The 72,089-nt window shown below is 42.4% G+C and overlaps 2 protein-coding genes across 4 annotated transcripts; both read right to left on the minus strand.

The window, feature by feature from the left end:
• Positions 1–1,573: 1,573 nt before the first annotated feature.
• On the minus strand, positions 1,574–10,695 carry LOC115170105 (type III endosome membrane protein TEMP-like). Of its 3 annotated transcripts, none has more exons than XM_029726398.1 (3): positions 10,609–10,695; positions 7,081–7,241; positions 1,574–3,023 (listed from the first exon to the last, which is right to left on the minus strand). In XM_029726398.1, exons 2-3 carry the CDS (start codon positions 7,232–7,234, stop codon positions 2,641–2,643), a joined length of 537 nt encoding a protein of 178 aa, XP_029582258.1. In that variant the 5' UTR covers positions 7,235–7,241; positions 10,609–10,695; the 3' UTR covers positions 1,574–2,640. The 3 variants fall into 3 exon arrangements, with proteins under 3 accessions (XP_029582258.1, XP_029582257.1, XP_029582259.1); XM_029726397.1 differs by having other exon boundaries at positions 10,563–10,682; XM_029726399.1 differs by lacking the exon at positions 7,081–7,241 and having other exon boundaries at positions 10,563–10,692.
• A 19,452-nt stretch (positions 10,696–30,147) lies between these two features.
• LOC115169210 (protein shisa-like-2A) lies at positions 30,148–47,765 on the minus strand (the record flags this gene model as incomplete). The annotated part of the gene is made up of 2 exons (XM_029724687.1): positions 30,148–30,435; positions 47,612–47,765. Coding segments are annotated over 2 exons (348 nt in total), but the record flags the coding sequence as incomplete, so codon positions are not given.
• Positions 47,766–72,089: the final 24,324 nt, after the last annotated feature.

Here is a 72,089-nt window from a genome sequence, read left to right on the forward strand (position 1 = left end):
CCTTTCGCTGTGCCTCGTCCTGGACCTGGGGCTAGGTGGCGGGGGCCTCCTCTCCACCACCACCAGCCTGTCCGGGGAGTGGCACCTGGGGGTGGGCACCATGCTCTGCCTCCTAGTGCTGGCTGTCCTCCTCAAACAGCTCCTAAACTCTGCCGTCCAGGACATGAGTTGCGTTCACAGCCGGAGACGGATAGAGTTAATGATGAGTGGTGGGCGGGCGGACCCCCCCATATTAGGACATCCTCAGTCTCAGCAGGGCTTGTTCTGAGATGTCCTAATATGGACACCGTAAACCAGGAGTTGTTATTTTGTATGTATCGGATTAATATCACAATTTGTGTCTGTATAGATTGTGTATTCTGCTTTTTTTAATGAAATGCAGGGGAAAAAAGTGACACAGTGTGCACAAACCTGAGAACTGTAAACAAGAAGGTTAATATTTTCTCCATGAGACTTTAGCCCCGTTTGTACCTGGTTCTAGAATGCGTCCTTTGTCCTTTGTCCACATTCTGATTGTGCCCACACATTCAGACAGTTGTAGACGCATTGTAATCTGATAGTGATCGGATCTTCCTGACCACCTCGGAAGGTAGTCAGACACGCTTAGTGCCTGGAAATCTTACAAGTGTAGACGGATCTAGACATCTGAAACCTTTTAGGGCACTATTCAATCCGTATCGCGGAAATTCAGCATGACAGCGGGATTGAAATTTAAAGGCAATGTTCCCGAGTAAACAGAGACCGCATTCACGGTAATAATTGTGTGCAATCTGTAACACTTCAGCGAATCATTATTATCCGCTTTCTAAAGTCATTGAGAGGTGGTACTATTGTGCCACCATTGACTAATGGCATCGATATGACTTAGTAAATACATTTAGATTATTTGGAAAGAACAGATGTCAAATAATTTGCAATCAGGGAGGGAGGGACCAGGATATCTGGTCACAATGCGGACACATTGGACGGATAACAGACACATTACAATACCATGTGTGTAGACATATTTCTGAAAATGTGTGGGCATGATGAGAATGTGGACCAGATCAGGGCAAAGGAAGCATGTTAGCGCCACGTGTAAAGAAGGATTTATTGTCTTAATTCTTCATCAGAGATGTTAAAGTGGCTAAGAATATTACTGAAGATTTTACATTTTTCTACAACAGCAACGTTTCAATAAATGATTTACACAGTACATTATAATAAAGTTATCAAATCAATATCGATGGTAACATACAAGCATTGTTCATTTTTAAGGACTATCAAAACAACATCACTTGTTGAGCAAAGTGTTAATTGGATCTTGCATCTTCAACATTATTAACATTTTACATGATATAAAAAGTGTCAAAAGACTTTATACAGTACCAGTCAAAAGTTTGGACACAGCTACTCATTCAAGGGTTTTTCTTTATTTGGACTATTTTCTACATTGTAGAATAATAGTGAAGACATCAAAACTATGAAATAACACATACGGAATCATGTAGTAACCAAAAAAGTATTAAATAAATCAAAATACATTTTATATTTATATTTGAGATTCTTCAAAGTAGCCACCCTTTGCCTTGATGACAGCTTTGCACCCTCTTGGTATTCTCTCAACCAGCTTCATGAGGAATGCTTTAAAAAATAAAGATACAACTCTTGAATGAGTAGGTGTGTCCAAACTTTTGACTGGTACTGTACATACAAAGAAATTAAGGATATTTATTTTGCATTGCTGTCTTCAGAAACAATAACAACTCATCTTCCATGTGGCTCAGGCTCATTTAGTCCCCCACTTGAAAAATGGCCCACTTTAAAGGAAACACTTTTAACTGTTAATGAAGCCTTCATAAACCCTTTTAACTGTTAATGAAGCCTTCATAAACCCTTTTTAAAGGGGTTACTATGCCACATTTGGAAAAGAATCAGATTGTATGACCTATTATATCATCATGTTTTTACAGTATTTGCTTACAAATAAATTGTAAATCACTATTAATGAATTAAAAACAAAAAACTAATGTTTTGAGTGAGAAGTAGGCACTGAGGGCTTGTTCTACATACAGTATGCAGCCGAAAAATAAAGGAAATTCACATGAGCGCCACGATGCGTACTTCACCCATGCTCTACCAAGGTTTTCCAGCACACAGCTTTGGCCTACTACAGTAGCTATGTTGGTCTATTGTACTTCAAATAATGTGTGTGCAGGTTGCTTAAGATTCAAACCTTCTCAAACAGCTTAATTAGGTATTTATGACTTGATGAATGTTTTATAAAGCCTTTAAAGTATACAGTAATTATACAGTAAGTCGTTAAGTGGGACCGTGATCTTTTCTCAGTATCTCTGTCATCTTTCAACATATGCTCACCTGACCTGGGTTCAAATAGTAATTGTTTTCTTTAAAATACTCTGAGTGTTTTATTGAGCCTGCCTGGAGTGCCTGTTGGGTGGGGTTTTTCACTTTTGAGACTATTCATTTGGTTCAGCTGTGTCACACAAGCTCAATTAAGCACAGCTGAAATATTTGTAAGAAATCCAATATTATTTGAACCCAGGCCTGGTCTGGACAGCATTGGACTCTATGAAGTGATCCCACAACTGTCAGCCAGTCAACTGTTAACTATTTCTGTCAACCAGTCCTCAAATCACCTCAAATCAGGAGACTATCATCACTATCCTCTCCTTCCATCCCGCCGTCCACGTTACTCTCCGCCCTCGCCCTCTCGCTGGCCTGGATGTAATTATCCTCTATGAAGCCATCGTCGTCATCTGTATCCAACCCTCGATGGGTCCTATTACCTTCACCCCCTCGGCCTACCATGCCGTGCCGAGGGAAGGTCACCTCGTCTGGGCTGTACTGGCTGGCTGTGTCCCCCTCGGGGAGCAGGGAGTGGCGGTTGCTGGCCAGGTAGCGGTGGAATAGGCGGCACTTGACGGCCACCACGAGGAACAGGGAGACAGTGAAGGCGGAGGCCAGCGCTGCAGCCAGGTAGGTAGAGCCTGCGGAGGAACCAGCCACGGTGGGGTGGACAGCTGTGGGATGCAGGGGACAGGAGAATGGGGTAAATTCAGAGAATAACCAGAGAATGTTCCAATATCCACCACACAAGCATACAGCGCCTTCAGAAAGTATTCACACCCCTTTGACTTTTTCAACATTTTGTTGTTACAAAGTGGGATTAAAATGGATTTAATTGTATTTTTTTTGTCAATGATCTATACAAAATACTCTGTAATGTCAAAGTGGAAGAATAAAAAATAAATATATATATATACAGTACCAGTCAAAAGTTTGGACACACCTACTCATTCCAGGGTTTTTCTTAATTTTTAAAAAACTATTTTCTACATTGTAGAATAATAGTGAAGACATCAAAACTATGAAATAACACATATGGAATCATGTAGTAACCAAAAAAGTGTTAAACAAACCAAAGTATATTTGAGATTTGAGATTCTTCAAAATAGCCACCCTTTTCCTTGATGACAGCTTTGCACAATATTGGCATTCTCTCAACCAGCTTCATGAGGTAGTCACCTGGAATGCATTTCAATTAACAGGTGTGCCTTGTTAAAAGTAATTTCCTTCTTAATGCGTTTGAGTCAATCAGTTGTGTTGTGACAAGGTAAGGGTGGTTTACAGAACATAGCCCTGTTTGGTAAAAGGGCTATGTTCGAACAGCTCAAATAAGCAAAGAGAAACGACAGTTCATCATTACTTTAAGACATGAAGGTCAGTCAATACTGAAAAGAAAAACCCTGGAATGAGTAGGTGTGTCCAAACTTTTGACTGGTACTGTGTATATTAATGAAAAATAAAACACTAATATATTGAACCCTGAGTCAATACATGTTAGAATCACCTTTGGCAGAGATTACAGCTGTGAGTCTTTCTGGGTAAGGGCTTTGCTCACTTGGATTGCTCATTGTACAATATTTGCCCATTATTCTTTAAATAATTATTCAAGCTCTGTCAAGTTGGTTGTTAAGACAGCCATTTTCAAGTCTTGCCATAGATTTTCAAGCCGATTTAAGTCAAAACTGTAACTAGGCCACTCAGGAACTTTCAATGTCGTCTTGGTAAGCAACTCCAGTATTATTTGGCCTTGTGTTGTAGGTTATTGTCCTGCTGAAAGGTGAATTGGTCTCCCAGTGTCTGTTGGAAAGCAGACTGAACCAGGTTTTCCTCTAGGATTTTGCCTGTGCTTAGCTCTATTTCATTTATTTTTATCCTAAAAAGTCCTTGCCGATGACAAGCATACCCATAATATGATGCACCCACCACCATGCTTTGCCACATTTTGGGCATTTTTTTAGTGCCTTATTACAAACAGGATGCATGTTTTAGAATATTTTATTCTGTACAGGCTTCCTTCTTTTCACTCTGTCAATTAGGTTAGTGTTGTGGAGTAACTACAATGTTGTTGATCCATCCTCAGTTTTCTCCTATCACAGCCAATAAACTCTGTAACTGTTTTAAAGTCACCATTGGCCTCATGGTGAAATCCCTGAGCGGTTTCCTTCTTCTCCGACAACTGAGTTAGGAAGGACACCTGTATCTTTGTAATGGGCCCCCTTTTTCCCCCATCTGCCAATCAGTGCCCTTCTTTGCGAACCATTGGAAAACCTCCCTGGTCTTTGTAATTGAATCTGTGTACCTTATAGATATTTGAATGTGTGGGGTATATGTTAAACACTGTTATTGCACACAGAGTGAGTCCATGCAACTTATTATGTGACTTGTACAAAAAAAAACATTTTACTCCTGAGCTTATTTAGGCTTGTCATAGCAAAATAATTGAATACCTATTGAGTCAATACCTATTGACTCAAGATATTTCAGCTTTTCATTTTTTATTAATTTGAAAAGATTTCTAAAAAATATAATTCCACTTCGACAATATGGGGTATTGTGTGTAGATCAGTGACACAAAATCTAAATTTAATCCATTTTAAATTCAGGCTGCAACACGACAGAATGTGGAACAAGTCAAGGGGTGTGAGTACTTTCTGAAGGCACTGTATATTGAAGCAATGTATTGAGCATGCACTAATGTGCTAGTGTGGATATTGTAATGTAAGCATGTTTATTGTAATTTGATGATTATGAAGAGTTACTGAACATTGTATGGTTATTTTCCACTTTGTCCACACTAATAATGTATGTAGCCTAGACCAAAACTATACGCTGTGCAAGTGATGTCGTCCTGTGTCATACTTCCGGGTCCTGTACCCTAATCTTTTGAATGGGCTTGATGTTTATATCTTAACATTTGTTAAACGACATCACTTAAGATATGTATAAAATTATATTTGTGTTTGTGGATTAATTTCTGCCAGAAGCCTTATATAAAGTTTTGGTCCATTAAAGACCCTTCAAAAAGCCTACAAAAGTTAAAAAGGCTACTTCCTGGAAGGCTACTTCCTGGAAGGCTACTTCATGGAAAATGCCAGATCACTTTCAAAGTGTATTGTGTCAAGGTATGTCAAGGTATGCCCATGAACTGAAACAGTGTTATTTTTTCAACACTCAAAAGTGTAATTTGACACTGAATTGGTGGGACCCATATGTATAGTGCATTCGGAAAGTATTCAGACCCTTGACTTTTTCCACATTTTTTTTATTCCCCTCATCAATCTATACACAATACCCCATAATGACAAAGGAAAAACAGGTATTTAGACATTTTTGAAAATGGATTAAAAAAAAACCCCGTAAATATCACATTTACATAATTAAGTATTCAGACCCTTTACTCTGTACTTTGTTGAAGCACCTTTGGCAGCGATTACAGCCTCGAGTATTCTTGGGTATAACGCTACAAGTTTGGCGCAACTATATTTGAGGCGTTTCTCCCATTCTTCTCTGCAGATCCGCTCAAGCTCTGTCAGGTTGGATGGGGAACGTCGCTGCACAGCTATTTTCAGGTCTCTCCAGAGATGTTCGATCGGGTTCAAGTACGGGCTCTGGCTGGGCCACTCATTCGTTGTCTTGGCTGTGTGGTGAGGGTAGTTGGATGTCTCTGTACTTTGCTCCGTTCATCTTTCCCTCAATCCTGACTAGTCTCCCAGTCCCTGCCACTGAAAAACATCCCCACACCATGATGGTGCAACCACCATGATTCACCGTAGGGATGGTGCCAGGTGTCCTCCAGATGAGACGCTTGGCATTCAGGCCAAAGCGTTCACTCTTGGTTTCCTCAGACCAGAGAATCTTGATTTTCATGGTCTGAAAGTCCTTTAGGTGCCCTTTGGCAAACTCCAAGCGGGCTGTCATGTGCCTTTTACTAAGGAGTGGTCCTTTGCTATGAGACTCAAAATCCATCTCAGGTGCATCCTGTTTACATTGATCAACCTTGAAATGTTTCTTCAACTTGATTGGAGTCCACCTGTGGTAAATTCAATTGATTGGACATGATTTGGAAAGACACACACCCTGTCTATATAAGATCCCACAGTTGACAGTGCATGAACAGAGCAACAACCAAGCCAGGATGTAGAAGGAATTGTCCGTAGAGCTCCGAGACAGGATTGTGTCTAGGCACAGATCTGGGGAAGGGTACCAAAACATTTGTGCAGCATTGAAGGTCCCCAAGAACACAGTGGCCTCCATCATTCTTAAATGGAAGAAGTTTGGAACCACCAAGACTCTTCCTAGAGCTGGCTGCCCGGCAAAAACTGAGCAATCGGGGGAGAAGGGCCTTGGTCAGGGAGGTGGCCAAGAACCCGATGGTCACTCTGACAGAGCACCAGAGTTCCTCTTCGGAGATGGGAGAACCTTCCAGAAGGACAACCATCTCTGCAGCACTCCACCAATCAGGCCTTTATGTTAGAGTGGCCAGCCTATTTGGCCAGTCATTATGGGGTATTGTGTGTAGATAGATGAGGAAATTGTTTTAACTAAATGTAACTAAATGTGGAAATAGTCAAGGGGTCTGAATACTTTCCGAATGCACTGAACTTTGTGAAGGTGTTAAATTTAAATGTAATTTAGGTACACTAGTGAATTTGCTTTGAGGATGACACAAATGAAATGCTTGCATTTGTCTGTTGACAGTGAATGACAAAAAAAATATAATAAAAAACGTACTGGTTGTTGAGGTAGGGTTATTATCATATTCCATCAGGAGTTTTCTTTGAAATGCTTGACTCTTCCCCAGGACTGATCCAGGAGGATGTGCACCTGCAATAAGTGCCCCCCCAAAACAAAAGGCCACGATGGCACTGCAGCCCAGATGTTCCATGACTCTCCTGCAGAAACAGGAAGATTTGGGTGATATGATGAGCATGAAAGAATCCACTCATTCTACCTAATCCTTTCTGGAATATAACTGAAAAGGGTCCATCTTGTCACTGTCAGATGAAATGCAGACATTCGAAAAAATGAGCAAAAGGTCCTAAAATGTTTACTATTCATTTGAATGCATAAACTGGACCTCTTTCTTTGGGGGGGAAATCAGCTTTAATATTGCGGATAGATTGTCACTTCCAGCAATGTAATTATCTGCATCATTTCCAATACCCCATTTATTTTGGGGGTAAATATATATATTTCTATATACATACACATACCCACATCTATCTATCTATCTATCTATCTATCTATCTATCTATCTATCTATCTATCTATCTATCTATCTATCTATCTATCTATCTATCTATCTATATACTGCTCAAAAAAATAAAGGGAACACTTAAACAACACATCCTAGATCTGAATGAAAGAAATAATCTTATTAAATACTTTTTTCTTTACATAGTTGAATGTGTTGACAACAAAATCACACAAAAATAATCAATGGAAATCCAATTTATCAACCCATGGAGGTCTGGATTTGGAGTCACACTCAAAATTAAAGTGGAAAACCACACTACAGGCGGATCAAACTTTGATGTAATGTCCTTTAAACAAGTCAAAATGAGACTCAGTAGTGTGTGTGGCCTCCACGTGCCTGTATGACCTCCCTACAACGCCTGGGCATGCTCCTGATGAGGTTGCGGATGGTCTCCTGAGGGATCTCCTCGCAGACCTAGACTAAAGCATCCGCCAACTCCTGGACAGTCTGTGGTGCAACGTGGCGTTGGTGGATGGAGCGAGACATGATGTCCCAGATGTGCTCAATTGGATTCAGGTCTGGGGAACGGGCGGGCCAGTCCATAGCATCAATGCCTTCCTCTTGCAGGAATTGCTGACACACTCCCGCCACATGAGGTCTAGCATTGTCTTGCATTAGGAGGAACCCAGGGCCAACCGCACAAGCATATGGTCTCACAAGGGGTCTGAGGATCTCATCTCGGTACCTAATGGCAGTCAGGCTACCTCTGGCGAGCACATGGAGGGCTGTGCGGCCCCCCAAAGAAATGCCACACCACACCATGACTGACCCACCGCCAAACCGGTCATGCTGGAGGATGTTGCAGGCAGCAGAACGTTCTCCACGGCGTCTCCAGACTCTGTCACGTCTGTCACGTGCTCAGTGTGAACCTGCTTTCATCTGTGAAGAGCACAGGGCGCCAGTGGCGAATTTGCCAATCTTGGTGTTCTCTGGCAAATGCCAAACGTCCTGTACAGTGTTGGGCTGTAAGCACAACCCCCACCTGTGGACGTCGGGCCCTCATACCACCCTCATGGAGTCTGTTTCTGACCTTTTGAGCAGACACATGCAAATTTGTGGCCTGCTGGAGGTCATTTTGCAGGGCTCTGGCAGTGCTTCTCCTGCTCCTCCTTGCACAAAGGCGGAGGTAGCGGTCCTGCTGCCGGGTTGTTGCCCTCCTACGGCCTCCTCCACGTCTCCTGATGTACTGGCCTGTCTCCTGGTAGCGCCTCCATGCTCTGGACACTACGCTGACAGACACAGCAAACTTTCTTGCCACAGCTCACATTGATGTGCCATCCTGGATGAGCTGCACTACCTGAGCCACTTGTGTGGGTTGTAGACTCCGTCTCATGCTACCACTAGAGTGAAAGCACCGCCAGCATTCAAAAGTGACCAAAACATCAGCCAGGAAGCATAGGAACTGAGAAGTGGTCTGTGGTCCCCACCTGCAGAACCAGTCCTTTATTGGGGGTGTCTTGCTAATTGCCTATAATTTCCACCTGTTGTCTATTCCATTTGCACAACAGCATGTGAAATTTATTGTCAATCAGTGTTGCTTCCTAAGTGGACAGTTTGATTTCACAGAAGTGTGATTGACTTGGAGTTACATTGTGTTGTTTAAGTGTTCCCTTTATTTTTTTGAGCAGTGTATATATATATATATATATATATATATATATATATATATATATATATATATATATATAAACATGCATACATATACACATACATATACAGTTGAAGTCGGAAGTTTACATACACCTTAGCCAAATGCATTTAAACTCAGTTTTCACAATTCCTGACATTTAATCCTAGTAAAAATTCCCTGTCTTAGGTCAGTTAGGATCACCACTTAATTTTAAGAACGTGAAATGTCAGAATAATAGTAGAGAGAATGATTTATTTCAGCTTTTATTTCTTTCATCACATTCCCAGTGGGTCATACGTTTACATACACTCAATTAGTATTTGGTAGCATTGCCTTTAAATTGTCAACGTTTTGGGTAGCCTTCCACAAGCTTCCCACAATAAGTTGGGTGAATGTTGGCCCATTCCTCCTGACAGAGCTAGTGTAACTGAGTCAGGTGTGTAGGCCTCCTTGCTCGCACACGCTTTTTCAGTTCTGCCCACAAATTTTCCATAGGATTGAGGTCAGGGCTTTGTGATGGCCACTCCAATACCTTGACTTTGTTGTCCTTAAGCCATTTTGCCACATCTTTGGAAGTATGCTTGGGGTCATTGTTCAATTGGAAGAACCATTTGTGACCAAGCTTTAACTTCCTGACTAATGTCTTGAGATGTTGCTTCAATATATCCACATCATTTTCCTGCCTCATGATGCCATCTATATTGTGAAGTGCCCCAGTCCCTCCTGCAGCAAAGCACCCCCACAACATGATGCTGCCACCCCGGTGCTTCACGGTTGGGATGGTGTTTTTCGGCTTGTAAGCCCCCGTTTTCCTCCAAACATAACGATGGTCATTATGGCCAAACAGTTCTATTTTTGTTTCATTAGACCAGAGGACATTTCTCCAAAAAGTACTATCTTTGTCCCCATGTGCAGTTGTAAACCATAGTCTGGCTTTTTATGGCGGTTTTGGATCAGTGGCTTCTTCCTTGCTGAGCGGGCTTTCAGGTTATGTCGATATAGGACTCGTTTTACTTCTATTTGCCATATATTTGTTACTGTGCTATTTCACAAAAGTTCTGAACCTATAATAAATAAATATATAATCATAATAGAAAATGATTTAAAAAAAGATAAACTGTACGTCTTGATAGAACAAATTTAAAGTAATATTATATTCAACGTGCCACTTCAACCACCTCTCGGGATTCTGCCATATTGATGCACTTTTCTATGTCAAAAACACCCTGTCGTCACATGACCACCACATGCCTATAACTGACATTCCTCAACAACATACTGTAGTCCCCTCTTCTTATTTCATTTTGGCAAATGACTTGTACATACCTGACATACAATGACGTTGATAGACTTAATATCTTTGAGATGTTACCTCGGCGGGTGTTTTTTGTCCTCTTATTTAGCCGACTGCAAGGAGACTTGTTGTGCTAAAGGTTGAAGGAAATGTCATTGTCTGTCCCCACTCATAGCCTTAAAGAGACAGTTAATAAGTCACTTTATAACTGGGTTTGGTTTGTCATTCATTTATTCCTTCCTATCGCTGTCCCTTAATTTAGTCAGCTATGTAAGACTCAAGAATGTGCTGGTAATTAGTTTAGCAATGGATGAAATGTATTCAGTGGGAAGAGTAGTATTTTCCTTGGATAATTACTTTCAGGTTGAAGCACTATCTGTTAAACCTTCAATTCAAGGCTTGAATCAGCACACAAAGAGTTATTCAGTTTATTTTCAGTGTGTTTTGCCCATTGTTGGTAATTTGAGAATAATGACTTCATCAATTGTATATCTGTGGCTTGAAATTGAGGAACATTCCATTTGTTTACTTCACAAATTCAGCAGTTCTGCGTTATAACCAGAAGGTGGCAGTACACTTACATGTGCCATTGCTTGTGTCCAAGTAGACCTACACCCGTGATTCACAAACTTTTTTTGCCCAAGACCACATTTTGATATCTAAAAATTCTTGCAATCCCAACCATGTGAAAAATAAATTGTGTAATTAACAGCCAATGTTTACTTTTTTATTTGCTACAATCAATTGAAAAACATTCTAACAGTATTTTCTGACTGTCTTTATCAGGTTTCAGGTAAGACCCAAGTGCAGACTGTGTGAAGTAACAATGTTCATTACAACAACAGGGGCAGGCAAACGACAGGTCAAGGCAGGCAGGGGCAGATAATCCAGAGTAGTGGGGCCAAGGTACAGGACGACAGGCAGGCCCAGGGTCAGGTCAGGCAGAGGTCAAAACCAAGAGGACAAGAAAATAAGAGAAAAGCGGAAAAGCAGGCGCTGAGACAAACCGCTGGTTGACTTGAACAAATAAGACGAACTGGCACAGACAGACAGGAAACACAGGCATAAATACCCAGGGGATAAGTGGAGAAGATGGCGACACCAGGAGGGGGGTGGAGACAAGCACAAGGACAGGTGAAACAGATCAGGGCGTGACAGTCTTCGCAACTCACCATGACATACAGTACTTTTAATGTGGGGAGATGGGTGTGCATGACGCATCCAAGCTTCTCAAAGTCAGGGGGCGTGGTCGAAAGTGTGCACCTCATCTCTGCTGTCACATCCAACCTGGATCATTATTTACATTTAAGTCATTTAGCAGACGCTCTTATCCAGAGCGACTTACAAATTGGTGCATTCACCTTATGATATTCAGTGGAACAACCACTTACAATAGTGCATCTAAATCTTTTAGGGGGGGGGGGTTAGAATAATTATTTTATCCTATCCTAGGTATTCCTTAAAGAGGTGGGGTTTCAGGTGTCTCCGGAAGGTGGTGATTGACTCCGCTGTCCTGGCGTCGTGAGGGAGTTTGTTCCACCATTGGGGTGCCAGAGCAGCGAACAGTTTTGACTGGGCTGAGCGGGAACTGTACTTCCTCAGAGGTAGGGAGGCGAGCAGGCCAGAGGTGGATGAACGCAGTGCCCTTGTTTGGGTGTAGGGCCTGATCAGAGTCTGAAGGTACGGAGGTGCCGTTCCCCTCACAGCTCCGTAGGCAAGCACCATGGTCTTGTAGCGGATGCGAGCTTCAACTGGAAGCCAGTGGAGTGTGCGGAGGAGCGGGGTGACGTGAGAGAACTTGGAAAGGTTGAACACCAGACGGGCTGCGGCGTTCTGGATGAGTTGTAGGGGTTTAATGGCACAGGCAGGGAGCCCAGCCAACAGCGAGTTGCAGTAATCCAGACGGGAGATGACAAGTGCCTGGATTAGGACCTACGCCGCTTCCTGTGTGAGGCAGAGTCGTACTCTGCGAATGTTGTAGAGCATGAATCTACAGGAACGGGTCACCGCCTTGATGTTAGTTGAGAACGACAGGGTGTTGTCCAGGATCACGCCTAGGTTCTTAGCACTCTGGGAGGAGGACACAATGGAGTTGTCAACCGTGATGGCGAGATCATGGAACGGGCAGTCCTTCCCCGGGAGGAAGAGCAGCTCCGTCTTGCCGAGGTTCAGCTTGAGGTGGTGATCCGTCATCCACACTGATATGTCTGCCAGACATGCAGAGATGCGATTCGTCACCTGGTTATCAGAAGGGGGAAAGGAGAAGATTAATTGTGTGTCGTCTGCATAGCAATGATAGGAGAGACCATGTGAGGATATGACAGAGACAAGTGACTTGGTGTATAGCGAGAATAGGAGAGGGCCTAGAACAGAGCCCTGGGGGACACCAGTGGTGAGAGCACGTGGTGCGGAGACAGATTCTCGCCACGCCACCTGGTAGGAGCGACCTGTCAGGTAGGACGCAATCCAAGCGTGGGCCGCGCAGGAGATGCCCAACTCGGAGAGGGTGGAGAGGAGGATCTGAGGGTTCACAGTATCAAAGGCAGCCGATAGGTCTAGAAGGATGAGAGCAGAGGAGAGAGAGTTAGCTTTAGCAGTGCGGAGCGCCTCCGTGACACAGAGAAGAGCAGTCTCAGTTGAATGACTAGTCTTGAAACCTGACTGATTTGGATCAAGAAGGTCATTCTGAGAGAGATAGCAGGAGAGCTGGCCAAGGACGGCACGTTCAAGAGTTTTGGAGAGAAAAGAAAGAAGGGATACTGGTCTGTAGTTGTTGACATCGGAGGGATCGAGTGTAGGTTTTTTCAGAAGGGGTGCAACTCTCGCTCTCTTGAAGACGGAAGGGACGTAGCCAGCGGTCAAGGATGAGTTGATGAGCGAGGTGAGGTAAGGGAGAAGGTCTCCGGAAATGGTCTGGAGAAGAGAGGAGGGGATAGGGTCAAGCGGGCAGGTTGTTGGGCGGCCGGCCGCCACAAGACGCGAGATTTCATCTGGAGAGAGAGGGGAGAAAGAGGTCAAAGCACAGGGTAGGGCAGTGTGAGCAGGACCAGCGGTGTCGTTTGACTTAGCAAACGAGGATCGGATGTTGTCGACCTTCTTTTCAAAATGGTTGACGAAGTCATCCGCAGAGAGGGAGGAGGGGGGGGGGGGGGGGGGGGGGAGGGGAGGAGGATTCAGGAGGGAGGAGAAGGTGGCAAAGAGCTTCCTAGGGTTAGAGGCAGATGCTTGGAATTTAGAGTGGTAGAAAGTGGCTTTAGCAGCAGAGACAGAAGAGGAAAATGTAGAGAGGAGGGAGTGAAAGGATGCCAGGTCCGCAGGGAGGCGAGTTTTCCTCCATTTCCGCTCGGCTGCCCGGAGTCCTGTTCTGTGAGCTCGCAATGAGTCGTCGAGCCACGGAGCAGGAGGGGAGGACCGAGCCGGCCTGCAGGATAGGGGACATAGAGAGTCAAAGGATGCAGAAAGGGAGGAGAGGAGGGTTGAGGAGGCAGAATCAGGAGATAGGTTGGAGAAGGTTTGAGCAGAGGGAAGAGATGATAGGATGGAAGAGGAGAGAGTAGCGGGGGAGAGAGAGCGAAGGTTGGGACGGCGCGATACCATCCGAGTAGGGGCAGAGTGGGAAGTGTTGGATGAGAGCGAGAGGGAAAAGGATACAAGGTAGTGGTCGGAGACTTGGAGGGGAGTTGCAGTGAGATTAGTGGAAGAACAGCATCTAGTAAAGATGAGGTCAAGCGTATTGCCTGCCTTGTGAGTAGGGGGGGAAGGTGAGAGGGTGAGGTCAAAGGAGGAGAGGAGTGGAAAGAAGGAGGCAGAGAGGAATGAGTCAAAGGTAGACGTGGGGAGGTTAAAGTCACCCAGGACTATGAGAGGTGAGCCATCCTCAGGAAAGGAACTTATCAAGGCATCAAGCTCATTGATGAACTCTCCAAGGGAACCTGGAGGGCGATAAATGATAAGGATGTTAAGCTTGAAAGGGCTGGTAACTGTGACAGCATGGAATTCAAAGGAGGCGATAGACAGATGGGTCAGGGGAGAAAGAGAGAATGTCCACTTGGGAGAGATGAGGATCCCAGTGCCAACACCCCGCTGACCAGAAGCTCTCGGGGTGTGCGAGAACACGTGGGCAGACGAGGAGAGAGCAGTAGGAGTAGCAGTGTTATCTGTGGTAATCCATGTTTCCGTCAGTGCCAAGAAGTCGAGGGACTGGAGGGAAGCATAGGCTGAGATGAACTCTGCCTTGTTGGCCGCAGATCGGCAGTTCCAGAGGCTGCCGGAGACCTGGAACTCCACGTGGGTCATGCGCGCTGGGACCACCAGGTTAGAGTGGCAGCGGCCACGCGGTGTGAAGCGTTTGTATGGCCTGTGCAGAGAGGAGAGAAAAGGGATAGACAGACACATAGTTGACAGGCTACAGAAGAGGCTACGCTAATGCAAAGGAGATTGGAATGACAAGTGGACTGCACGTCTCGAATGTTCAGAAAGTTAAGCTTACGTTGCAAAAATCTTATTGACTAAAATGATTAAAATGATACAGTACTGCTGGCTGGTGAAGTAGGCTAGCTAGCAGTGGCTGCGTTGTTGACTTTGTTTGAAAGTGTAGCTGGCTAGGTAACCTCGATAATTACTCTAAACTACACAATTATCTTAGATACAAAGACAGCAAAGACAACTATGTAGCTAGCTAACACTATTTGGTTTTAATGCAGAGGAGAGCACTGAATCCAGCATCATACAAATATGAGCTGGGAAAAGGTACCATGAGTTTTATGATGCTTTCAAGTCAACTGGGAACTCGTAAAAATATGAGTTCAAATCATGACGTCATGGATCCTCAGATCGAAAAGTTGGAGCTCTAGAAAGAGGTCCGAGATCCGGAGTTGGAATTCTTAGTTGGATGACCGTTCAAAACTATTTTTCCCAGTCGAAGCTCGTATTTTTCTAAGTTCCCAGTTGTCTTGAACGCACTGAGGTCGGAAGTCTGAGATGTCCGAGTTCTCAGTTGTTTTGAACGTGGCATTAATGCTCAGAGGGAGATGGCAGGGTATTTATTCTCTTTGAGTCAGGAACCAAAACTCCAACGTAGTGACACGTTAATGTCTTCGGTCACATGACAGCTTGATCAGCTGTCAAACAGAGTGGGAAGTAGGTCCCAAAGTGCTCTTCCAAGTGTTGGAGGTGAGCAGTCATCACTAGCGTGGGACACTTATTGATGCTGTTTTCTGCTAGAAACATGCACAGCCAAGGGAAGGGGGCATAGTTTCGCTTTTGAAAGACTCTCCAATAATTATCATTTCCTCTTAGTCCACTGGATTTGGTCACTCATCCGTATGCTTGCGTTCAGTTTGTTCAGTTTCCCAAATATGTCTGTTACATAAGCAAGGATGCACATTTTCTTTTCATTACACAGAAAGTCAACCAAGTCCAGTTTTTTTTTTACATCCATTGTGAATGACAACAGTTCCTCTCTCAATGCGAAAAATCTTTCCAACACTCCCCCTCTATAACTACCAACTACCAGTGGTGGTCGGTGACGTTTAATATGAGAAAGGATATTGGATGACTGTCATTCATATTTAATTCACCCAGCTCAATGTAACATCGATAGGTTTAGGCTACTACATGACACTCAAATTCTCCACATTCCTATCATGAGGTTGCTACAGCCTAGCCGGTGAATGAAAGTTTACAGCGTAGGTCGAGAGAAAAATGTGAGTAATCAAGGTGACAGACAGTGACACATTCAATATCACCTTGCACACTCTTGCCTGCATCTAGCTGATCTAGGGTGTAATCATTAGTCCAGCAGTTGCAAACAAGAGTTTCCATTGGACAAATGAATGTATGTTTATCTCCGTTTTGTTCTGTTTGCTTCCGTTTAAGAAACAATTTTCAACAGAATCGGCGGAATGAATACACCCCTGATCACAGTTCACTTTCATAGCAGCCACATACAAACAGCATTATCACTTTACTCATTGTAGAATTCCTTCTCCCATCTACACACTCTCCTCCTCTCACCTTTTACCTTGTAGACTTCAGTGCACAACACATCAGCTAACTTTCCAAGCTAAACCTTCATACCATGACCGCTAACCACTACACACAGCCTACATCAATGTCACCATATTATCTAACGTCATAGCTAGTCAATATTGCTACTAGAACTAACGCATTAGTAAACCCGCTACAATCATGCAGTACAGTGTACAGTCAGCAATCAGTTTAACAGTTACACACCGATGGCAATGAATTAATAAAACCATACCTTGACTTGGAAGAGTCATGGAAAGTAGCTGTACTCCGGCTATACCATGGTGCTACCCTACAGAGTGCTGTTGAAGCTACTGTAGACCTTCTTTGGAAAACAGTGTGTTTTTCAATCAATTATTTGGTGACGTGAATATATTTAGTATATTTCTATCTAAAAATATATATATTTTAAAGTTTCACTGTGGAATTCTATGGAATTCACTGAGGAGGGTCCTCCCCTTCCTCTTCTGAAGAGCCACTACTGATCTCCACATAGTTTAGTGAACAGGCGTGCGCTCAGTGGATGTGGTTTGATGTAGTTTACAATCTAAGTTACCTGCTGCAGTATATCTCAGAGTTCTGTGCTCAGCTCTTTTGCCACCAGTTACTCTCGATGTATCATACAATGCATCCATATGGCAGAGGGAGACACATTCAAAACTAGAGTGCAGAGGCCTGCCTGCCATCCCGCCATAGATGGAGCCCCATCTGTGCAAAAGCCCACCATTCAATCTCATGGAATCTGTTTTCTGTCAATATAACCACGCAGCACACAGGACCGAGTTTGAGAAACCCTGCCATAGAGGACTCTTCTTTGTATCTGTCCCATTATGGCGTCTGTCTGTCCGGTCTGGAAGTAAGCTTTTTGACTGAACCTACAGTCTTGCTTCGGTACTGCAGTTTAACTGACGTCTATCATGTTTTTGGATTACGTGATGATGTCGTTTTTGCTCGCGCTGCTCCCTGTGCTAGTTCGCATGTGAGTGTGGCCAAGTAAACCGGATGCAACCTGGATATAGCCGGTCCACGAATCGCCGTATGCGAACGTGAGTAGATTACGTTAAAAACAATAGTCAGCCATCTTGGACGCTATTTCTAGTTCTTTCATAGTTCAGTGCTGTGAGCTTGAGACCATCATTGAGGCCATCTCCATTTTAAAGTTGTCAATTTTCTTCTTCTACTACTTCTATAAGTTAGTAAACAAACTGAAATTGTTCATACTGCCACCTAGAGTGTGTTGTTTGAACAGGTATAAAGTCAAGGTTGGCGATTTACTGCCACCTGCAGTTATGGAATGTTTGCTCAAGAGTATAATTCATTGGCTGATCCCTCCTGATGACCTGAATGGAATTCTGTCATCCTTCTTTAACCCATGGAAAGTCCCACCCAGTTGACTACTTCAAAATGGTAATAGTCCTCAACGACGCTGCCCGTGCTAAAACAGGCTTTTGGACACTAGAGTCATTCTCTGGTGTCCTACACCTTTTCCCATGTATGTCAATTAACTCTCCACATCAGAGAGAGAAACGTCAGACACCAGAGGCATCATGATTATTTAGGCGGCACATTCCCCCCAAATTCTATCCTTTTGTTGAATAGAGAATGCATAAGATATACTTTTCTACACAGAAATATACACATTGTCTATGAGTGTTAATGGAAGAAAATGACCCAAAAGAAACATGAGTAGGTTCATTTTTGTAGCAGTATAGTGTTAATGAAGAAGTAGCCAATTGAATTAAGAACTTGTTACAATACATCCCCTCTATTATTCCCTATGCCCAATTGACTTGTTCCTACTTTCTGCTTGTCTTCAGAGTCAATGTGTCAGGGGCAATGATGTGGCAAAATGTAAAAAGCACATAATGCAGCCAGCCTGAAAAGTTAATGCTATCTATTGATCACACTGTGAGGTAATTGAGAGAATTATCTCTGAAAAGCTTTGGCAGGCACCTTAATTGAGGAGGACAGGCTCGTGATAATGACTGGAATGGAATCAGTGGAATGGTATCAAATACATCAAACATGGTTTCCAGGTGACTGATGCCATTCCATCGACTCCATTCCAGCCATTATTATGAGCCGTCCTCCCCTCAGCAGCCTCCACTGTTTCACATGGTTATATACAGTATATTAGAAGGGCTCTCAATTTATTTATTAAAACATGTCCATTAACTGGTCAGCCTATTTGACCCATGATGGAAACTAATGTTCCTAAAAGTGGCAGCCATCTTGACACTTGACTGTGAGTTTAACATGCTTCACCACACTTAACATCTCATAGTGCTGGAGTTCAAAGCGTTACCATAAAAAACACAAAGGGAGGAATTTAGTTTAGGGTGGTGGACTGGACTGTGATTTATGATTACATGTTGTCATAACGGAAAAGACTTGCCTGTACACAGCAAGATCACAAGATCTTTGATCTTAAAAAGCAGATAGATATGAATTGTCTCAGAAAGAACAACCCTGCGAGTGTGTGAACAGACCAGAGAGAGCTGGCTTCTGTCTGTGTTTGGAAAGTCGGTTAAACAAAGTCAAACATTAGTGGTCTTTACACACTAAACAAAAATAGAAATGCAACATGCAACAATTTCAAAGATTTTACTGAGTTACAGATCATATAATGAAATCAGTCAATTGAAATAAATTCATTAGGCCCTAATCTATGAATTTCAAATGACTGGGAATACAGATATGCATTTGTTGGTCACAGATACCTTAAAAAAAGGTAGGGGTGTGGATCAGAAAACCAGTCAGTATCTGGTGTGATCACCATTTGCCTCATGCAGCGCAACAGATCTCCTTTGTATAGAGTTGATCAGGCTGTTGATTGTAGCCGGTGGAATGTTTACCCGCTCCTCTTCAATGGCTGTGCAAAGTAACTGGATATTGGCAGGAACTGGAACATGTTGTCGTACACAGTGATCAAGAGCATCCCAAACATTCTCAATATCTGAGAATGCAGGCCATGGATAAACTGGGACATTTTCAGCTTCCAGGAATTGTGTACAGATCCTTGCGACATGGGGACGTGCATTATCATGCTGAAACATGAGGAGATGGTGGCGGCTGAATGGCACGACAATGGACCTCAGGATCTTGTCACGGTATCTCTGTGCATTGAAATTGCCATCGATAAAATGCAATTGTGTTCGTTGTCCGTAGCTTATGCCTGCCCATACCATAAACCCACCGCCACCAGGGGGCACTCTGTTCACAATGTTGACATCAGCAAACCATTCGCCCACACGACTTCATACACGTGGTCTGTGGTTGTGAGGCCAGTTGGGCGTACTGCCAAATTCTATAAAACGACGTTGGAGGAGGCTTATGGTAGAGAAATTAACATTCAATTCTCTGGCAACAGCTCTGGTGGACATTCCTGCAGTCAGCAAGCCAATTGCACGCTCCCTCAAAACTTGAGACATCTGTGGCAATGAGTTGTGTCACAAAACTGCACATTTTAGAGTGACCTTTTATTGTCCCCAGCACAAGGTGCACCACTGTAATGATTATGCTGATTAATCAGCTTCTTGATATGCCACAACTGTCAGGTGGATGGATTATACTGGCAAAGGAAAAATGCGCACAAACAGGGATGGAAATGAATTTGTTCACATAATTTTAGAGACATTTCTGGGATATTTTATTTCTGCTCATGAAACAGGGGAGCAACACTTTACATGTTGCGTTTATATTTTTGTTCAGTGTAGATTTAAAAATATTATATTTTACCCTGTTATCTCAAAATGGAATAGAGTCAAGAATTCATGAATGCAGGACTGTAAGTATCACACTTTCCAGGTACACACTTTTGCTCTTATCCTTATCCACCCCTCTCATTCTCTCTCTCACTGTAAGTCTATTTCCACCTTTCATGCTGACTCTGAACACAAAATAATGAATGCATTTTTGTGTCAAAGGTAGTTTAGACATGGCTGTCACAGTGGTGCGGATGTGTAACATACTTTCTAACAAACATAAGAATATAGTCACTTCAATGACCACTCATTCCATCGCTTACCTTTGAGCAAAATATTTTTAGGTTGTTTTCCTTGGATGAAAGAGACTCATTATGTCAAGAGAAAAGTCTGCTTTTTGATCTTTCACTATACCTCCTCATTTGATGGAGTTCATTCTCTCTTGTCCTTTCAAATCAAATGTTACCTTTTAAGGTCGAGACAAAGCTAGGCCAAGCTGACCCTGAAGAACGTGTAGAGGCAGATCCGACTTTGTTTGAATAAAGTTCTGTGACATTGAATCAGACATTTACACGAGGGCAGAATCGATGTGTTTTTCCTGACAGGTCACGTGGTAAAACGTAATAATTGCAGGAGCATAGCATAGCCACAGTAAACTTTGAGTAATGTTGTGTTGACGTGCTGAAGGTAACGCGTTCAAATCCTGGGTCTAGAAGACAGGAATGGAACTCATGGTTCCACGTGCTTGTTATACATGCTTGTTATATATGCTTGTTATACACGCTTGTTTTACATGCTTGTTTTACATGCTTGTTATACATGCTTGTTATACACGCTTGTTTTACATGCTTGTTTTACATGCTTGTTATACATGCTTGTTATACACGCTTGTGTTACATGCTTGTTATATATGCTTGTTCTACATGCTTGTTCTACATGCTTGTTATACATGCTTGTTATGTGTAACCTTTATTTAACTTGGCAAGTCAGTTAAGAACAAATTCTTATTTACAATGACGGCCTACACCGGCCAAACCCGGATGATGGTGGGCCAATTGTGTACCGCCCTATGGGACTCCCAATACAGCCTGGATTCGAACCAGGGTGTCTGTACTGACGCCCCTAGCACTGAGATGATGTTATACATGCTTGTTATACATGCTTGTTATACATGCTTGTTTTACATGCTTGTTATACATGCTTGTTTTACATGCTTGTTTTACATGCTTGTTTTACATGCTTGTTATACATGCTGCCAAGTCTTCTTTCCCTCATTCCATGTTCTTTTTTTCTCATTTTATGAGAAATCCTTTTTTCCCTCGTCTTCTCAGTTAAATGACTCTTGGAAGCTCTTGTCAGCTGTTCCAATGATTTAACCCATTTCCCATTGTTGTCTTCTAATCATCTAATTCACTACCACTCATCAACGGTACTTCAGAATCTCCTTAATTCGTCAGTGTTATTTTGTTCGTTTTTTTGCGTTGTTTGTAACATATTTCTTTACTTATTTTGTACATAATGTTGCTACTACCATCTCTTTTGCCCGAAAATAACTTCTGGACATCAGAACAATGATTACTCACCACGAACTGGTAGAAGATTTTTCCTTTAATGAGTCTGACGAGCCCGACGTGAAGGATATACTGCTTACCCGGGAACAGGCCCAAATCCCCATCATTTGCGTGAAGATACGACGGAGAAAAAGGGGACCGTTATACTGCTCACAAATGTCATATTTTAAACAACCATCTTACAGATCATATTTGCAACTCTTCTATAGCAGGGGTTTCCAACCTTTTCTAGCATGAGGGCTACTTAAAAAAATCTAGCTTCTAAAGCTTCTATGTCCTCCACACTGTTCCCATTAAACTTCTTCCTTTTTATACCGTTGTCTGGCAACAGGTGGCATCCCTTCTAGTCGCTATACCCGGGTTGTCTCGAATAGTGTGAAACTGTTCAAACACAATGCTCTAGCCCCAGTGTGAAGGGTTTTCTCCAGCCCCAGTCTAAAGGGTTTTCTCCAACCCCAGTCTAAAGGGTTTTCTCCAACCCCAGTCTAAAGGGTATTCTCCAATCCCAGTCTAAAGGGTTTTCTCCAGCCCCAGTGTGAAGGGTTTGTTAAGATGTTCTTTCTCTCTATTTAGAATCTTATATAGGACAGATTGAGAACTTTCTACAGAACAAGACTATGTCAATGACTCAGTTTTTGACTAAAAAGAAGATACAGTAGAATCTTATCATTCAAAGCTCACGGAATGGTGCAATAGACATAATTAGACAACCTCTCTCTGAGGTTGTTGTCTATGCATCTCTGAATATATTTCTCTAATGACTTCCCTGTCACACTAAGTGCACACTATAATCGTGAGCTTTAAAATGCACTATTGTTCTGGCAGTGTTTTTTCTTAGGGTGATTCCTTTTAGCAGGGTTGGCGGTGTCCACAGAGATAGGTTAGAGAGGTGTCCAAAGACAGCCAATTAACTAAGACAACCTTTGTCTTTCTAGAGTAGGGTGTACACTTATTACTATGAAATTATTAAAACGGGTCAGCAGTCCAATATTGGACAAAATTCTCCTCTAAGCAGACCTGACATGTGAGTTATCTTAATAATAACACCGTAAGACACAAGTAGTAACAATAGTAGGACATTGACATCTGAAGGTTTGACTTCTTTTGAGAATCAATAGGAGCTCACTTTGCACCAGAATAATAAAGATAAACAATGTATTTATGCAATCAAAATGTAATTTACACTATTCAAAATATTTACAAACATAATGAGACTGATCAGAGAAAAGGGGTTGGGAACAGAGTAATAGACAAGATGTAGAGAATATTGAAACATTGAAGGAATGTTACACTCTTTCTGTTGTGGCCTCTTTGTTCTTCAGGCTGCATGGACGAGAACAAAAGGAAGGGGTGGCCTCTGGTCCTGAGCTGATCTTTTGAGCTTGTTCCTCTCCTCTGAGTCAGGGTTCCTTGTGGTGGTCCTTTTTTGGCTTGTTTATACTGTGCTCCGATGGTCTTTTCCTTCCTTGAAGAAGGTTAGCTTCTTGTACCATCCAGGCTACGCTAACTCTTTAAGGTCTTATGTCTTCTGAGACTGTACTTGGGTACTCAATGTACTTGGGTTCCTCGTCACAACTGTTGTATTGAAGCAGCTATGTTCCCCCCTGGATACTTAAAGCCGAAAATTGTACTTTCCATAACTTCTCTCAGTTCACCAGTTCTTTCCCTGTGGTCAGCTGCTGAGGATGGAGGTTCTTAGACTTAAAGGTCCAGAAGCTAAGAGACAGAGAGAGGGGAGCAGTGCTTTGCTAGTCCTGCTGGGTCATGTGGTTTTACACCTAGGTGTCAAGAAAGAGCCATTTTTATGGTCCAATGAGGGGATTCGATTATCTGGCCCGGGTTACCTCGGGGGGAGGAGTTTGCACCACGTGAAAAATGCATTCGTTTTGGAACCGGGCAGCAATGACGTGACAAATCTGTGAGTTAGTACATTATTATAGGGTAAGCACGTTAAGTGGTAATAGGAGCTGATCCATTGTCAGTATTCTGAAATAATTATAATGTTAAGGTAAGATTTGAATGGAGAAAGCTGATCTGAGAGCAGCGCTGCCTCTCTTTCTATCCTATCAGTATCGACACATTCTCCAACAATGTACTTTGCAAAAGTTTTTTCCTGTTTGGTGTTTTTGGAAATGGCCGTTGTAGGAACGACACATCATTAAAACACTCATAAGACTAAGTTTCATAGCTATCGAGACGTTTTTTTTATCTTTCTGCTCTAGTAATGTCCTACTCCATATGTATAGAGTAGACAAAAACAGGCCTGATTAGGATCATTGGATGATGAAAAGTATGGAAATGAAACCTGCTTTACATTTCAGATGAAACATGTTGAAGAAATAGTGCTCAACACATTATCAGCAATGCAGGAGGTGAATTAAAACTGAGATACTTGAACAAACCATGATAATTTCTAAGTACCTTTTCAAATGTATTTTCCAAGCTTTTTCCAACCGGTAAACCACTTAGCTTGATTTGCATGCGGCAAGTGCTATTTTCTACCCCTGTCAAATGGTGTACATGGGTACCTGAGGGTAGGCTATAAAGGAGAGGAGAATACACCCTGTCTCATGTCAAGGCTGAAATGTTGACCGTGCAAAGGGTCCGAAGCACTTAGTGTCTCATTAATGTAACTATCATAATGAGTAAGTATGTAAAAGAGCAGGGTGGGGGACGAGGAACATGGAAATCACCCTTCCGTGCAATTAGTACCTTCCCACCGGGCACACATTGGTTGAATCAAATCAAATTTTATTTGTCACATGCGCCAAATACTACGTCAATGAAATGACGTGGAAAAGACGTTGAATTGACGTCTGTGCCCAGTGGGTTGTTATTGTTAGTGGCACTCGATTATAAAATCACTTTAACAAGATGTAATTCGTATCAGACTGCATGGGACCACAGTGGGCAAAGACATCGTACGAATTCAACATCCTGTTGGAATTCATGTTGAGTTGTTCTCAACAAATGTGACATTCCATCTGAAATCATCCAAGCCTCAAAACCCTTTTTTTTAAAAATTTTTTTACTTTTGGTTGAAACGTCATACAGTGTCATAATGCTCTATGAAATGCACCTACTAGGCACTGTTAATATGTGTGTACCAGGCCATATTGTAACGGTTGTCCAAAGGAGTAGACCAAGGTGCAGTGTGGTATGTGTTCATCTTGATATTTATTTGAACTCTGAACACTTAAACAAAATAATAATCAATGGAACACAACTGTCACGTCTTGCAGGCTTTACACATATAATATATAATTTTTGGGGGGCAATGAATACTTGTCACATATCAGTTTGTAAACAATGTAAAAAAAGAATATATCATTGAGTTAATAAAGCAGCATTGAAACAGGCAGCTCCAACATGCAGAAGTTTCTGCCTAGCGCAGTGCTTTCTGTGGTGGTGGGGCCGGCCAGCAGAAAATAGGAGCATTGCACCGTGATTGGCTCAGTATTTCACCGTGATTGGCTCAGTGTTCTGTAACTCATGGGCACACCCGCCTTTAGTAAGGGTAGACATCAAGAATCTGAGCGCTTTGGGCCCTACCATAGACTTAGATTAGAAATGCCCTTCCAAGAAGGCTCAAGGTCATTGGCCACATATAAAATTACGCCAAATAACATTATATCTACAGTAGCTTTGATTGGACTGATGATGTCAACATCTTACTTAGCTAGCAGTCATCATAAATCAAGTCGACAATCTACTGGCAAATACTTTTTAATAATCCTTGTCATATGAAGAGAAATAATTAAGATAAATTATAGATAAAACGTATCGATGCTCATCGGGCATTGGACATAAACATTACACAACAAGTTGGAAATCGCAAATTCAACAATGAGTTGTTTGGAAGGAATCGGTGACAGTGGCTAACTGCAAGCATTTGCGACCAAGCTTTAACTTCCTGACTGATGTCTTGAGATGTTGCTTCAATGTATCCACATAATTTTCCACCCTCATGATGCCATCTATTTCGTGAAGTGCACCAGTCCCTCCTGCAGCAAAGCACCCCCACAACATGATGCTGCCACCCCCGTGCTTCATGGTTGGGATGGTGTTCTTCGGCTTGCAAGCCTCCCCCTTTTTCCTCCAAACATAACGATGGTCGTTATGGCCAAGCAGTTCTATTTTTGTTTAAATGCACAGTCAACTTAGTGTATGTAAACTTCTGACCGACTGGAATTGTGATACAGTGAATTATAAATGAAATAATCTGCCTGTAAACAATTGTTGGAAAAATTACGTGTGTCATGCACAAAGTAGATGTCCTAACTGACTTGCCAAAACTATAGTTTGTTAACAAGAAATTTGTGGAGTGGTTGAAAAATGAGTTTTAATGACTCCAACCTAAGTGTATGTAAACTTCTGACTTCAGCTGTATATACAGTTGTAACTGTTTGAGAAGGCATGCAAAATTGAGCAAGAATGCGGAGATTTGACTAACCAATGTCAAGTCCTAGCTGATGGTACTCAGATACATCCCCCTGCACTGAAACACACACACACACACACACACACACACACACACACACACACACACACACACACACACACACACACCCACCCATTGTGACCATTTACCCAAGCACCTCTGTGCAGTCAGACCTTTTGATTATTTAGTGTCACCAGGGCCACAGTAATTTGCCCTCTCTCTGAATGTCTGAGTGTGACCCCCTCCCCATGGGTTACTGTAGCTAGTGTTGCCAGCTCTGCCACTGCCTGGGTGGGGGTACCCACCCAGGCAGTGGGTACCCCCACATTAGCAACTGAACAATTCCTTGTTTAATATGCTCACCCATCTGGGGGCTTTGGCTTTGTTGGACCAACCCTGCCAGGCAGGCATAGACTCTTAAGGGGGCAGCGCTGCTTTAGTGGGTCTCTGTCTGCGTTGATCTTTCTGTCTTGGCTGCATGTAGGCTACTTGCTGTAGGCCTATAAAACAGATAAGGACTTCTTCTTAGTCGGTAGGTCGCTGAGGTGGGTGTCTAAGGTACAGGGTTGGGCTCCATCATGATAAGACAATAAATAAACTATATGTATAATCTATTATAAAATGTATATCCCATATGTGCACAAAATTGAAAGCTCTCTCTGTCACAACTCCTGCTCCCAGACACACATGGGCTCTGGCATTTGCAACTGTTTTCCTTTTTCACTCACTTAACTCCACACTTTTCCAAACACAAAACACCCCCCCCACATTCCATCACAATACACCTGCACATACCCACATACTGTGCCTTCTATATCCTCTGCTGTGTTTTTAGCTCTACCATGTTGATTCCTACCTCATTTCGGGCTTCTAAATAACGTTTGTGTTCCAGTTCCTTATATTTGAAGATGTATTGTTTCAATAATGATCTATGTATAAATACTATGACTAGAAAGTTGAATACTAATTATTTTACAACATTCCCTTTGTTGAATGGTAGTGTATTTGTAGTTTATTTCATTGTTTTTTGTTATTTTTTTTTTTATTACAATCTCTACCATGGATAGTATTGGGTGTTCCATTATTCCATCTCTACCATTGATAGTATTGAGTGTTCCATTATTCCATCTCTACCATGGATAGTATTGGGTGTTCCATTATTCAATCCCTACCATTGATAGTATTGAGTGTTCCATTATTCCAGCCCTACCATGGATAGTGTTAAGTGTTCCATTATTCGACTTCTCTATGGGAACTTTGCATTATTTAGAATAGCCACAGAGTGGTCTTGAAACAATTCTAATGATGACACAAATGCATTGCGACAGACATATTTTTGAAGTGTAATTTTTCTTATCTTTTTGTATGTCAAATGATGACATTTCTGAAATGTTCAAAGTGGAAAAAGCATTAACAGCTGCGACACATTTATCTATGCAAATGTTGGTACTTCAATGTTTTAATTATTTTTTTTGAGTACTGGGAAAACACAGCCTGACAGTCCACAGAAGATTCAACATGCATTGTTTCACCAACACAGGTGTCTTAATATCTCTATTAAAATAAAAATGCCCTTTAACCTTTGAATCCAATTCAAGGTTTGGGCAATTTTGGGCAACTTTGGAACATTCTAACAAATACTTACACACCAAGACAGACAGAATCAATTATATGTATTCCATTTTATGTCAAAAATACTAGTCAATCAATTATTTTCATTGTGAAATATACTTATATCTCCTTGGCAACACGCTCAACCAAATTAACATTTTAGACATACTGTACAACACAATTCCAAAAGGTGTTAGATGCAGATATTGATCAAGTTTAAAACTCTATACTTCTTTTGCAGAATTACCCACAAAAGGGTCTTTGAGGAGTATAATTACTGGACAATCAGTTGTGAAAATGTATTTCTCAATACCAAAAGACAGATGAACGACCATTTCCATCAGAAAATAGTTTTAGATTCAGAGTCAGATTGAAGATTCGGGCTGAGACATGTAGAATGTCCTTAGATGCAACTAGGTCCTTTACTGTCTTGCCTGGCTGTAAGCATGACAATCAGTCTATTTCCTCATGAAGAAGACACTCAGCCATTTTCATCCACAGGCCAAACAACAACAGTGTAATACAGAGTTTATGAGTTTAATAAATAGAGTACACATTAGTTAGGACCATGGTCACAGTTCAGAGGTTAGAGATTATCCATGGTTGACCACTCACCTCCAAATGGACATCTCTTCCATATGTTTATATACAGTTGAAGTCGGAAGTTAACACTTAGGTTGGAGTCATTAAAACTCATTTTTCAACCACTCCACAAATGTCTTGTTAACAAACTATAGTTTTGGCAAGTCGGTTAGGACATGTACTTTGTGCATGACACAAGTAATTTTTCCAACAATTGTTTACAGACAGATTATTTCACTTATAATTCACTGCATCACAATTCCAGTGGGTCAGAAGTTTACATACACTAAGCTGACTGTGCCTTTAAACAGCTTGGAAAATTCCAGAAAATTATGTCATGGCTTTAGAAGCTTCTGATAGGCTAATTGACATAATTTGAGTCAATTGGAGGTGTACCTGTGGATGTATTTCAAGGCCTACCTTCAAACTCAGTGCCTCTTTGCTTGACATCATGGGAAAATCAAAAGAAATCAGCCAAGACCTAAGAAAACTAATTGTAGACCTCCACAAGTCTGGTTCATCCTTGGGAGCAATTTCCAAACACCTGAAGGTACCACGTTCATCTGTACAAACAATAGTACGTAAGTATAAACACCATGGGACCACGCAGCCGTCATACCGCTCAGGAAGGAGATGTGTTCTGTCTCCTAGAGATGAACGTACTTTGGTGCGAAAAGTGTACATCAATCCCAGAACAACAGCAAAGGACCTTGTGAAGATGCTGGAGGAAACAGGTACAAAAGTATCTATATCCACAGTAAAACGAGTCCTATATCGACATAACCTGAAAGGCCGCTCAGCAAGGAAGAAGCCACTGCTCCAAAACCGCAATAAAAAAGCCAGACTACGATTTGCAACTACACATGGGGACAAAGATCATACTTTTTGGAGAAATGTCCTCTGGTCTGATGAAACAAAAATAGAACTGTTTGGCCATAATGACCATTGTTATGTTTGGAGGAAAAAGGGGGAGGCTTGCAAGCCGAAGAACACCATCCCAACCGTGAAGCACGGGGGTGGCAGCATCATCTTGTGGTGGAGCTTTGCTGCAGGAGGGACTGGTGCACTTCACAAAATAGATGGCATCATGAGGCAGGAAAATTATCTGGATATATTGAAGCAACATCAGGAAGTTAAAGGTTGGTCGCAAATGGGTCTTCCAAATGGACATTGACTCCAAGCATACTTCCAAAGTTGGGGAAAAATGGCTTAAGGACAACAAAGTCAAGGTATTGGAGTGGCCATCACAAAGCCCTGACCTCAATCCTATAGAACATTTGTGGGCAGAACTGAAAAAGCGTGTGAGCAAGGAGGCCTACAATCCTGACTCAGTTACACCAGCTCTTATTGTGGGAAGCTTGTGGAAGGCTACCCGAAATATTTGACCAAAGTTAAACAATTTAAAGGCAATGCTACCAAATACTAATTGAGTGTATGTAACCTTCTGACCCACTGGGAATGTGATGAAAGAAATAAAAGCTGAAATAAATCATTCTCTCTACTATTATTTTTACATTTCACATTCTTAAAATAAAGTGGTGATCCTAACTGACCTAAGACAGGGACTTTTTACTAGGATTAAATGTCAGGAATTGTGAAAAACTGAGTTTAAATGTATTTGGCTAAGGTGTATGTAAACTTCCGACTTCAACTGTACAGTATGTGTGATTGACAGGTTGAAAAGGATCCTTTTTGTGATTCATTGGTCCTTTTACACACTCATTCCAAAACAAGTGGACATCTGGCCCCCTTATAAGGGGTCCTTCCAAGTGCTCCTAAGAAGGGCCCTCCATGTTGACAGTTGTGACGGTGGCCATGAAGCACTTCTGGAACAGTCTCTCAGGGTCGGGAGGCTGGTTGTCACAGTCCAGCTTCCGGCTGAGGAAGTTCTTCCTGAGGCCCTGGGGACCACTGGTAGGCCGCGCACCGGAGTGACTGCTGGGTCCCTCACTGGGAATGGGAACCACTCCTGGAATTACACACACACACACACGATTGCACATGCACAAAAAGCAGGCAGACACGCAGGGACGGACACACACACAAACATACAGTACACACACACACACACACACACACACACGTGTTGAATATTTTCCCAGTATTTTACAAATGTTCCATCTCACGAATAAATCACTTTTCTCCTGGGTAACCCGGTATTTCCCGCCCAAACCGGAAATGGCATTCTACAGCATATAAAGCATATAAAAAATTCAGAATTTGATTAGAGCTTTGATCAGCATTAAACATTCTAACCTGATGCTACCTGAGCCTGATAATCCATGCATTAAACACATTTGATGAGCCCAAGCCCAAATGATTGTGCAGTTATCCTATACATAGCCTAGCAGGCTAAGCTCTAGCAGGCTAATCTTTTTGAGTGTGGACTGTATTACTGGACTGTATTATACTGTATTACACGGACTGGAATTACGCACCTCGTTCAAACCATGAAGCTGGGAGAGAGCATGTATGCTGGTGCAAGACATGCGGCCTACAAAGTTACAATTATAGGCTAACAAATTAGAATTTTTAAATATACAGTATATACAGTAATAGGCCTATTTTTTCAATTTTGTAGGCTGACTAATTAGCTTTCATAATATTTCCCTAATGTTGTCCAATGTGCTTATTAGCCTACATTAGCGCTTCCCAAACTAGGGGTTGCTTCCCAAACTAGGGGTTGCTTCCCAAACTAGGGGTTGCTTCCCAAACTAGGGGTTGCTTCCCAAACTAGGGGTTGCTTCCCAAACTAGGGGTTGCTTCCCAAACTAGGGGTTGCTTCCCAAACTAGGGGTTGCTTCCCAAACTAGGGGTCACCTGATATGAAAACAGGGTGGCTGGAGAATTTCCAAAATCCTGAAGAAAATAAATAAATAAATAAATTAAATATATATATATATATATATATATTTTATCGTCTTTGTATCTCAAAAGCATTGTAATGTGGTTAAACTTAAAAATCAAATCGAAAATGATTCAAATCTAAAAGACAAAATTCAACCAGAGAGCGCCCTTAGATCCTGGGAATCATTCCCACAGTGAAAGGCTAGGCCTCCTAAACTCTGAAACCACACACTATTGCAGAGACTTTGATATCACCGGCTGCAATTGATGTGGTGAAAACAATGTGAAAACAAGGCAGCAGAGGTGGGACCAAGTCACTATATGAGTCCCAAGTAGAACGGGTCAAGACTCGACTCAAGTCCAAGTCGTACATTCTAAGAGCAAGTCAAGTTGATTCACAAGTTTTACATTTACATTTATATTTTAGTCATTTAGCAGACGCTCTTGTCCAGAGCAGCTTACAGTAGTGAATGCATACATTTCAACAACAACAAAAAAATTATTCTGTGCTGGCCCCCCGTGGGAATTGAACCCACAACCCTGGCATTGCAAACACCATGCTCTACCAACTGAGCTACAAGTCAAGTAAAAATAAAAATCTATACATGCAACACCTTGTTCAACTACACATCTTTGTCTACTTATTGAGGCTACTAGACAGCCCTTTTTTATTATTTTGTCTACAACAGATTTTGATTAGACCTTGTAGCAGTCACATGAAATCAGCAGAAGGCAAGGCAGGTTGACGTGCTCAGAGTGTAGATGTATTTACAGGTCTTGGTGATCCAAAGGTGAAAGCGCCATATCATACAACATATACATGTAGAATGACCAAATATCCACTGGCAATAGCCCAAAAGTAATAGCCTCTGTATCAGGCTTAACCTGTCCTATCTGAACGGACACAGGTAGAGGGTTAAGACAGTACAGCCTAGCCTTGAATTTGTCTAACAGGCGCTTAAACAGGTAGGCCTACATAATATAAGCACTAGGCCCCCATACAATTACCAAATTGTCAATTACAACCAATAAACTGGTTCTACAATGTAAAAGGCAATTTTCACATCCATTGTTACATTGGTGCATTCGTCTCAATCAGACATAATGATTATGAATTATATTTCAACACCATGAATACATGGAACAATGATTTGTTCACGCAGAACCAAAATGACAGAGACATACTGTAGGACACACACACACACACACACACACCTCCGACATAACCCGGGAAATAGGAACAAATGGAACCATACATTGAATGAAATAAACAGAACTTCTACCTCATGAGTCTTGCGAACGTTAATGTGCACTAACGTTATAAACATCCCGCCAACTCAGAGCAGAGTAAGAAGTGGTTAGCTAAATGAAAAGGCATATCAGACATTTAACAGAAATGTCTACGTGTTGCAATAAACGGTACTGGGATGGAATGATGAAACGCTAGCAATTATTGTAGTATTCGATGGAATATAGATTTACCACATAGGGCCTATGTATTTAAACGTCTGAAAGCAACTGCAAACATTTAAACAACAGAAGAAGAAACATCACGCTCCACTGGCTGGGGTTTGGAGCGCGCGTCTTGGCCACATTAATAATTCATTTTAACAACCAATTCCAAATGCAAGCTTCATAAATAGATGATCAATTTCAAGCATTTGTTTCATACTAAAATGCCAGTAGGCTTATGCTAGTAATTGTTGCTCCCTTGCTGGTGAGTTTACAAAGTAAAAAGTTAATATTCTCAATCCCCAAACAAGTTTTATTATTATGGCAATCCTCTCTTCCTACAATTTGACATTTGCGCTGTAAAACAAATCAGCAATGTCACAGATAGAACAATGACAACATTTGAACATCTTTGCTTGGGCGATGCTGCGGACTGTCTCTGGCTACGGTATGTGTAGAGTAATTAATCCACGTTTATACTCTGTGCCACAAAATGAGTGACAAACCATTACAAAACCTGGCCAGATAATTTCATGTCATCAGTCTCAAGTCAATGTCGAGTCCCGAGTCTTGATTCTCCAAGTCAAGTCTCAAGTTGTTGTCTTTTTTATCAATCCGCTGGTCGTCAACAAACGTTTGACTTCACAGTCAGACTCGAGTTTAAGTCATGTGACTTGAGTCCACAACTTTGGGAGGCAGAGGCACAGAAACACCTTTGTCAGATAACACTTTTAAACTAATAATTTATGCTATTGCTAGCAATCAAGAGGAAACTAACTGAACTACCCGAATTCAGGGGTCAACACAGAGGAGTTTTCATTCCTAATGTCTGTCTCCCACTGAGCATTAATGCCGCGTTCATAACACCTGGGTACTCGGAAATCTGGGTACCGACTTCAGTGTATTCAAGACATCTGGGAACTCGGAAAAAACGAGCTCCGAATGGGAAAAATATTTTTGAATGGTCATCCAACTCGGAATTCCAACTCGGGAACTCGGGTCTCTTTCTAGAGCTCCAACTTTCCGAACTGAAGACTACAGATGTCAAGATTTGACCTCGTATTTGCACGAATTACCAATTCTCTTGAAAGCACCAGCTCATATCAGTGTAAAGCTGTTCTATGCCCTAGTCTGCATTCAAACCAAAAATCGATCCAGGTTGGATGTGGCAGCAGAGATGAGGTGCGCACTCTCCACCAGGCCCCCTGAATTGAGAAGCTCCGAGGCAACATGCATCAAACACATCCATCGCATTTGTGGTGGTGAGATAAGGAACATCATGTCAGACTAATTAGCAATGGGCTGTCATAGCCCCACATTAAAAACAAGTGATGGTGAGTTGAGAAGACAATCAGAAATACTGTTAGAATATTTTTCAATTGACTACCATATTCCCAAATAAAAAAGTAAACATTAGTTGTTAATTACATACTTTTTTTTCACATTAATTTTCAGATATCAAAATGAGGTAGTGGGCCATAAAAGTGTGGTAACCCCTGGCCTACCTCTTCTCTCTCTACTGTTGCTTCATCCCTTCCTGGCTTCAACATTGAAATGAAATACGTTTTGTTGTCCTAATCTTCATCATTGTAATGACATGCTTAAAATGCAGACGGCTTTCAGTTCTCTTCACGAATGGTTATAGTTTTGAACAAATTACTGCTATAGTCTACCGCCATCACGCGTTCTCTCATTTTTCAACTCCCCGTGAGTTCTACTGGCTACCTACTGTATATAACTTTCAGCAAACAAGAGCTTGTATCCTCTTCGAATAGTCTATTAGCCCAAGAAATGCAACAACAACAAAAAAACTATTCCAGCTTTTCCTGGGACTCCTATTTGCGTTTTTTAAAGGAGATAGGCCAGGGGAGCACAGGAGTCTATTGCGCAAGAGACAGAGGCAAGAAGCTTATTTATAAAACTGGTTGTTGGCTAGAAGGGTATTTATAAAACCGGTTGTAGGCTAGAAGCTTATTTATAAAACCGGTTGTAGGCTAGAAGTGTATTTATAAAACTGGTTGTAGGCTAGAAGTGTATTTATAAAACCGGTTGTAGGCTAGAAGTGTATTTATAAAACTGGTTGTATGCTAGAAGTGTATTTATAAAACTGATTGTAGGCTAGAAGTGTATTTATAAAACCGGTTGTTGGCTAGAAGTGTATTTATAAAACCGGTTGTAGGCTAGAAGTGTATTTATAAAACCGGTTGTTTGGATCCTGGATGAAGATTGGGCAAGCAGCGTTCCAACCCGAGCTGTATTGTATCGGCGGTCTCAGGCCCACTATTCCTGCTAACAGCAGCACCAGAACGCCCGAGAAGCCGCTGTTTGGAGGACATATTGGCACGGGTGTTGTTAGGCCCGAGATGAAGTCGAGGTCTTGTTAAACAAGGTGTTACCAATATATTCAAATAATGATTGACAAATTTTCATTAAAAACTGTATTTTTTAATGAATTTATTCATACTATTTCATCCTTCCACAAGATATAGTCTCGACACAAATATCGCCGTTTGGTCATTTGTTCTATCGGTTCGGTTGCCAGAGATGTGAACCAGACATTATCATGGAACAAATCCAAGTAAATGCCAATATATATATAAAAAAATCTAACTAACGAAAAATGCAGCTAATGTACTGTCTATTCAGGTTCAATGTTTGACATGACTGAGTTAACTGAAGTTGGCTAGCTAGCTAGCTAGCAAGTGACACGAACGTTGCCCAGCCTGCATAGCAACCATTTCGTTTAGAACGGACAACCAGCACTTCTCCATAACGATTCACAAATAATACACGACTTTGTTCCGTCTGTAGCAACATGAGCAAAGTAACTCAATTAACAGATGTGGTCTGGACTATATATTCTGGTGGAAGAATGTAATTGTATGAATTTACTAATCAAAATAACATTTGAATGAAAAATGAAATATGTTGGTTACAGTAACAGTTTTATAAAAGCAATAAGGCACGTTAGGCAGTGCTGTATCATGAATACACTCACATGTACATTGGGTTGACTAGTCCTCCGCTGTGGTGTCGGGTGAAGAAAGCCTTTGACTGTATTCATGATATAGCACTGCCTAACGTGCCTTATTGCTTAAGCATAACCCATCATTCATTAGCTAAATATAAGGCTAATACTGCATTGAATGTATTGTAATGACCCGGCTGGGTCATAAAAGGAAAAGAGACGGACTCCAGGTGTGCAGGTTAGAACACAGGTTTATTCCTAAACTGGGCTATTGTTGTGGCCACAGCCCACGCCACTAAATACCGAACGTACACAATTACACCATGTCGGGTTAAGGGTCACCCCCATAAGAACAGATCAAGGCCCGAACAGAAAGAGAGAGAGAGATGAGACAGTAATCCCTATTTATGCATTTCCAAATCCCGCGGGATTCATACCCCCCACCCTTTCCCTCTGTCCTGACACATTCAACCCCTGCTAGTAGCCATGAGAACCATAACACACCCACGAACACAGAACACAATACCGGGTCGTTACAGTATTACCTGAAAGAGGTAGGCTCGGACATACACTACATTGCCAAAGGTATGTGGACACCTGCTCGTCAAACATCTCATTCCAAAATGATGGGCATTAATATGGAGCTGGTCCCCACTTTGCTGCTATAACAGCCTTCACTCTTCTGGGAAGGCTTCCCATTAGATGTTGAAACATTGCTGCGGGGACTTGCTAACATTCAGCCAAAATAGCATTAGTGAAGTCGTTGCTCTCTGATGTTTCCACTTCACAATAACAGCACTTACGGTTGACCGGGGCAGCTCTAGCAGGGCAGACATTTTACGAAATAACTTGTTGGAAAGGTTGCATTCTATGACTGTGCCCAGTGGTGGAAAAAGTACCCAATTGTCATACTTGAATAAAAGTATAGATACCTTAATAGAAAGTTACTCAAGTAAAAGTGAAAGCCACCCAGTAAAATACTACTTGATTAAAAGTCTAAAAGTATTTGGCTCTAAATATACTTAAGTATTTAAAGTAAATGTAATTACTAAAATATACTTAAGTATCAAAAGTCTCAGTAAATCATTTCAAATTCCTTATATTAAGTTAAGCACATATTTTCTTGTTTTTTAAATGTACGGATAGCCAGGGACACACTCCAACACTCAGACATAATTTACGAACGATGCATTTGTGTTTAGTAAGTCCGCCAGATCAGAGGCAGTAGAGATGACCAAATGTTGTCTTGATAAGATTGTGAATTTGACCATTTTCCTGTCCTACTAAGAATTCAAAATGGACTTTTGTACTTTTGGGTGTCAAGGAAAATGTATGAAGTAAAAAGTACATTATTATCTTTAGGAATGTAGTGAAGTAAAAGTAAAAGTTGTCAAAAATGTAAATAGTAAAGTAAAGTGCAGATACCCCAAAAAACTACTTAAGTAGTTGTTTAAAGTCTTTTTGCTTAAGTACTTTACACCGCTGACAGTGCCACATTGAAAGTCACTGAGCTCTTCAGTATGGGCCATTCTACTGCCATTGTTTGTCTATGGAGATTGCATGGCTGTGTGCTCGATTTCATACATCCGTCAGCTACAGGTGTGTTTGAAATAGCTGAATCCAATAATTGGCCATGTAGTGTATATTTGTAAGGGATAATCAACAAGGGCCTATATGTTCTATGGAAAATAAGGAATGATGTGGAAGGTGTGTTCCATGAAGCACTAGCGAAGTGAGCCCTGAGTTGATTATCTCTTCTATACCATCGCTATGGCCAATTGTGGCGGATGAATCAGAATTAGTTGGGTAACATAGATAATTAAGATGTTTTATTAGCATAATGTGCTTATGTGAGATACTTGTCATATGTGAATGTATCTGTTAAACCATGTGAAGGGATGGCGTGATTAATGGGGAACCAATTACTTGTCTCCACAATGTCTGTGCGCAAGTCACTCCCCTCAGTGAGCTTGTCCAGGAGTGGGATCAAGAGGGGGTTTACTTGAGATGGGAATATCTACAGTTGACAATTGATATGGTCAAAATATTCCCTCTGGTAAGCAAACCCAGGACCTTCAAATCCCAGGGCGGTGATGTAGTGCACTGGGCCTTTACTAGTCCTGTATCAGCAGACCAATATAACCGTCAGTATCGCAGGCAGAAATGTTTTTCAAGTCAATCTGACCTCAGATGTGTTACATGTATATGGCGCTATTTTCCAGATATAAATCTGTTAAAATTATGAAATTGTAATCCAATAGCACTTGAACTTTCTCTCGATGTGATTAGCCAAGCCAAGGGAACGCTAGCTATGTAAGTGTACTGATTGGCCGACTTCTTTACATTTTCTTGACATTTGGGTGCATTGATTTGCTCTGGTATATAACATTGCCTATAATGCTTGTCATTACGCAACTGTTATTGGATTACAGTTGACCAATTTGGTCCCACTTTAAATGAAGTGCAGCTTATAAAGGTTTCATAAAGCCTTCATAAAGCCTTCATAAGCACTACACAAATGCATCACAAATCATCTATAACTGTATGTCATGCACTATAAAGGGTTCATAAATGTGGCATAACTGTGTGGCATAACCACCTATGTCAAATGTGACATAACCCACTATATAAAATATGAAATAAACCTGTGCTTTGTAAAGGGTGACATAAGCACTACTTAATAAAGGCTTTATAAATCATATTAAATTGAGGCTTCACAAGCATCTATAACTTTGTCATGCATGTTGGTAGAGCATTGCAAGGCCAGGATAGTGGGTTCGATTCCTGGGACCACCCATAAGTAAAAGTGTATGTGTAAACATATTGCTTCCGTCCCTCTCCTTGCCCCAACGTGGGCACTAACCAAGGACCATCTGAACACATCGACAACAGTCACCCACGAAGCATTGTTAACCATCGCTCCACAAGGAAACAACTACTTCAAGGTCTCAGGGCGAGCTATTTCCTCACCGGTTACATATGCACTTGCTTTGGACAAAAGCGTCTGCTAAATGGCATATATTATATTATATTACTAAGCTGTCATTGTAAATTAGAATTTGTTCTAGTTAAATAAAGGTTCAATAAAAAATATAAAAAATATAAAAATCCATCTTGGGTGTATAGCCAATATTGGACCTGACCTCAACTTTCCCCAAAAATGCTGTGCTGCAGGATGACACACACTTTAAAGTGCAGTCATGCACACCAAAAAACGTTGGTAGGGCCCTTTTAAAAGCCGTTTATTTTTTATTTTTTCCAGGTCTGATTTCCTAAAAAAAAAACTGGATTTCGATTGAAAAAAAAACACAACCATTTTTTAAAGAAAAAACACGGAATTGGATGTTCTATGATCACAACAATGCTTAAACCACATCAGGGGACCGCTTTTGAGGTGTTGATTTTTGAGTATAGTTACCCTTTAATTCAAGTGCACATGCACATAGCACTGTTTGGTGCTTAATTATTATTTACATTATTTTACAATACAAAACATACCCATATAAACGACAGCATACAGACACACAAAAAACATCAACAACATCACACCTGCACAGACCCAGCTGCTCACGCCCCCATCTCCACGGCTCACATCTCTCTTCGCCACATGGCCTCAAACTGCACCATTTTATTTCTCTCCATCGCCCACGCACTTTCAACATTTAGATCATAAAGCATTTGACCTTTCCATTGTGTTAAGTGTCTGTCTTGAAATATGCTTTTGGAGTTCATAGCGATCCCAGAAGGACTATTGAGTCATTGTTCGTGTTTACACTTGTGCTGTTGTGCTGTAGGATTTGTGAATTTTGTTTATTGGATAATAAATTCTATACATTAGTTTATACTGGAATAGGCATACATTTTTTGTTAACTGTAATTTCAATAGTTATGTTCCAACATTCCCTCCATCCTGTGCCAATATCAGTTATTTTTTGTTGTTGTTGGTTGCAATAGTTTATATTTTAGAAGGGTTTCTGTAGCTGTCACGTCCTGGCCAGTATAAGGGTTAATCAGTATTGTAGTTTGGTCAGGACGTGGCAGAGGGTATTTGTTTTATGTGGTTCAGGGTGGTGTGTTTGTTTAAAGGGTGTTTGATTTAGTATTTCCGGGTTTTTGGTTGATGGTCTATGTTTCTGTATTTCTATGTGTAGTCTGGTGAGTGTGTTTCTATGTTGTGTTGATTGGGGTTGGGACTGTCAGTTGAAGGCAGGTGTTGTCTATCTGCCTTTGATTGAGAGTCCCATATATGAGGGTGTGTTTGTTATTCGTGGGTGATTGTTCTGTGTTGAGCCTTAGGCTTTGCCAGACTGTTTTGTTGTTCGTGGTTTCGTTTTTTGTTTCTTTCAAGTGGATGCTCTACTCCTTTTTTGGTAAATAAAAACCATGAGTATTCACACTTCTGCTGCGCCTTGGTCCATTCATGAAGACAGCTGTGACAGTAGCGCACATCAAATCAAAGACCTGTCATTTAACACGTTTAACGTAATGGTTTAAGTTTATTTTCGAGCATCCATCTCTTTCACTCTTGGAGATCGTTTAAAAATATGTATATTTTGTGTTTCTTCAGGGGTGACCAGTGACGGCATGACATCAGACGTGAGTTGTCGTTCTTCCATTGGAGGAGAAGAGGGAAAGTGACCTGGCAGAGGATGCTGAAACACTTCTAATGATAAGAAAACCTGAAAAATTTACCAGACCGATCATAATTCTGCTGTTGACATCATACGTTATTTGTTCCAAAGGAATTTGACATAATGTCCTGATCCAATATGTTTTCTTGATCACATCAATACTTTTATGTTTTCCCCTATAGACTCAGTTGACGATGTGGCCCTGAAGGTGGTGCCTGTCATCCTGCCTCCATCTTCATACAGAATAGATGGAGACGTTTTTCGACTCCCTTACATACAACCTGTAAGTATACAGGCTAAACAATATCACATAATAGGTCCATTTCTACAATGCACCGTGGTGTAAAGTACTTTAAAGTAAAAATACTTTAAAGTACTACTTGTCACGTATCCCTCTGGTACTGTTGCTCATTCCGTGCACCAGATTCGGAGGTCTACGTCACCGGCCTCTAGGAACTGAACTGTGTCATTACGCACACCTGGTTCCCATTTCCTCACTGATTTATATTTGTATAAATGTGCCCTTTGGTTCACCATTGGGCTGTCGATTAATGTGCCAATGTCCGTTGTGCCTGTACAGTACCTGTGCTGTGTTGTTTTGTCTTTCGTGCCATTTACATTGTGCATATATGATTACGAGTCTCGTCCCGTGGCGTACCATTGTATGCTTGTGTTTTTGGGTCTCGTTCCGTGTATTTATTCGAGGTACTCCTCGCTCTTTTTGTTTGGGTTTCAACCCTGTGTTTTGTATACATGTTTGTTTGGTCTTTGTCCCCGTGCCTTTACATGGCACGCTGTAATTTGGGTAAATAAAAACCCCTCTTAGCCTGTTTGGGATAGGGGGCAGTATTTTCACGTTCGGATGAAAAGCGTGCCCAGAGTAAACTGCCTACTACTCGGGCCCAGAGTCAAATATTTGCATAGTATTAGATTTGGGTTTGGATTTGGATAGAAAGCACTTAGAAGTTTCTAAAACTGTTTGAATGATGTCTGTGAGTATAACAGAACTCATATGGCAGGCAAAAACCTGAGAAAAATCCAACCAGGAAGTGGGAAATCTGAGGTTTGTAGTTTTTCAAGTGATTGCCTATCCAAACTACAGTGTCTGTCGGGTCATTTTGCACTTCCTAAGGCTTCTACTAGATGTCAACAGTCTTTAGAACCTTGTTTCATGCTTCTACTGTTACTGGGGAGAGAATAAGAGGTGACTCAACAAGTGGACTGCCTGAGACCAATTAGTTTACTGCGAGGTCCGCAGGCGCACCGTTCCTTCTTTTTCCTCTGTAATGAATACGCTATTGTCCGGTTGGAATATTATCAAATATTTATGATAAAAAGACCCTAAGGATTGATTGTAAACATCGTTTGACATGTTTCTGCGAACGGTAATGGAACATTTTGACTTTTCGTCTCGGGTTTTGCGCTCGCGCATTTTGCCTTTGGATAGTGATCAGAACACGCAAACAAAAGGAGGTATTTGGACATAAATATGGAGTTTATCGAACAAAACAAACATTTCTTGTGGAAGTGGGAGTCCTGGGAGTGCATTCCGACGAAGATCAGCAAAGGTAAGTGAAGATTTATAATACTATTTCTGAGTTTTGTTGACTCCAGAACTTGGCGGGTAACTGTATAGCTTGCTTTGATGGCTGAGCTCTGTACTCAGAATATTGAACAATGTGCTTTCGCCGTAAAGCTGTTTTGAAATCTGACGCAGCGGTTGCATTAAGGAGAAGTGTATCTATAATTCTTTCAATAACTGTTGTAAATTTTATCAACGTTTATGATGAGTATTTTTGTAAATTGATGTGCTCATTCACCGAAAGTTTTGGAGGCAATACATTTTCTGAACATCACGCGCCAATATAAAATGGGGGTTTTGGATATAAATATGAACTTTATTGAACAAAACATACATGTATTGTGTAACATTGAGTCCTGGGAGTGTCATCTGATGAAGATCGTCAAAGGTTAGTGATTAATTTTAGTTGTATTTCTGGTTTTTGTGATGCCTCTCCTTACTTGGAAAATGGCTGTGTGGTTTTTCTTGTCAAGGTGATGTCCTAACATAATCTAATGTTATGCTTTCGCCGTAAAGCCTTTTTGAAATCGGACAATGTGGTTGGATTAACGAGAAGTTTCTTTAAAATGGTGTAAAATAGTTGATTGTTTGATGAATTTGAATTATGAGATTTTAGTTGTTTTGTATTTCGCACCCTGCTATTCCATTGGCTGTTGGCGAGGGGTCCCACTGGTGGAATGGGGTTCCGCTAGCGGAACGTCTGTCCTCAACAGGTTTTAACCATTCCTGTGCCTGTCTCCCGATCCATTATACCAACGTGACAGAATAATCAAACTTCTTCGGGATCGGTGTCCCTTCCACGGGGTCAGTTGAGCTAACGTAGGCTGATGCAATTAGCATGAGGTTGTAAGTAACAAGAACAATTCCCAGGACATAGACATATCTGATATTGGCAGAAAGCTTAAATTCTTGTTAATCTAACTGCACTGTCTAATTTACAGTTGCTATTACAGTGAAATAATACCATGCTATTGTTTGAGGAGAGTGCACAATTTTGAACATGAAGTTATTAAAAAACAAATTAGGCACATTTGTGCAGTCTTGATACAAAATTTGGAACATAAATGCAATGGTTCATTGGACCAGTCTAAACCTTTGTACATACACTGCTGCCATATAGTGGTCAAAATCTAAATTGCAGCTGGGCTGGAATAATCCATTGTGGCCTTTCTCTTGCATTTCAAAGATGATGGTACAAAAAAATACAAGAGAATGGTTGTTTTTTTCTTCTATTATCTTTTACCAGATCTATCGTGTTATATTCTCCTACATTCCTTTCACATTTCCACAAACTTCAGTGTTTCCTTTCAAATGGTACCAAGAATATGCATATCTTTGCTTCAGGTCCTGAGCTACAGGCAGTTAGATTTGGGTATGTCATTTTAGTCGAAAATTGAAAAAAAGGGGCGGATCAAGAGAGACAGCGGGAATGGCCCGTCCGACGACGCTGAAACTGGTCCGTCTGACGCTGCCACAACTGCTCCGTCCGACGCCGCTGCAACTGGTCCATCCGACGCCGCCGCAACTTCGGCAGCGGCAACGGGTCCTGATCGACCCGCACTGCGTTCCTGTGATCGTCCTCGAGGCCGGTGTCGTCCCGCTGCTGGTGAAGCGCGTCGGGGGGAGGGTACTGTCACGGATCTCTCTGGTACTGTTGCTCATTCCGTGCACCAGATTCGGAGGTCTACGTCACCGGCCTCTAGGAACTGAACTGTGTCATTACGCACACCTGGTTCCCATTTCCTCGCTGATTGTATTTGTATAAATGTGCCCTTTGGTTCACCATTGGGCTGTCGATTAATGTTACCATGTGCGTTGGTCATGTGAGTACCTATGCGATGTTTCAGCTTTTGTGCTGCGTATTTTGTGCATTATGTATTACAGGTATCCTGTCGTTCTACGAGGTTTACCTTGCTCTTTTGTTTGGGTACATCCCAGTGTTTTGTATACATGTTTGTTTGGGGTGTATTAAAAACCCCTATTATGTATTTCTCCAAATCCTTTATACCAGCGTGGCACGACTTAGAATAAGTCGTTTTTTGGGGTATCTGTACTTTACTTTACTTTACTATTTATATTTTTGACAACTTTTACTTTACTACATTCCTAAAGAAAATTATGTACTTTTTACTCCATACATTTTCCCTGACACCCAAAAGTACTCGTTACATTTTTAGAGAAATGGTCCAATTCACACACTTATCAAGAGAACATCCCTAGTCATCTCTACTACCTCTGATCTGGTGGACTTACTAAACAAGTAAGGTTGGAGTGTGCCCCTGGCTATCTAATAATTAGAAAAACACAAACAATTGTGCCATCTGGTTTGCTTAATATAACGAATTTCAAATGATTTATACTTTTACTTTTGATACTGAAGTACATTTTTGCAATTACATTTACTTTTGATACTTAAGTATATTTAAAACCAAATACTTTTAGACTTTTACTCAAGTAATATTTTACTCAGTGACTCACTTTTACTTGAGTCATTCCCTATCATGGCATCTTTACTTTTACTCAAGTATGATAATGTGTTACTTTTTCCAACACTGACAATGCAGTCAACCTGTCATATCAGTGCAGCACAGAAATGCCCTTATCCAGCGAATGTAACAAAGGCTTTTCCTAAAAAAAACTGCTACCTTTGTTACTTTTAAGGTTGAAACCAACATGCTGTGCCTCCAGCATTCAGAGAGGCCAGAAGCGTTTGTCGACCAGCTCAGGGACAAGCTACACTATTCACAACCCTGTATAATGTTCAGTGTAATTTGCATTGCTGTATTTAAAAAAAAAAGGTTTTAAGGTTTTAGTTTGACATCCCATGTGTTAGGAATAGGGAGGGTGATCAGGTGTAGTATTAATGAGAAGGGGTTTCAAATGTAAAAATGAAAAGAGATGTATGGTTTAAACTTGTCTTGAACGTTTATTTGTTTTAGCTGACAGTGATAATTCATTAAGCGTTAACTACATTTGCCTCATTTATATGTATGTGTTATGAATGACCGAAGGTGTCTCACTTTAAAGTAAGTACACTGTCACGCTATACAGAGTCTTTATGGATATGTTATGAATGACCGAAGGTGACTAACTTCAAACAAATCATTACAGGACACTATCAAGTGTCAATAAACAGCTTATAAACATTCTGCCGGTTTCTGAAGGTTCTGATGATCCACAGGTTACTGTAGGGCAGGGCTGCCCAACCCTCTTCCTGGAGATCTACTGTCCTGTAGGTTTTCAGTCCAACCCTCTTCCTGGAGATCTACTGTCCTGTAGGTTTTCAGTCCAACCCTAATTCAGCATATCTGATTCAGCTAGTTTAAGGTCTTGTTAGGCAGCTAATTAGTAGAATCAGGTGTGTTAAATTAAGGTTGGACTGAAAACCCACAGGACGGTAGATCTCCAGGAAGAGGGTTGGACTGAAAACACACAGGACGGTAGATCTCCAGGAAGAGGGTTGGGCTGAAAACCCACAGGACGGTAGATCTCCAGGAAGAGGGTTGGACTGAAAACCCACAGGACAGTAGATCTCTAGGAAGATAGTTGGGCAGCCCTGCTATAGGGTGTGAGAGGTATTTAGATAAGTTGATGGACATGAAATGCTTTCGTTGTCAGAGCCAAGTTTTTTTAGTATTCCTACCAAGCCACCAGGTATTCCCCTTCTGTTCCCATGCTGGAGACCGGGGCTTGATTACAACCTGTTACAATGGTGCCAACATTTTGTGGCTGATGTTTCAGTGGGGGAGAGGGTGAATGTGTCAAAGACCTGACTGAGCCCAGCAATGCATGGCATGGCTCATTATATTGTTGTGTGTTTGTGTACTAAGGAACATGTAACTTGGTTCCAGACAAAAGACACTTTCAATTTCCTTATGTTGGGGGCTATCATCAAGGTGCCTGGTGTGATAAGGGTCAACAGACTTGTATCCACGATAGCCCTAAAATTAGGGATTTTTGTATTTTCTATACAATATCCCATTTACAGTGCAATCAGAAAGTATTCAGACCCCTTGACTTTTTCCACATTTTGTTACGTAACAGCCTTATTCTAAAATTGATTAAATAGTTTTTTCCCTCAGCAATCTACACACAATACCCCATAATGACAAAGCAAAACCAGGTTTTTAGAAATTTTTGCTAGTTTATTCATAATAAAAACAGAAATATCACATTTTCATAAGTATTCAGACCCTTTACTCAGCACCTTTGGCAGCGATTACAGTATCGAGTCTTCTTGAGTATGACGCTACAAGTTTCTCGCATTCTTCTCTGCAGATCCTCTCAAGCTCTGTCAGGTTGGATGGGGAGCATTGCTGCACAGCTATTTTTAGGTCTCTCCAGAGATGTTCGATCGGATTCAAGTCCGGGCTCTGGCTGGGCCACTCAAGGACAGTCAGAGACTTCTCCTAAAGCCACTCCTGCGTTGTCTTTGCTGGGTTGTTGTCCTGTTGGAAGGTGAACCTTCGCCCCAGTTTGAGATCCTGAGCAGTCTGGAGCAGGTTTTCATCAAGGATCTCTCTGTACTTTGATCCATTCATCTTTGCCTCGATCCTGACTAGTCTCCCAGTACCTGCCGCTGAAAAACATCCCAACAAAATGATGATGACACCAACATTCACTGTAGGCATGGTGATAGGTTTCCTCCAGACGTGACGCTTGGCATTCAGGCCAAGAGTTCAATCTTGGTTTCATCAGACCAGAGAATCTTGTTTCTCATGGTCTGAGAGTCTTTAGGTAGGTGCCTTTTGGCAAACTCCAAGGGGGCTGTCATATGCCTTTTACTGACAAGTGGCTTCCGTCTGGCCACCCTACCATAAAGACCTGATTGATGGAGTGCTGCAGAGATGGTTGTCCTTCTGGAAGGTTCTCCCATCTCCACAGAGGAACTCTGGACCTCTGTCAGAGTGACCATCGGGTTCTTGGTCACCTCCCTGACCAATGCCCTTCTCCCCCGATTGCTCAGTTTGGCCGGGTGGCCAGCTCTAGGAAGAGTCTTGGTGGTTCTAAACTTCTTCCATTTAAGATTGATGGAGGCCACTGTGTTCTTGGGAACCTTCAATGTTGTAGACATTTTTTGGTACCCTTCCCCAGATCTGTGCCTCAACACAATCTTGTCTCGGAGCTCTACGGACAATTCCTTCGACCTCATGGCTTGGTTTTTTCTCTGACTGTCAACTGTGGGACCTTATATAGACAGGTGTGTGCCTTTCCAAATAATGTCCAATCAATTGAATTTACCACAGTTGGACTCCAATCAAGTTGTAGAAACATCTCAAGGATGATCAATGTAAACAGGATGCACCTGAGCTCAATTTCGAGTCTCAATTTCGAGTCTGAAAACTTACGTAAATAAGGTATTTCATTGTTTATTTTTTTATACATTTGCAAAAATATGTCAAAACCTGTTTTTGCTTTGTCATTATGGGGTATTGTGTGTAGACTACTGAGAAAACATATTTAATCTATTTTAGAATAAGGCTGTAACATAACAAAATGTAGAAAATTCAAGGGGTCTGAATACTTTCCGAATGCACTGTATGTATCCTATCCAACATCTTTAGATGATGTGTCAAGACCTTAGCCCGGCTCTATGTAGCCCATCACATACCATCAGATTAGGTTTCAAGACCTTAGCCCACCGCTGGCCAGAAGTGTTACCCACCTGGTGCTCTGAGTGGCAGGCCGTTGTCAAGGCGACTGGGCTTGGTGGCGATGAAGAGGTAGCAGAGGACACAGACTGTGATGAGGAAGGCCAGCAGGACCACTGCTGCTATGGACAGACCTATCAGGGCCCCGACGCTAAGAGATGAAGGAATAAGGGGAAGAGAAAGAGGATGGAGAGTAGGGGGAAAGGGACGGAGAGGGAGAGAGATGAAAAAAGAGACAGAGACAGATGGGGAAAGGAGAGAAAGAGATTGGGGGAAGGCCGGGAGAAAGCAATGGACAGAGAAGGTGAGAGAGAGGGGGAGTGAGGAAGAGAAGGCGAGAGAATGTGAAAAATGTGTGACAGAGCGGGAAAGGCACGGGAGAGCAGAGAGGTGATGGGGAAGACAGGGAGGGAACGGCAGGGGAGAGCAGAGAGAGAGGTGATGGGGAGACAGGGAGGGAAAGGCAGGGGAGAGCAGAGAGAGGTGATGGGGAGGCGGAGGGAAAGGCAGGGGAGAGCAGAGAGAGGTGATGGGGAGACGGAAGGGAACGGCAGGGGAGAGCAGAGAGAGGTGATGGGGAGACGGAGGGAAAGGCAGGGGAGAGCAGAGAGAGGGGTGATGGGGAGACGGAAGGGAACGGCAGGGGAGAGCAGAGAGAGAGGTGATGGGGAGACAGGGAGGGAAAGGCAGGGGAGAGCAGAGAGAGAGGTGATGGGGAGACGGAAGGGAACGGCAGGGGAGAGCAGAGAGAGAGGTGATGGGGAGACAGGGAGGGAAAGGCAGGGGAGAGCAGAGAGAGAGGTGATGGGGAGACAGGGAGGGAAAGGCAGGGGAGAGCAGAGAGAGGGGTGATGGGGAGACAGGGAGGGAACGGCAGGGGAGAGCAGAGAGAGAGGTGATGGGGAGACAGGGAGGGAAAGGCAGGGGAGAGCAGAGAGAGGTGATGGGGAGACAGGGAGGGAAAGGCAGGGGAGAGCAGAGAGAGAGGTGATGGGGAGACGGAAGGGAACGGCAGGGGAGAGCAGAGAGAGGGGTGATGGGGAGACAGGGAGGGAAAGGCAGGGGAGAGCAGAGAGAGAGGTGATGGGGAGACAGGGAGGGAAAGGCAGGGGAGAGCAGAGAGAGAGGTGATGGGAGACAGGGAGGGAACGGCAGGGGAGAGCAGAGAGAGAGGTGATGGGGAGACAGGGAGGGAAAGGCAGGGGAGAGCAGAGAGAGGGGTGATGGGGAGACAGGGAGGGAAAGGCAGGGGAGAGCAGAGAGAGAGGTGATGGGGAGACAGGGAGGGAAAGGCAGGAGAGAGCAGAGAGAGGTGATGGGGAGACAGGGAGGGAACGGCAGTGGAGAGCAGAGAGAGGTGATGGGGAGACAGGGAGGGAAAGGCAGTGGAGAGCAGAGAGAGGGGTGATGGGGAGACAGGGAGGGAAAGGCAGGGGAGAGCAGAGAGAAGGGTGATGGGGAGACAGGGAGGGAAAGGCAGTGGAGAGCAGAGAGAGGTGATGGGGAGACAGGGAGGGAAAGGCAGTGGAGAGCAGAGAGAGGGGTGATGGGGAGACAGGGAGGGAAAGGCAGTGGAGAGCAGAGAAGTGATGGGGAAGACAGATAATAGATTGCACTCTTTCTGAGAGGGATACAGTCAGGGGCGGACTGGCCATCCAGCATTTCAGGCAAATGTCAGATGGGCTGGTCCATCTGAGTGGCGCAGTGGTCTAAGGCACTGCATCTCAGTGCAAGAGGCGTCACTACAGTCCCTGGTTTGAATCCAGGCTGTATCACATCCGACCGTGATTGGGAGTCCCATAGGGCGGCGCACAATTGGCCCAGCGTTGTCCGGGTTTGGACGGGGTAGGCCGTCATTGTAAATAAGAATTTGTTCTTAACTGACTTGCCAAGTTAAAATAAAGGTTAAATAAAAAATATATATAATTTGGCTAATAATGGGTGCATTGAGGAAAAACATGGGCCAGGGTGTTAGAAATACCAGGGCCGAATTCTGGTCCCAGTCTGCCCCTGGATACAGTATTGAGTATAGTGGGAGGAAAATGTACACTTTTTCTGGTTTTATTTTCACATTTAATTTAGGTACTTTTCACCATCAGATTCCCTCAATATACAGTAGCCTGCCGTAACCTATAATAGGTGTACATCATCACATTATTAAACATTATGCAAACTTAAAGTCCAGCAGTGAATGAGATTTCCCCAAGATAGGGTAAGGTTATACAGGCAAAATAAAACTGATGAATTTGTATAACATCAAATCAAATATGCGTAAAAAGTCCTTACCTAAGCCACCACATGTATGCATACTCGTAGGGGAAAAAACTGTTGGGGTCATCACAGCAATACTTGATATCGTTAAATCCGCAGCAGAATACCGCGTGCGCACCGCTTCCCGCTTTAGGGCACAAAAAGCCATTCACAAAAGCGTTTTCTGTGCTGTAGTAGCTTGTGCAATTCGCAGTCATGCTGGGAAGAAAAAAAGAAAGCACTCTCGAGGTAATGAGGCAATTTCCTTAGCTGTGTAAGGGTTTTATTGCAATGCCGCGCACAATGTGTCCTTGCTGAACATAGTAGGCTTCATACTCCGAGCATGACAGAGAAATGTGGAAAAACTGCATCCCGATGTACCATATAGAATTCTGGAGTCCCCCCACCACACCTCCATCCATCTCTCTCTCTCTCTCTCTCTCTCTCTCTCTCTCTCTCTCTCTCTGATACAACACCCTACAATGGGAATAAATGAATAAAACACTTTAATTAGATGGGGACATAAGAAACACTAATTGCTCTGATTGATAACCGGTTTGAATTGCTGATCCTCTTGTGTGGGTTAGTCTATTGTAATACAAAGTAGCCATTTGTCTGAAACTATATTGAACAAAAATATGAACACAACATGCAACAATTTCAAAGATTTTGCTAAGTTACTGTTCATATAAGGAAATCAAACAATTTCAATAAATTCATTAGAACTTAATCTATGTTTTTCACAGGACTGGGAAGGGGCGTCGCCATGGGTGGGCCTGGGGGGCATAGGCCCACCCACTGGGGAGCCAGGCCCAGCCAATCAGAATTAGTTTTTCCCCACAAAAGGGCTTTATGACAGACAGAAATACTCCTCAGCAACCCCCCCAGCCCCTCCCCCCTCTGACGATCCCATAGGTGAAGAAGCCGGAGGTGGAGGTCCTGGAGTGGCGTCATGTACCGATGCGCACGACTCTTGGCTGCAGTAAGAAACCATCGCCATCTGCGCCCATTCAACCCTAGCCTAGATTTGCATTTTTATTACTTCTAAACAAAATAACTTCTTGGGGTTCTCATATGCTTACAATGATGTTTTGATTTTTGCTTGAACAGTCGCTAAGATTATATTTGGTAGTGATCTTTGCAATATAACTATTTCGGATGCAGCAGTTGTTAGCTAGAATGCTAATGCTCATTCATATAGGCTGCAGAAAAAGCTAGCCAAAAGGCTATTTTCCCCCCCAGAAAAGGACTTTATTGCAGACAGAAATACTCCTCAGCAACATTTCTGGGATCTTTTATTTCACTTTACATGTTCCGTTTATATTTTTGTTCAATATGCTAAATTAAAATAATAGAAAGAAAGTTAGATCCAACTTTAATAATTTATTCCCATTGACTTGTACATGGTTACAAACCACGTTCTAACTTCTATTCAAACTTTGAAAATAAAAAAATATGTTTCTTATTCCAACAGCGAAGCTGTTTTAATAGCCTGTTGATGATACTATTGATGATGAATTTAACATCTCTCCAAGGAAGGATTCTTGCGTTAGGATCAAAACAAAAGGAACACTGTCTCATCTCCTAAAAAGTTGTATTGAACAGGCCTCAATCCATTGTCTTTGACAATAATAGATGCCATTGTCTTATGTGAGATAGTGCAACGATTCCGCGCTATCTGAATCTGAATTGTTGAGCTACCTGACATAAGACAATAGCCTCAATCAGAAGAAGAATCAGAAGGAGAAGAAGAAGGAGGAGGAGAAGAAGAAGACAAGCTCTATAAAAGAGCAGCAGGTGTACTGTCCAGGGTGGAACTCTCCACAGTGCTGATTTATAAATAATTCACCCAGTCATTGTCATGTCCTGACCCTAGTAAGATGTAATTTTCTATAGTAGAGTAGGGCAGGGCGTGACAGGGGGTGTTTTGGGTTGTTCTATGTTTTCTATTTCTATGTTTAAGTTCTAGTTTGTCTATTTCTATGTTGGGATTGTTTGGGGTTGATCTCTAATTGGAGGCAGCTGATCCTCATTGCCTCTGATTAGAGATCATATTTAAGTAGGGGTTTTTCCTCTTCCTGTTTGTGGGTTATTTTCTTTTGAGTAGTGTGTTTTCCTCTCTACGTCACGGTTTGTTGTTTCTGTATATTTAAGTGTATTGCATTCAGTTTCACTTTTAATAAAAACGTGGAACTACAAACACGCTGAATTTTGGTCCGCTCCTTCAAACAGCCGTGACAGTCATTTTGCATAATCTATTAGGCTATTCATCTAGATATTTCTATAGTGTTCAATTAATCAATGTATCAATCTATAACTTGTTTAGAAATGCAATCAAGTAACTTGTAATTCATCATCATATTGGACACTGTGTTAACTAACCTCCAGATGAGCTTCAATGCCATACAACTCTCCTTCCATGGCCTCCAACTGCTCTTAAATGCTAGTAAAACTAAATGCATGCTCTTCAACCGATTGCTGCCTGCCCGTCCAGCATCACTACTCTGGACGGTTCTGACTTAGAATATGTGGACAACTACAAATACCTAGGTGTCTGGTTAGACTGTAAATTCTCCTTCCAGACTCACATTAAACATCTCCAATCCAAAATTAAATCTAGAATCGGCTTCCTATTTCGCAACAAAGCATCCTTCACTCATGCTGCCAAACATACCCTCGTAAAACTGACCATCCTACCGATCCTCGACTTTGGCGATGTCATTTACAAAATAGCCTCCAACACTCTACTCAACAAACTGGATGCAGTCTATCACAGTGCCATCCGTTTTGTCACTAAAGCCCCATATACTACCCACCACTGACCTGTATGCTCTCGTTGGCTGGCCCTCGCTTCATACTCGTCGCCAAACCCACTGGCTCCAGGTCATCTACAAGTCTCTTTTAGGTAAAGCCCTGCCTTATCTCCGCTCACTGCTCACCATAGCAGCACCCACCCATAGCACGCGCTCCAGCAGGTATATCTCCCTGGTCACCCCCAAAGCCAATTCTTCCTTCGGCCGCCTCTCCTTCCAGTTCTCTGCTGCAAATGACTGGAACGAACTGCAAAAATCTCTGAAACTGGAGACTCTTACCTCCCTCACTAGCTTTAAGCACCAGCTGTCAGAGCAGCTCACAGATCACTGCACATAGCTCATCTGTAAATAGCCCATCCAATCTACCTCATCCCCATACTGTATTTATTTATCTTGCTCCTTTGCACCCCAGTATCTCAACTTGCACATTCATCTTCTGCACATCTACCATTCCAGTGTTTAATTGCTATATTGTAATTACTTTGCCACCATGGCCTATTTATTGCCTTACCTCTCTTATCCTACCTCATTTGCACATGCTGTATATAGATTTTCCTACTGTATTATTGATTGTATGTTTGTTTATTCCATGTGTAACTCTGTGTTATTGTATGTGTCGAACTGCTTTGCTTTATCTTGGCCAGATCGCAGTTGTAAATGAGAACTTGTTCTCAACTAGCCTACCTGGTTAAATAAAGGTGAGAAAAATGTAATAAAAATAAATATTGTACCAGTACAGGGTTAGGGTCAATTCCATTTAAATTCCAGTCAGTTCAGGAAGTACACTGATATTCCAATTCCAATTCTCTTCAATGATTGGGTTTAATGATTCAATGATTGGGTTTACTTTCTGAATTGAAATGGAAGGGACATGTCATCCACCTGTCATGTTTTGGGCCTTTTACATACTTACCCATATGGACCTCTGTATTAGGGAGGAATTTGTACATAACTGCCAGGTTGAGTTGAATGGCGAACTTGTCAAGGTCAAAAAGGCTCCCTGCTGAGGTGGTAAAGGTGGAACAGAGTGGCGCAGCGGTCTTAGGCACTACATCACTACAGACCCGGGTTCGATCCTGGGCTGTATCACAACCCGCCGTGTTCGGGAGTCCCATAGGACGGCGCACAATTGGCCCAGCGTTGCCCAGGTTAGGGTAAGGTTTGGCCGGGTGTAACGCTAGGGCGTAGTGGGTGCAGAGTCAGGAGCAGGAGGCAGAGAATGCAGGGTAGTGTTATTTATTCAACACACAACGGCAAAAAACACAAGCCGCCCCAACAGCGAACTAGAGCGCACACAAAAAACCAAACACATGGGACAAAACAGGTCGGCGCAACATACGCACTCGCACTACGAAAAATACAAATGAGCATGCATACACAAGCAATACAGTACCAAACAATCCCGCACACAGAGCAGGCCGGCCCCCTGGCTAAAATAGCCCAGCTAATCAGCCCAAACCAAAAACAGGTGCACACAATCAACAAAAAGGGGAAAAGGAAATCAGTGGCAGCTAGTAGGCCGCCGCCGACGACCGCCGAGCACCACCCGAACAGGAGGGGGAGCTACCTACGGTAGGAGTCGTGACACCGGGATAGGCTGTCATTGTAAATAAGAATTTGTTCTTAACTGACTTGCCACGTTAAACAAAGGTTAATAAATACAAATAAAAGTGAGGCTTCCTCCAAGGGAAACACATGAGCTATCGAAGCTGACATAGACATATTTATGGTCTGAGAGACTGTCTCGTCTTGGCCTTTCTTGGCATCATTAGGTTGATAGCGTCCATCAACATGGCTGAGTGGAAAGCGGGACAACATCATAACGGTGTCTCTGTCCATGGTGGAACCATCTATGGTGCTAACACGTGTAAATATTTTTTTTTACAGAAACTGAAACTAATGTTTGATTGAGAACAAGAATCAATTCCATCAGGAAGCCCTGTTGTGCTCCTTGAACCTGCTGCTTCAGTATGGAGATTGAAGGCGGCGGCGATATCTCTGTGACGATATCTCTGTGACGATATCTCTGACGATATCTCTGACGATATCTCTGTGATGATATCTCCGTGACGATATCTCTGTGATGATATCTCCGTGACGATATCTCCGTGACGATATCTCCGTGACGATATCTCCGTGATGATATCTCCGTGACGATATCTCTGACGATATCTCTGTGATGATATTTTTGTAACGATATCTCTGCGACTCGTAGAGAAAACTGTCTATCAACGAAAGAACATTCTCAAATCTCCATCTTCAATATAATTCCCTCCACCTAGATAATAGACTATTTTCCAGTACACGTCATGTAAAGATGCACACAACTCTTGGCTGCAGTAAGAAACCATCGCCATCTGCGGCCATTCAACATAGTCTAAATTTGCCTTTTTATTACTTCTTAACAAAATAACTTTTTTGGGTTCTCATACGCTTACAATGATGTTTTGATTTTTGCTTGAACAGTCGCTAAGATTATATTTGGTAGTGATCTTTGCAATATAACTATTTTGGATGCAGCAGTTCTTAGCTAGAATACTAATGCTCATTAATATATACTGCTCAAAAAAATAAAGGGAACACTTAAACAACACATCCTAGATCTGAATGAATGAAATAATCTTATTAAATACTTTTTTCTTTACATAGTTGAATGTGCTGACAACAAAATCACACAAAAATAATCAACGGAAATCTAATTTATCAACCCATGGAGGTCTGGATTTGGAGTCACATTCAAAATTAAAGTGGAAAACCACACTACAGGCTGATCCAACTTTGATGTAATGTCCTTAAAACAAGTCAAAATGAGGCTCAGTAGTGTGTGTGGCCTCCATGTGCCTGTATGACCTCCCTACAACGCCTGGGCATGCTCCTGATGAGATGGTGGATGGTCTCCTGAGGGATCTCCTCTCAGACCTGGACTAAAGCATCCGCCAACTCCTGGACAGTCTGTGGTGCAACGTGGCGTTGGTGGATGGAGCGAGACATGATGTCCCAGATGTGCTCAATTGGATTCAGGTCTGGTGAACGGGCGGGCCAGTCCATAGCATCAATGCCTTCCTCTTGCAGGAACTGCTGACACACTCCAGCCACATGAGGTCTAGCATTGTCTTGCATTAGGAGGAACCCAGGGCCAACCGCACCAGCATATGGTCTCACAAGGGGTCTGAGGATCTCATCTCGGTACCTAATGGCAGTCAGCTACCTCTGGCGAGCACATGGAGTGCTGTGCGGCCCCCCAACGAAATGCCACCCCACACCCACCGCCAAACCGGTCATGCTGGAGGATGTTGCAGGCAGCAGAACGTTCTCCACGGCGTCTCCAGACTCTGTCACGTCTGTCACGTGCTCAGTGTGAACCTGCTTTCATCTGTGAAGAGCACAGGGCGCCAGTGGCGAATTTGCCAATCTTGGTGTATTCTCTGGCAAATGCCAAACGTCCTGCACGGTGTTGGGCTGTAAGCACAACCCCCACCTGTGGACGTCGGGCCCTCATACCACCCTCATGGAGTCTGTTTCTGACCGTTTGAGCAGACACATGCACATTTGTGGCCTGCTGGAGGTCATTTTGCAGGGCTCTGGCAGTGCTCCTCCTGCTCCTCCTTGCACAAAGGCGGAGGTAGCGGTCCTGCTGCTGGGTTGTTGCCCTCCTACGGCCTCCTCCACGTCTCCTGATGTACTGGCCTGTCTCCTGGTAGCGCCTTCGTGCTCTGGACACTACGCTGACAGACACAGCAAACCTTCTTGCCACAGCTCGCATTGATGTGCCATCCTGGATGAGCTGCACTACCTGAGCCACTTGTGTGGGTTGTAGACTCCGTCTTATGTTACCACTAGAGTGAAAGCACCGCCAGCATTCAAAAGTGACCAAAACATCAGCCAGGAAGCATAGGAACTGAGAAGTGGTCTGTGGTCCCCACCTGCAGAACCAGTCCTTTATTGGGGGTGTCTTGCTAATTGCCTATAATTTCCACCTGTTGTCTATTCCATTTGCACAACAGCATGTGAAATTTATTGTCAATCAGTGTTGCTTCCTAAGTGGACAGTTTGATTTCACAGAAGTGTGATTGACTTGGAGTTACATTGTGTTGTTTAAGTGTTCCCTTTATATTTTTGAGCAGTGTAGTCTATAGCAAAAGCTAGCCAAAAATAAATTTTACTGGTTGAAGTTGAAGTATAATGCAGTTGATTTGCGATGATGACAAAAACATTTATATTAAGTAGAACATTCATACGAGCCTTACAATCCAATTAAATCCAAAAGCACTCATAAACAACATTTAAATAGAGGCTTTTTTTCTGCCGTTCTATAAGAACTCCCCATTGTTCTTCGACCAACTTGCTCGCATTGCCCTCATACGGCAATGTTTGCAAACGCAGGAAGGGGTCTGTACAGAATTGTTAAAAGGTTTTTCAACACATACTAAACATGATTGATGAAAATATACTAAAATAGGTTCAAAGCAGCCTGCATTTAGGACCAGATAGAAGATAGTCCATGTTAGAATATATACTGTAGCCTAGATCTATTGTAAACCAGGTTAAAGACTCCCAATCACAGCCGGTTGTGATACAGCCTGGACTCAAACCAGGGTCTGTAGTGACACCTCTAGCACTGAGATGCAGTGCCTTAGACCGCTGTGCCACTCGGGAGCCCCAGTCATTGGTTGTATGAGTGTAGGATGGAACTGTGAATACAGTCATGCCCACACACAATCTCACTTCCTACAGTCACTGACACCTTTCATTCAATGGGCATTGCACATAGGCCTAATGAGTCCACATTTTTCACGGAAGCTGCATGGACTAAAATAATGTCCAATATTAAGAAAAAACAGGAATGTCTGTTTTGCTTTCTATGATAGTTTAATTAAACATTGGTTGTTGGCTACTGTGCGCCTAACCAATTGCGTTATAGATCACCAGCAGCCTGTTTGAAATTGTCCAAGAAGGCGATATCTCTGTAACGATATTTCTGTGACGATATCTCTGTAACGATATCTCAGATATTGCTGCAACGATATCGCTGTAACGATAGCTCTGTGACGATAGCTCTGTGACGATATCTCTGCGACGATATCTCTGCAACGATATCTCTGTAACGATATCTCTGTGATTCTTAGAGAAAATTGTCTATCAACCAAAGAACATTCTCAAATCTCCATCTTCAATATAATTCCCTCCACCTAGATAATAGACTATTTTCCAGTACACGACACACTGACGTCATGTACAGATGCGCGCGACTCTTGGCTGCAGGAAGAAAGCCATCGCGATTTGAACGCATTCAGCATTGCCTAGATTTGCATTTGTATTACTTCTCAACAAAAAAAAACTCTGTAGCAAAAGCTAGCCAAAGAGCCATTTACTGGTAGACGTTGAAGTGTTTTTCCAGTATAATGCAGTTGATTTGCGATGATGACATAAACATTATATTAATGTCACGTCCTGGCCAGTATAAGGATTAATTGTTATTGTAGTTTGGTCAGGACGTGGCAAAGGGTATTTGGTTTATGTGGTTCGGGGTGGTGTTTTTTCTAAAAAGGGCATTTGATTTAAGTATTCCGGGGTTTTTGGGCACTGTTCCTTGTTTACGTATTTCTATGTTGATCTAGTTAGTTGTATGTCTATGTTTGGTTAATTGGGGTGGACTTCCGATTGAAGGCAGCTGTGTGGTGTTGCCTTTGATTGGAAGTCCTATATTAGTTGGGTGTGTTTATCTGTGTAATTGTGGGAGATTGTTTCTTGTTTAGCGTGTGTGAGCCGAACAGGACTGTCTAGTAATCGTGAGTTCGTTTTGTATGTTCATTTTTGAGTTTATTAAATGTTCAAAATGAACTCTCTCAACTCTGCTGCATTTTGGTCCTCTTTTTCCGACGATGATTTCGCTATATCGTCTGACGATGAAGAAATCCCTGACAATTAAGCAGGACATTCATGCGAACCTTTAAAATCCAATGATAATCCAAAAGTAGTGTGAAATGCACTCATAAGCAACATTTAAATAGAGGCTTTTAAAAAACATTTTTTGCTGCTGTTCTATAAGAACTCCCCATTGTTCTGAGAAAAGATAATAAAATGGGTTCAAAGCAGCCTGCATTTAGGACCAGATAGAAGATACTCCATGTTAGAAGAGAATATATACTGTAGACTAGATCTATTGTAAACCAGGTTAAAGATAGCCTGACTCCTCTGTGACTGACAGAATTTGATTTGAGGGTTCCAAAAGGGTTCCTTGGCTGTCCCCTTTTTGGTTCCATGTAGAACCCGTTTTTGGTTCCAGGTAGAACTCATTTGGGTTCCATGTTGAACCCTCTGTGAAAAGGGTTCTACAAGGAACTCAAAAGAGTTCTACCTGGAACCACAAAGGGTTCTTCAAAGGGTTCTCCTATGGGGACAGCCGAAAAGCCCTTGTAGGTTCTAGATAGCACCTTGTTTCTAAGAGTGTAATTATCCTACTTCGTGCCATGGCCTTTATTAATATTCAGAGGTCAACACTGAATAGTAGATCTCAGATAGCAATCACCATGGCAATCTTACATCTGAAATAAGTTTGGCTTCAATCTCTTCAGCATTTCTTTGCTATTCATCCATGGATAACTCTCAACCTGACATAAGAGTTAAGGACATTTGCAAGCATTACTGGGAAAGCCACCCATTCATTGAATGAGGCAGAATATGTTGAATGTATGATGAATATACGCAGAGTAAATGATGTGAGGCCATCATTATGCAGTAGAAGAAGAGAAAAGATCCATTGGAACACACCTCCTAACGGATCGACAGGAAGGAAATCTAATGTTCCAAGTTACTTAATGTTCCTTTGTACCTACCACCTGTGATCTACAGGATAGAGCTTTGATGAGACAATCTGAACCGTTCCAACAAATGGATCCGCCTGCATACAGTAGTGTTTAATGCGTAACACTGATTTATATATTTTTTAAATATACATATATATTAATAAATAAATAAATAAATAAAAAAAATATATATATATTAGTCACATGCGCCGAATACAGGTGTAGACCTTACAGTGAAATGCTTACTTACAAGCCCTTAACCAACAATGCAGTTTACATTTTTTTTATAATAATACAAATAACAATAAGAAATAAAAGTAAAAAGTAATTAATTAAAGAGCAGCAGTAAAATAACAATAGTGGGGCTATATACAGGGGGTACCGGTACAGAGTCAATGTGCGGGGGCACTGGTTAGTTGAGGTCATTTGTACATGTAGATAGAGTTATTAAAGTGACTATGCATAAATGATAACAACAGAGAGTAGCAGCGGTGTAAAAGAGGGGGAGGGGGGCAATGCAAGTAGTCTGGGTAGCCATTTGACAAGATGTTCAGGAGTTATGGCTTGAGAGTAGAAGCTGTTTAGAAGCCACTTGGACCTAGACTTGGCACTCCGGTACCACTTGCCGTGCGGTAGCAGAGAGAACAGTCTATGATTGGGGTGGCTGGAGTCTTTGACAATTTTTAGGGCCTTCCTCTGACACCGCCTGGTTTAGAGGTCCTGGATGGCAGGAAACTTGGCCCCAGTGATGTACTGGGCCATACGCATTACCCTCTGTAGTGCCTTGCGGTCGGAGGCTGAGCAGTTGCCATAGCAGGCAGTGATGCAACCAGTCAGGATGCTCTCGATGGTGCAGCTGTAGAACCTTTTGAGGATCTGAGGACCCATGCCAAATCTTTTCAGTCTCCTGAGGGGGAATACGTTTTGTTGTGCCCTCTTCATGTCTGACTTGGTGTGCTTGGACCATATTAGTTTGTTGGTGATGTGGACGCCAAGGAACTTGAAGCTCTCAACCTGCTCCACTACAGCCCCGTCGATGAGAATGGGGGCATGCTCGGTCCTCTTTTCCTGTAGCCCACAATCATCTCCTTTGTCTTGATCACGTTGAGGGAGAGGTTGTTGTCCTGGCACCACACAGCCAGGTCTCTGACCTCCTCCCTACAGACTGTATCGTCGTTGTCGGTGATCAGGCCTACCACTGTTGTATCATCTGCAAACGTAATGATGGTGTTGGAGTCATGCCTGGCTGTGCAGTCATGAGTGAACAGGGAGTACATGAGGGGACAGAGCACGTACCCCTGAGGGACCCCTGTGTTGAGGATCAGCGTGGCGGATGTGTTGTTACCTACCCTTACCATCTGGGGGCGGCCAGTAAAGAAGTCCAGGATCCAGTTGCAGAGGGAGGTGTTTAGTCCCAGGGTCCTTTGCTTATTGATGACCTTTGAGGGCACTATGGTGTTGAACGCTGAGCTATAGTCAATGAATAGCATTCTTACATAGTTGTTCCTTTTGTTCAGGTGGGAAAGGGCAGTGTGGAGTGAGGTAGAGATTGCACCATCTGTGGATCTGTTAGGGCGGTATGCAAATTGGAGTGGGTCTAGGGTTTCTGGGATAATGGTGTTGATGTGAGCCATGACCAGCCACTCAAAGCACTTCATGGCTACAGGTTGGAAGTCATTTAAGCAGGTTACCTTAGTGTTCTTGGGCTAAGGTTCTATGGTGGTTTAAAACATATTGGTATTACAGACTCAGACAGGGAGAGGTTGAAAATGTCATTGAAGACACTTGCAGTTGGTAAGCTCATGCTCGCAGTACATATCCTGGTAATCTGTCTGGCCCTGCGGCCTTGTGAATGTTGACATGTTCAAAGGTCTTACTCACATCGGCTGCGGAGAGCGTGATCACACAGTCTTCCGGAACAGCTGGTGCTCTCATGCATGTTTCAGTGTTACTTGCCTTGAAGCGAGAATAGAAGTAGTTTAGCTCCTCTGGTAGGCTCGTGTCACTGGGCAGCTCTCGGCAGTGCTTCCCTTTGTAGTCTGTAATAGTTTGCAAGCCCTGCCACATCGGACGAGCGTCAGAGCCGGTGTAGTATGATTCGATCTTAGTCCTCTATTGACGCTTTGCCTGTTTGATGGTTCATCGGAGGGCATAGCGGGATTTCTTATAATCATCCGGGTTAGAGTCCCGCTCCTTGAAAGTGGCAGCTCTAGTCTTTAGCTTAGTGCGGATGTTGCCTGTAATTCTATGCTTCTGGTTGGGGTATGTACGTACGGTCCCTGTGGAGACGACATCATCGATTAACTTATTGATGAAGCCAATAACTGATGTGGTGTATTCCTCAATGCCATCGGAGGAATCCCGGAACATATTCCAGTCTGCTTCATCTGACCACTTTTTTATTGATCGAGTCACTGTTGCTTCCTGATATTTTTTTTTATTGTAAGCAGGAATCAGGAGGATAGAATTATGGTCAGATTTGCCAGATGGAGGGTGAGGGAGAGCTTTGTTTGCGTGGAGTAAAGGTGGTACAGAGTTCTTTTGCCTCTGGTTGCATATTTAACATGCTGATAGAAATTTGGTATGACGGATTTAAGTTTCCCTGCATTAAAGTCCCCAGCTACTAGGAGCCCCGCCTCTGGGTGAGAGTTTTCCTGTTTGCTTATGGCGAAATACAGCTCATTCAGTGCGGTCTTAGTGCCAGCATCAGTCTGTGGTGGTATGTAGACGGCTACGAAAAATACAGATGAAAACTCTCTAGGTATATAGTGTGGTCTACAGCTTGTCATGAGATAATCTACCGCAGGCGAGCAAAACCTTGAGACTTCCTTAGATATCGTGCACCAGCTGTTATTTACAAAAATACATAGTCCTCCGCCCCGTGTCTAACCAGACGCCGCTGTTCTATCCTGTCGGTACAGCGTATAGCCATCCAGCTGTATGTTGATAATGTTGTCGTTCAGCCACGACTCCGTGAAATATAAGATATTAAAGTTTTGAATGTCCCGTTGGTAGTTTAATTTTCCACGTAGTCGATTTTATTTTCCAAAGATTGCATGTTTGCTAGCAGAATGTAAGGAAGTGGGGGTTTATTCGATTGCCTACGAATTCTCAAAAGGCATCTCGCCCTCTGGTCACTTGTTCTCCCCCTTCGCTTCACGCAAATGACGGGGATCAGGCTCGTTAAAGGAAAAAAAGGATTCTGCCAGTCCGTGGTGAGAAATCGCAGTTCAGCTGCCCAGAAGTTATTTTCGGTCATAAGAGACGGTAGCAGCAACATTATGTACAAAATACGTTTTTAAAAAACGAGTTACAAACAACACAAAGAAAGAAACAAAAAAACACAATTGGTTAGGAATATGTAAAACGTCAGCCTTGTTCTCCGGCGCCATCTTCATAATGTTTAACTAGGCAAGTCAGTTAAGAACAAATTCTTATTTACAATGACGGCCTACCCCAGCCAAACCCTAATCAGGACGACACTGGGCCAATTGTGCGCCGCCCTATGGGACTCCCAATCACGGCCCGTTGTGATACAGCCTGGAATCAAACCAGGGTCTGTAGTGACACCTCTAGCACTGAGATGCAGTGCCTTAGACCGCTGTGCCACTCGGGAGCCCCAGTCATTGGTTGTATGAGTGTAGGATGGAACTGTGAATACAGTCATGCCCACACACAATCTCACTTCCTACAGTCACTGACACCTTTCATTCAATGGGCATTGCACATAGGCCTAATGAGTCCACATTTTTCACGGAAGCTGCATGGACTAAAATAATGTCCAATATTAAGAAAAAACAGGAATGTCTGTTTTGCTTTCTATGATAGTTTAATTAAACATTGGTTGTTGGCTACTGTGCGCCTAACCAATTGCGTTATAGATCACCAGCAGCCTGTTTGAAATTGTCCAAGAAGGCGATATCTCTGTAACGATATTTCTGTGACGATATCTCTGTAACGATATCTCAGATATTGCTGCAACGATATCGCTGTAACGATAGCTCTGTGACGATAGCTCTGTGACGATATCTCTGCGACGATATCTCTGCAACGATATCTCTGTAACGATATCTCTGTGATTCTTAGAGAAAATTGTCTATCAACCAAAGAACATTCTCAAATCTCCATCTTCAATATAATTCCCTCCACCTAGATAATAGACTATTTTCCAGTACACGACACACTGACGTCATGTACAGATGCGCGCGACTCTTGGCTGCAGGAAGAAAGCCATCGCGATTTGAACGCATTCAGCATTGCCTAGATTTGCATTTGTATTACTTCTCAACAAAAAAAAACTCTGTAGCAAAAGCTAGCCAAAGAGCCATTTACTGGTAGACGTTGAAGTGTTTTTCCAGTATAATGCAGTTGATTTGCGATGATGACATAAACATTATATTAATGTCACGTCCTGGCCAGTATAAGGATTAATTGTTATTGTAGTTTGGTCAGGACGTGGCAGAGGGTATTTGGTTTATGTGGTTCGGGGTGGTGTTTTTTCTAAAAAGGGCATTTGATTTAAGTATTCCGGGGTTTTTGGGCACTGTTCCTTGTTTACGTATTTCTATGTTGATCTAGTTAGTTGTATGTCTATGTTTGGTTAATTGGGGTGGACTTCCGATTGAAGGCAGCTGTGTGGTGTTGCCTTTGATTGGAAGTCCTATATTAGTTGGGTGTGTTTATCTGTGTAATTGTGGGAGATTGTTTCTTGTTTAGCGTGTGTGAGCCGAACAGGACTGTCTAGTAATCGTGAGTTCGTTTTGTATGTTCATTTTTGAGTTTATTAAATGTTCAAAATGAACTCTCTCAACTCTGCTGCATTTTGGTCCTCTTTTTCCGACGATGATTTCGCTATATCGTCTGACGATGAAGAAATCCCTGACAATTAAGCACGACATTCATGCGAACCTTTAAAATCCAATGATAATCCAAAAGTAGTGTGAAATGCACTCATAAGCAACATTTAAATAGAGGCTTTTAAAAAACATTTTTTGCTGCTGTTCTATAAGAACTCCCCATTGTTCTGAGAAAAGATAATAAAATGGGTTCAAAGCAGCCTGCATTTAGGACCAGATAGAAGATACTCCATGTTAGAAGAGAATATATACTGTAGACTAGATCTATTGTAAACCAGGTTAAAGATAGCCTGACTCCTCTGTGACTGACAGAATTTGATTTGAGGGTTCCAAAAGGGTTCCTTGGCTGTCCCCTTTTTGGTTCCATGTAGAACCCGTTTTTGGTTCCAGGTAGAACTCTTTTGAGTTCCTTGTAGAACCCTTTTCACAGAGGGTTCAACATGGAACCCAAATGAGTTCTACCTGGAACCAAAAGGGTTCTTCAAAGGGTTCTCCTATGGGGACAGCCGAAAAGCCCTTGTAGGTTCTAGATAGCACCTTGTTTCTAAGAGTGTAATTATCCTACTTCGTGCCATGGCCTTTATTAATATTCAGAGGTCAACACTGAATAGTAGATCTCAGATAGCAATCACCATGGCAATCTTACATCTGAAATAAGTTTGGCTTCAATCTCTTCAGCATTTCTTTGCTATTCATCCATGGATAACTCTCAACCTGACATAAGAGTTAAGGACATTTGCAAGCATTACTGGGAAAGCCACCCATTCATTGAATGAGGCAGAATATGTTGAATGTATGATGAATATACGCAGAGTAAATGATGTGAGGCCATCATTATGCAGTAGAAGAAGAGAAAAGATCCATTGGAACACACCTCCTAACGGATCGACAGGAAGGAAATCTAATGTTCCAAGTTACTTAATGTTCCTTTGTACCTACCACCTGTGATCTACAGGATAGAGCTTTGATGAGACAATCTGAACCGTTCCAACAAATGGATCCGCCTGCATACAGTAGTGTTTAATGCGTAACACTGATTTATATATTTTTTAAATATACATATATATTAATAAATAAATAAATAAATAAAAAAAATATATATATATTAGTCACATGCGCCGAATACAGGTGTAGACCTTACAGTGAAATGCTTACTTACAAGCCCTTAACCAACAATGCATTTTACATTTTTTTTATAATAATACAAATAACAATAAGAAATAAAAGTAAAAAGTAATTAATTAAAGAGCAGCAGTAAAATAACAATAGTGGGGCTATATACAGGGGGTACCGGTACAGAGTCAATGTGCGGGGGCACTGGTTAGTTGAGGTCATTTGTACATGTAGATAGAGTTATTAAAGTGACTATGCATAAATGATAACAACAGAGAGTAGCAGCGGTGTAAAAGAGGGGGAGGGGGGCAATGCAAGTAGTCTGGGTAGCCATTTGACAAGATGTTCAGGAGTTATGGCTTGAGAGTAGAAGCTGTTTAGAAGCCACTTGGACCTAGACTTGGCACTCCGGTACCACTTGCCGTGCGGTAGCAGAGAGAACAGTCTATGATTGGGGTGGCTGGAGTCTTTGACAATTTTTAGGGCCTTCCTCTGACACCGCCTGGTTTAGAGGTCCTGGATGGCAGGAAACTTGGCCCCAGTGATGTACTGGGCCATACGCATTACCCTCTGTAGTGCCTTGCGGTCGGAGGCTGAGCAGTTGCCATAGCAGGCAGTGATGCAACCAGTCAGGATGCTCTCGATGGTGCAGCTGTAGAACCTTTTGAGGATCTGAGGACCCATGCCAAATCTTTTCAGTCTCCTGAGGGGGAATACGTTTTGTTGTGCCCTCTTCATGTCTGACTTGGTGTGCTTGGACCATATTAGTTTGTTGGTGATGTGGACGCCAAGGAACTTGAAGCTCTCAACCTGCTCCACTACAGCCCCGTCGATGAGAATGGGGGCATGCTCGGTCCTCTTTTCCTGTAGCCCACAATCATCTCCTTTGTCTTGATCACGTTGAGGGAGAGGTTGTTGTCCTGGCACCACACAGCCAGGTCTCTGACCTCCTCCCTACAGACTGTATCGTCGTTGTCGGTGATCAGGCCTACCACTGTTGTATCATCTGCAAACGTAATGATGGTGTTGGAGTCATGCCTGGCTGTGCAGTCATGAGTGAACAGGAAGTACATGAGGGGACAGAGCACGTACCCCTGAGGGACCCCTGTGTTGAGGATCAGCGTGGCGGATGTGTTGTTACCTACCCTTACCATCTGGGGGCGGCCAGTAAAGAAGTCCAGGATCCAGTTGCAGAGGGAGGTGTTTAGTCCCAGGGTCCTTTGCTTATTGATGAACTTTGAGGGCACTATGGTGTTGAACGCTGAGCTATAGTCAATGAATAGCATTCTTACATAGTTGTTCCTTTTGTTCAGGTGGGAAAGGGCAGTGTGGAGTGAGGTAGAGATTGCACCATCTGTGGATCTGTTAGGGCGGTATGCAAATTGGAGTGGGTCTAGGGTTTCTGGGATAATGGTGTTGATGTGAGCCATGACCAGCCACTCAAAGCACTTCATGGCTACAGGTTGGAAGTCATTTAAGCAGGTTACCTTAGTGTTCTTGGGCTAAGGTTCTATGGTGGTTTAAAACATATTGGTATTACAGACTCAGACAGGGAGAGGTTGAAAATGTCATTGAAGACACTTGCAGTTGGTAAGCTCATGCTCGCAGTACATATCCTGGTAATCTGTCTGGCCCTGCGGCCTTGTGAATGTTGACATGTTCAAAGGTCTTACTCACATCGGCTGCGGAGAGCGTGATCACACAGTCTTCCGGAACAGCTGGTGCTCTCATGCATGTTTCAGTGTTACTTGCCTTGAAGCGAGAATAGAAGTAGTTTAGCTCCTCTGGTAGGCTCGTGTCACTGGGCAGCTCTCGGCAGTGCTTCCCTTTGTAGTCTGTAATAGTTTGCAAGCCCTGCCACATCGGACGAGCGTCAGAGCCGGTGTAGTATGATTCGATCTTAGTCCTCTATTGACGCTTTGCCTGTTTGATGGTTCATCGGAGGGCATAGCGGGATTTCTTATAATCATCCGGGTTAGAGTCCCGCTCCTTGAAAGTGGCAGCTCTAGTCTTTAGCTTAGTGCGGATGTTGCCTGTAATTCTATGCTTCTGGTTGGGGTATGTACGTACGGTCCCTGTGGAGACGACATCATCGATTAACTTATTGATGAAGCCAATAACTGATGTGGTGTATTCCTCAATGCCATCGGAGGAATCCCGGAACATATTCCAGTCTGCTTCATCTGACCACTTTTTTATTGATCGAGTCACTGTTGCTTCCTGATAATTTTTTTTATTGTAAGCAGGAATCAGGAGGATAGAATTATGGTCAGATTTGCCAGATGGAGGGTGAGGGAGAGCTTTGTTTGCGTGGAGTAAAGGTGGTACAGAGTTCTTTTGCCTCTGGTTGCATATTTAACATGCTGATAGAAATTTGGTATGACGGATTTAAGTTTCCCTGCATTAAAGTCCCCAGCTACTAGGAGCCCCGCCTCTGGGTGAGAGTTTTCCTGTTTGCTTATGGCGAAATACAGCTCATTCAGTGCGGTCTTAGTGCCAGCATCAGTCTGTGGTGGTATGTAGACGGCTACGAAAAATACAGATGAAAACTCTCTAGGTATATAGTGTGGTCTACAGCTTGTCATGAGATAATCTACCGCAGGCGAGCAAAACCTTGAGACTTCCTTAGATATCGTGCACCAGCTGTTATTTACAAAAATACATAGTCCTCCGCCCCGTGTCTAACCAGACGCCGCTGTTCTATCCTGTCGGTACAGCGTATAGCCATCCAGCTGTATGTTGATAATGTTGTCGTTCAGCCACGACTCCGTGAAATATAACATATTAAAGTTTTGAATGTCCCGTTGGTAGTTTAATTTTCCACGTAGTCGATTTTATTTTCCAAAGATTGCATGTTTGCTAGCAGAATGTAAGGAAGTGGGGGTTTATTCGATTGCCTACGAATTCTCAAAAGGCATCTCGCCCTCTGGTCACTTGTTCTCCCCCTTCGCTTCACGCAAATGACGGGGATCAGGCTCGTTAAAGGAAAAAAAGGATTCTGCCAGTCCGTGGTGAGAAATCGCAGTTCAGCTGCCCAGAAGTTATTTTCGGTCATAAGAGACGGTAGCAGCAACATTATGTACAAAATACGTTTTTAAAAAACGAGTTACAAACAACACAAAGAAAGAAACAAAAAAACACAATTGGTTAGGAATATGTAAAACGTCAGCCTTGTTCTCCGGCGCCATCTTCATAATGTTTAACTAGGCAAGTCAGTTAAGAACAAATTCTTATTTACAATGACGGCCTACCCCAGCCAAACCCTAATCAGGACGACACTGGGCCAATTGTGCGCCGCCCTATGGGACTCCCAATCACGGCCCGTTGTGATACAGCCTGGAATCAAACCAGGGTCTGTAGTGACACCTCTAGCACTGAGATGCAGTGCCTTAGACCGCTGTGCCACTCGGGAGCCCCAGTCATTGGTTGTATGAGTGTAGGATGGAACTGTGAATACAGTCATGCCCACACACAATCTCACTTCCTACAGTCACTGACACCTTTCATTCAATGGGCATTGCACATAGGCCTAATGAGTCCACATTTTTCACGGAAGCTGCATGGACTAAAATAATGTCCAATATTAAGAAAAAACAGGAATGTCTGTTTTGCTTTCTATGATAGTTTAATTAAACATTGGTTGTTGGCTACTGTGCGCCTAACCAATTGCGTTATAGATCACCAGCAGCCTGTTTGAAATTGTCCAAGAAGGCGATATCTCTGTAACGATATTTCTGTGACGATATCTCTGTAACGATATCTCAGATATTGCTGCAACGATATCGCTGTAACGATAGCTCTGTGACGATAGCTCTGTGACGATATCTCTGCGACGATATCTCTGCAACGATATCTCTGTAACGATATCTCTGTGATTCTTAGAGAAAATTGTCTATCAACCAAAGAACATTCTCAAATCTCCATCTTCAATATAATTCCCTCCACCTAGATAATAGACTATTTTCCAGTACACGACACACTGACGTCATGTACAGATGCGCGCGACTCTTGGCTGCAGGAAGAAAGCCATCGCGATTTGAACGCATTCAGCATTGCCTAGATTTGCATTTGTATTACTTCTCAACAAAAAAAAACTCTGTAGCAAAAGCTAGCCAAAGAGCCATTTACTGGTAGACGTTGAAGTGTTTTTCCAGTATAATGCAGTTGATTTGCGATGATGACATAAACATTATATTAATGTCACGTCCTGGCCAGTATAAGGATTAATTGTTATTGTAGTTTGGTCAGGACGTGGCAGAGGGTATTTGGTTTATGTGGTTCGGGGTGGTGTTTTTTCTAAAAAGGGCATTTGATTTAAGTATTCCGGGGTTTTTGGGCACTGTTCCTTGTTTACGTATTTCTATGTTGATCTAGTTAGTTGTATGTCTATGTTTGGTTAATTGGGGTGGACTTCCGATTGAAGGCAGCTGTGTGGTGTTGCCTTTGATTGGAAGTCCTATATTAGTTGGGTGTGTTTATCTGTGTAATTGTGGGAGATTGTTTCTTGTTTAGCGTGTGTGAGCCGAACAGGACTGTCTAGTAATCGTGAGTTCGTTTTGTATGTTCATTTTTGAGTTTATTAAATGTTCAAAATGAACTCTCTCAACTCTGCTGCATTTTGGTCCTCTTTTTCCGACGATGATTTCGCTATATCGTCTGACGATGAAGAAATCCCTGACAATTAAGCACGACATTCATGCGAACCTTTAAAATCCAATGATAATCCAAAAGTAGTGTGAAATGCACTCATAAGCAACATTTAAATAGAGGCTTTTAAAAAACATTTTTTGCTGCTGTTCTATAAGAACTCCCCATTGTTCTGAGAAAAGATAATAAAATGGGTTCAAAGCAGCCTGCATTTAGGACCAGATAGAAGATACTCCATGTTAGAAGAGAATATATACTGTAGACTAGATCTATTGTAAACCAGGTTAAAGATAGCCTGACTCCTCTGTGACTGACAGAATTTGATTTGAGGGTTCCAAAAGGGTTCCTTGGCTGTCCCCTTTTTGGTTCCATGTAGAACCCGTTTTTGGTTCCAGGTAGAACTCATTTGGGTTCCATGTTGAACCCTCTGTGAAAAGGGTTCTACAAGGAACTCAAAAGAGTTCTACCTGGAACCAAAAAGGGTTCTTCAAAGGGTTCTCCTATGGGGACAGCCGAAAAGCCCTTGTAGGTTCTAGATAGCACCTTGTTTCTAAGAGTGTAATTATCCTACTTCGTGCCATGGCCTTTATTAATATTCAGAGGTCAACACTGAATAGTAGATCTCAGATAGCAATCACCATGGCAATCTTACATCTGAAATAAGTTTGGCTTCAATCTCTTCAGCATTTCTTTGCTATTCATCCATGGATAACTCTCAACCTGACATAAGAGTTAAGGACATTTGCAAGCATTACTGGGAAAGCCACCCATTCATTGAATGAGGCAGAATATGTTGAATGTATGATGAATATACGCAGAGTAAATGATGTGAGGCCATCATTATGCAGTAGAAGAAGAGAAAAGATCCATTGGAACACACCTCCTAACGGATCGACAGGAAGGAAATCTAATGTTCCAAGTTACTTAATGTTCCTTTGTACCTACCACCTGTGATCTACAGGATAGAGCTTTGATGAGACAATCTGAACCGTTCCAACAAATGGATCCGCCTGCATACAGTAGTGTTTAATGCGTAACACTGATTTATATATTTTTTAAATATACATATATATATTAATAAATAAATAAATAAATAAAAAAAATATATATATATTAGTCACATGCGCCGAATACAGGTGTAGACCTTACAGTGAAATGCTTACTTACAAGCCCTTAACCAACAATGCATTTTACATTTTTTTTATAATAATACAAATAACAATAAGAAATAAAAGTAAAAAGTAATTAATTAAAGAGCAGCAGTAAAATAACAATAGTGGGGCTATATACAGGGGGTACCGGTACAGAGTCAATGTGCGGGGGCACTGGTTAGTTGAGGTCATTTGTACATGTAGATAGAGTTATTAAAGTGACTATGCATAAATGATAACAACAGAGAGTAGCAGCGGTGTAAAAGAGGGGGAGGGGGGCAATGCAAGTAGTCTGGGTAGCCATTTGACAAGATGTTCAGGAGTTATGGCTTGAGAGTAGAAGCTGTTTAGAAGCCACTTGGACCTAGACTTGGCACTCCGGTACCACTTGCCGTGCGGTAGCAGAGAGAACAGTCTATGATTGGGGTGGCTGGAGTCTTTGACAATTTTTAGGGCCTTCCTCTGACACCGCCTGGTTTAGAGGTCCTGGATGGCAGGAAACTTGGCCCCAGTGATGTACTGGGCCATACGCATTACCCTCTGTAGTGCCTTGCGGTCGGAGGCTGAGCAGTTGCCATAGCAGGCAGTGATGCAACCAGTCAGGATGCTCTCGATGGTGCAGCTGTAGAACCTTTTGAGGATCTGAGGACCCATGCCAAATCTTTTCAGTCTCCTGAGGGGGAATACGTTTTGTTGTGCCCTCTTCATGTCTGACTTGGTGTGCTTGGACCATATTAGTTTGTTGGTGATGTGGACGCCAAGGAACTTGAAGCTCTCAACCTGCTCCACTACAGCCCCGTCGATGAGAATGGGGGCATGCTCGGTCCTCTTTTCCTGTAGCCCACAATCATCTCCT

Source organism: Salmo trutta, chromosome 31, assembly GCF_901001165.1.
Source record: "Salmo trutta chromosome 31, fSalTru1.1, whole genome shotgun sequence".
In the NCBI taxonomy this organism is placed as follows: domain Eukaryota; kingdom Metazoa; phylum Chordata; class Actinopteri; order Salmoniformes; family Salmonidae; genus Salmo; species Salmo trutta.

What these genes read in the sequence shown, in the direction of transcription:
- LOC115170105 (XM_029726398.1), bottom strand. Translation starts at nt 7,234, where the DNA reads ATGGAACATCTGGGCTGCAGTGCCATCGTGGCCTTTTGTTTTGGGGGG. An exon ending in TAACCCTACCTCAACAACCA is followed by an intron (nt 3,024 to 7,080) that starts GTACGTTTTTTA and finishes TGCATCCCACAG; the next exon opens with CTGTCCACCCCACCGTGGCT.